Source organism: Monodon monoceros, unplaced genomic scaffold (genome assembly GCF_005190385.1).
Source record: "Monodon monoceros isolate NGI ecotype Baffin Bay Population unplaced genomic scaffold, NGI_Narwhal_1 Super_Scaffold_11, whole genome shotgun sequence".
Lineage (NCBI taxonomy): Eukaryota > Metazoa > Chordata > Mammalia > Artiodactyla > Monodontidae > Monodon > Monodon monoceros.
This window is the reverse complement of record NW_021703767.1, coordinates 137,316,720-137,388,808: the sequence shown is the minus strand read 5'-3', so window position 1 is coordinate 137,388,808 and position 72,089 is coordinate 137,316,720.

The window sequence follows — 72,089 nt, the reverse complement described above, 5'->3', positions numbered from 1 at the left end:
CAATTTTCTTTTCAGTGATAAGTTCTTTACATATATTTTATCTTATCAATACTCATAAAACTTTCATGAAAAGGTAATATTATAGGCTATAAGATCCTTTTGCCATATCTTCATTACATGAGAAACAAGTAGAATTTCACTCCACAAGCAGACTTATCTTTGGGACTGTGGTGATCTCTTATTGAAGTCCTTAACAGTATTCTGTGGATTAATCTGAACATTTTAGTTGTTTTCTCTTCTCTGTACTGTCAATCTGGCCAATTTACTAGAAGCTGAGAGACTATGACTAATAGTGCCCTACTTTTTTGCAGCATTACAAAATGCTGTCATGTTCATTTCTCCTTCCTCTAAAACGAAACTGATGAAGAAACAGGCTAATGATCATGCAGCTAAGATATGACAGAGTTGAAGATCCGTGCTCCATCATTTGACCTCTAGTCTAGGTCTTAATAATAATGGATATAAAGATTTAAGAGGCATATGTTGAAATAAGAAATAGAGCAAAGGTTATAGGAGTTTAAAATAGGACTTTTACTACCAGCTTTGTCTTTAAAATCTATTTCACTTGAATTCTTAAGTTTTTCTTAGGTTTTTCATGTATTGCATTAAGGCGCTTAACTTTTATTATATATTGATACAGAATCCAAATATTTTGGTACAAGCAACAAAAAATGAAATAATTAAAATATATTTTAAAATAAAATGGCCACATGGATGTGTAAATTTTGGCTTCACAGAGAATAAAAGGTAATATTGAAAGATTTTGAATATTTTTTCAAAGAGTCATCCTAGTATTAATTTTTGCTGGTCCCCTGAGTTTTCTTTTTCCTCCTTTCTCCACCAATCCCTATTCTCTTCCCTTTCCAGTGAATTAGTCATGATGATAAAGATTCTCAAATATCATGTTTCAAATGGCTTTTGGCAGAATTTCTCATTCTGTTGTGAAAATTTAAAACTAGACTTGTGGCATTGCCTGGAAGAGTTCACCTTTTTCTAGATGTAGCCAAAAACAAATCAAAATTTATATTTGGAACAAAAATATAAAAACATGGTCAAAAAACCGAGGCAAGAATTTGCTTGATATCATGGAGAAAACTGCTATTTAATATAAAACTAGTAATTTAGTCTAAAATATTTTAATATTTAATCAAAAATAACCACATGGCTTCTGTAGCACATTTTTTTTTTAAAGATAAACTTTCAGGATCTTCAATATGGCAGAGGAGTAAGACGTGGAAGTCACCTTCCTCCCCACAAATACATCTACACGTGGAACAACTCCTACAGAACACCTACTGAACGCTGGCAGAAGACCTCAGACTTCCCAAAAGGCAAGAAAAACCCCACAGACCTGGGTAGGGCGAAAGAAAAAAGAAAAAACAGAGACAAAAGAATAGGGATGGGATCTGCACCTCTGGGAGGGCGCTGTGAAGGAGAAAAAGTTTCCACACACTAGGAAGATCCTTCACTATGGAGATGGGGGTGGTGGCAGGGAGTGGGGGAAGCTTTGGAGTCACAGAGGACAGCGCAGCAACAGGGATGCAGAGGGCAAAGCGGAGAGCTTCCCACAAAGAGGATCGGTGCCGACCAGCACTCACCAGCCTAAGAGGCTTGTCTGCTCACCCACCAGGGTGGGTGGGGACTGGAAGCTGAGGCTCAGGCTTCAGAGGTCAGATCCCAGGGAGAGGACTGGGGTTGGCTGCATGAAGACAGCCTGAAGCAGGCTAGTGCGCCACAGCTAGATGGGAGGGAGTCTGGAAAAAAGTCTGGAGCTGCCTAAGAGGCAAGAGACCATTGTTTCAAGGTGCATGAGGAGAGGGGACTCAGAACACCACCTAAACTAGCTTCAGAGATGGGTGCAAGCCGTGGCTATCAGCTAGGACCCCAGAGATGGGCATGGAACCTTAATGCTGCTGCTACAGTCACCAAGAATCCTGCATGGAAGCACAGGTCACTATCCACACCACCCCCTGGGGGGCCTGTGCAGCCCACCACTGCCAGGGTCCCATGATCCAAGGACAACTTCCCTGGGAGAAATCACAGTGTGCCCCAGGCTGTTGCAATGTCATGCTGGCCTCTACTGCCACAGGCTTGCTCTGCATTCCAATGATGACTACTCTACCCCTCCCTGCCCCCGGCCTGAGTGAGCAAGAGAGACCTGATTAGCGACTGCTTTAACCGCTTCCTCTCTGGGTGGGAAACACATGTCTGAGGGTGACCTACACACAGAGATGGGGCCAAATGTAAAGCTGAACCCCAGGAGCTGTGCGAACAATGAAGAAAAAGGGAAATTTCTCTGTGCAGCCTCAGGAGCAACAGATTAAATCCCCACAATCAACTTGATGTACCTTGTATCTGTGCAATACCCGAATAGACAATGAATCATCTCAAAATTGTTACGCTGGACTTTAGGAGCAACTGTAGACTTGGGGTTTGCTGTCTGTGACTGATTTATCTCTGATTTTTACGTTTATCTTAGTTTAGTGTTTAGCACTTGTTATCACTGGTGGATTTGTTTATTGGTTTAGTTCCTCTCTTCTTTTTATTATTATTCTTTTTCTATTTTAATATTTTTTCTTTTTAAAAATTTATTATTATTATTTTTTCTTTCTTTCTTTCTGCCTTTTATTCTGAGCAGTGTGGCGGACAGGGTCTTGGTGCTCTGGCCTGGTGTCATACCTGAGCCTCTGACATGGGAGAGCCAAGTTCAGGACATTGGACCACCAGAGACCTCCCGGCTCCATGTGATATGAGTCAGCGAGAGCTCTCCCAGAGGTCTCCATCTCAACACAAAGACCCAGTTTTACCCAATGGCCAGCAAACTCCAGTGCTGGAAGCCCCATGCCAAACAACCTGCAAAACAGGAACACAATACAACCCATTAGCAGAGAGGCTGCCTAAAATCATACTAAGTTCACAGACACTTGAAAACACACCACCAAATGTGGCTCTGCTCACCAGAAAGACAAGATTAAGCCCCTCCAACCAGAACACAGGCATGAGTCCCCTCCACCAAGAAGTCTACATGAGCCACTGAAGCAACCACACCCACTGGGGGCCAACACCAAAAACAACAGGAACTACAAATCTGCAGCCTGCAAAAAGGAGACCCCAAACACAGGAAGTTAAGCAAAATGGGAAACACAGAAATTTGCAGCAATTGAAGGAGTAGGGTAAAAACCCAACAGACCAAACAAATGAAGAGTAAATAGGCAGTCTACCTGAAAAAGAATTCAGAATAATGATGGTAAAGATGCTGCAAAATCTTGGAAATAGAATGGAGAAAATACAAGAAAGGTTTAACAAGGACCTAGAAGAACTAAAGAGCAAACAAACAATGATGAACTACACAATAAATGAAATTAAAAATTCTCTAGAAGGAATCAAGAGCACAATAACTGAGGCAGAAGAACAGATAAGTGACCTGGAAGATAAAATAGTGGAAACAATTACTGGAGAGAAGAATAAAGAAAACAGAATGAAAAGAATTGAGGACACTCTCAGAGACATCTGGAACAACATTAAACACACGAACATTCGAATTATAGGGGTCATAGAAGAAGAAGAGAAAAGAAAGGGTATGAGAAAATATTTGAAGAGATTATAGTGGAAAATATCCCTAAAATGGGAAAGGAAATAGTCAATCAAGTCCAAGAAGAACAGAGAGTCCCATATAGGATAAATCCAAGGAGAAGCTTGCTAAGACACATGCTAATCAAACTATCAAAAATTAAATACAAAGAAAAAATATTAAAAGCAACAAGGGAAAAGCAACAAATAACACACAAGGGAATTCCCATAAGATTAAAAGCTGATCTTTCATCAGAAACTCTGCAAGCCAGAAGGGAGTGGCAGGACATATATAGAGTGATGAAAGGGAAAAAGCTACAACCAGGATTACGCTACTCAGCAAGGATCTCATTCACATTCGACAGAAAAATTAAAACCTTTACAGACAAGCAAAAGCTAAGAGAATTCAGCACCACCAAACCAGCTTTACAACAAATGTTGAAGGAACATCTCTAGGCAGGAAACACAACAGAAGGAAAAGACCTACAAAAAGAAACCCAAACAATTAACAAAAAGGTAATAAGAACGTACACATCAATAATTACCTTAAATGTAAATGAATTAAATCCTCCAACCAAAAGATATAGACTGGTTTAATGTATAAAAGAACAATACCCATATATATGCTGTTACCAAGATACCCACTTCAGACCTAGGGACACATACAGACTGAAAGTGAAGGGATGGAAAAAGATATTCCATGCAAATGGAAATCAAAGAAAGCTGGACTAGCAATTCTCAAATCAGGCAAAATAGACTTTAATAAAAAGACTATTGCAAGAGACAAAGAAGGACACTACATAATGATCAAGGGCTCAATCCAAGAGGAAGATATAATGATTGTAAATATATATGCACCCAATATAGGAGCACCACAATACATAAGGCAAATGCTAACAGCAATAAAAGGGGAAACTGACAGTAACAGAATTATAGCAGGGGACTGCAACACCTCACTTTCACCAATGGACAGTTCATCCAAAATGAAAATAAATAAAGAAACACAAGCTTTAAATGATACATTAAACAAGATAAACTTAATTAATATTTATAGGACATTCCATCCAAAAACAACAGAATACAATTTCTTCTCAAGTTCTCATGGAACATTCTCCAGGAGAGACCATATCTTGGGTCACAAATCAAGCCTTAGTAAATTTAAGAAAATTGAAATTGTATCAAGTATCTTTTCTGACCACAATACTATGAGACTACATATCAATTACAAGAAAAAACTGTAAAAATTACGAACACATGGAGGCTAAACAATACACTCCTAAATAACCAAGAGATCACTGGAGAAATCAAAAATACCTTGAAACAAATGACAATGTAAACAAAATGACCCAGAACCTATGGGATGCAGCAAAAGCAGTTCTAGGAGGGAAGTTTATAGCAATACAATCCTACCTCAAGAAACAAGAAACATCTCAAATAAAAAACCTAACCTTACACCTAAATCAATGAGAGAAAGAAGAAAAAAGAAAACCCCAAAGTTAGCAGAAGGAAAGAAATCATAAAGATCAAATCAGAAATAAATGAAAAAGAAATGAAGGAAACAATAGCAAATATCAATAAAACCAAATGCTGGTTCTTTGAGAAGATAAACAAGATTGATAAACCATTAGCCAGACTCATCAAGAAAAAAAGGGAGACAAGTCAAATCAATAGCAGTAGAAATGAAAAAGGAGAAGTAACAACTGACACTGCAGAAATACAAAGGATCATGAGCGATTACTACAAGCAGCTATATGCCAATAAAATGGACAACCTGGAAGAAAAGGAAAAATTCTTAGAAAAGCACAACCTTTGGAGACTGAAGCAGGAAGAAATAGAAAATATATCAGACCAATCAGAAGCACTGAAATTGAAACTGTGATTAAAACTCTTCCAGCAAACAAAAGCCCAGGACCAGATGGCTTCACAGGTGAATTCTATCAACATTTAGAGAAGAGCTAACACCTATCCTTCTCAAACTCTTCCAATATATAGCAGAGGGAGGAACAAACCCAAACTCATTCTACAAGACCACCATCACGCTGATACCAAAACCAAAGATGTCACAAAGAAAGAAAACTACAGGCCAATAGCAATGATGAACATTGATGCAAAAATCCTCAACAAAATTCTAGCACACAGAATCCACAGCACATTAAAAGGATCATACACCATGATCAAATGTGGTTTTCCCCAGGAATGCAAGGATTCTTCAACATATGCAAATCAATCAATGTGATACACCATATTAACAAATTGAAGGATAAAACCATAGGATCATCTCAATAGAGGAAGAAAAAGCTTTCGACAAAATTCAACACTCATTTATGATAAAAACTCTCCAGAAAGTAGGCTAAATGGAACCTACCTCAACATAATAAAGGTCATATATGACAAACCCACAGGCAACATTGTTCTCAATGGTGAAAAAATGAAACAATTTCCACTAAGATCAGGAAAAAACAAGGTTGCCCACTCTCACCACTATTATTCAACATAGTTTTGGAAGTCTTAGCCACAGCAATCAAAGAAGAAAAAGAAATAAAAGGAATCCAAATTGGAAAAGAAGAGGTAAAGCTGTCACTGTTTGCAGATGACATGATACTGTACATAGAGAATCCTAAAGACTCTACCAGAAAACTACCAGAGCTAATCAATGGATTTGGTAGAGCAGCAGGAAAAGAAATTATTGCACAGATATCTCATGAATTCCTATACACTAATGGTGAAAAATCTGAAAGAGAAATTAAGGAAACACTCCCCTTTACCATTGCAACAAAAAGAGTAAAATACCTAGGAATAAACCTACCTAAGGAGAGAAAACCTGTATGCAGAAAATTATAAAACACTGATGAAAGGAATTAAAGATGATACAAACAGATGGAGAGATATACTGTGTTCTTGGATCGGAAGAATCAACATTGTGAAAATGACTATACTACCCAAAGCAATCTACAGATTCAATGCAATCCCTATCAAACTACCAATGGCATTTTTCACAGAACTAGAACAAAAAATTTCACAATTTGTATGGAAACACAAAAGACCCCGAGTAGCCAAAGCAATCTTAAGAAAGGAAAATGGAGCTGGAGGAATCAGGCTCCCTGACTTCAGACTAAACTACAAACTACAGTAATCAAGACAGTATGGTACTGGCACAAAACCAGAAATATAGATCAATGGAACAGGATCGAAAGCCCAGAGATAAACCCATGCACATAGGGTCACCTTATCTTTGATAAAGGAGGCAAGAATATACAATGGAGAAAAGACAGCCTCTTCAATAAGTGGTGCTGGGAAACCTGGACTACATGGAAAAGAATGAAATTAGAACAATCCCTAACACTATACAGAAAAATAAGCTCAAAATGAATTAAAGACCTAAATGTAAGGCCAGACATGGTAAAACTCTTAGAGGAAAATGTAGGCAGAACACTTTATGACATAAATCACAGTGAAATATTTTTTGACCCACCTCCTAGATAAATGGAAATGAAAATAAAAATAAACAAATGGGACCTAATGAAACTTAAAAGCTTTTGCACAACGAAGGAAACCATAAACAAGATGAAAAGACAACCCTCAGAATGGGAGAAAATATTTGCAAATGAAGCAACTGACAAAGGATTAATCTCCAAAATATACAAGCAGCTCATGCAGTTCAATATCAGAAAGTGAACAACCCAATCCAAAAATGGGCAGAAGATCTAAGTTGACATTTCTCCAAAGAAGATATACAGACTGCCAACAAACACATGAAAGGATGCTCAACATCACTAATCATTAGAGAAATGCAAATCAAAAGTACAATGAGGTATTACCTCACACCAGTCAGAATGGCCATCATCAAAAAATCTAGAACCAATAAATGCTGGAGAGGGTGTGGAGAAAAGGGAACCCTCTTGCACTGTGGTGGGAATGTAAGTTGATACAGCCACTATGGAGAACATTATGAAGGTTCCTTTAAAAACTAAAAATAGAACTACCATACAACCCAGCAATCCCACTAGTGGTCATATAAGCTGAGAAAACTAAAATTCAAAAAGTGTCACGTAGGGCTTCCCTGGTGGCGCAGTGGTTGAGAGTCCACCTGCCAATGCAGGGGACGTGGGTTCGTGCCCCGGTCCGGGAGGATCCCACATGCCGCGGAGCGGCCGGGCCCTTGAGCCATGGCCGCTGAGCCTGCGCGTCTGGAGCCTGTGCTCCGCAACGGGAGAGGCCACAGCAGTGAGAAGCCTGCGTACCACAAAAAAAAAAAAAAATCACTGGCCACATTTGTTTGCGTCTTTGTCCACACTCTATTCTGTTCCATCTATCTGTATGTCTCCCGTCCTCCAATGAAACACTGTTGTGATTACTGCAGCTATATTATAAGTTTTAACATTGGGAAAGTAATCATTATGAGACAAGCTGGAACCTGGGACATGGGACCCCTTGCTGCAGTGCTTGCACCTGGACAAACGTTTCCTGCAGCAACAAAATACAAAGAAACTATAAGGGACTAAAAATAACTGCATGCATGTGCAGATGGGACAAATTATGGACAACAAGATACAAAAAGACCAGAAAAACCCAACTGCCTCTTCTGAAGAGTGGGGAGGAAAAACAGGGTTTTGGAGCACCCTACACACAACACCACCAAATGGGTGAGCAAAACACCTAAACCACCCCTCCAGCCTGACCCCTGGACCTGCCCCTCTCCTCACCCCCTTATAAGGAACCAGTTCACCCCTGCCTTGGGGAGCAAGTGAGCAAGGGAACCTGTTGTTTGTTCTCGCTCTTTCCCGTGGCTGCCAAAGCCACAGTAAAGCCTTGCCTGAGTTTCTTGCCTGGCCTCTAATGAATTTCTATTCATTGGGGAAGGCCAAGATCCCTGGTCAGTATCAATTCCTTCTACTTTTCTACTGTTTTTCTTCCTGTTCAAAGTTATTTTGGCTATTCTAGGGACTTTATCTTTCCATGTAAATTTTAGAATAAATTTGTCTCTCTGTGTATAGAAAGAAACTTTCTGAGGTTTTGATAGGAATTATATCAAACCTATAGATACATTTAGGGAGAATTAACATATTGTTGCTATATTGAGTCTTCTAAATCCAACATATGGTGTGTTGCTCAAAGATTTAAGGTCCTTTTTGATTTATTTTATCAGCATTTTACAGTTTTCAGCATAGAAATCCTGACATGAGTTGTTAGATTTATAACAAATATTTTATTCTTTGGAGCAATCGTAGGTAGTATTATTGCATTTTAAAATTTGATTTCCACTTGTTCATTATTAGTATATATAGATACAATTTATTTTTATGTGTTGCTCTTACAACCTGTGTTTTTATGACAGCTGCTTTAGGTCTTGTTAGATAATTCTAACATGTGATGCAATTCAGTATTGATTGTTTTCCTCATTCAGATTATGGCTTTCCTGGTCTTTGGTATGACATATGGTTTTCTATTTTATCCTGGACATTTTGATTTTATATTAAGAGACTCTTAATCTTAAATCTTCTATTTTAGCTGACATTTGCCCTTTTAGGTTTAGTGGGTGGATTCTGGCTTACTTTGCGAGATTTAGTTTCACCGACAGTTTAGTTTTTAGAGCCCTGCAATACTGATTTGGTCTGCCTCATTCGTCTGGTGCTGCTGGGGCTCTTGATCAATCCCAGCTGGTGTCATTTATCAGGACCGAGAGCACTTATCTTGGCTGCCTAGTGTTGCTGGGCTACTTCTGTGTGGAACGGGTTGGTGGCAGAATCTGCTGGGCATGTCTTTTTATTCCATTGGGTGGAGGGCTGGTAAATGCAGGTCTCTGGGATGCTGTCCCTGCAGGAAGATCAGTCTGGTTGCTGGTGCCTCAGTTGTGAAGTGAAGACTGAGATTGCCCAACGTGTTGCTAAGTTCAGTGGGTCAAACTACTGCGAGGACCAGGTGAGTCTGGGATGGCTACCGCAACCTTTTCTAAACATAAAAAAGGCTCGAGGACAGCAGAGATCACTGGTCCTAAAAGTGTGGTCCCTGAACCAGTGGCATCAGTATCAACCAGAAACTAGTAGGAAATGCAAAAGAAAATTCTGATTCAGACCTGCTCAATCAGAAACTCTAGGGTGGGAACCAGAAAAATGTGTTTTTAAGGCCCTCCAGGTGCTTCTGATGACATAAAGTTTGAGAACCAATGGCATAGATGACCGGTGGGTGCCTCCCACTTCTGTTCCTCACAGGGATGTCCCCAGGATGGTCTTAAAATTAGAACAATAATCTGCCAGGTGCTAGAGTCCCACAACAAAGTGGTTCGTGCATTTTTACGCCATACATAGCCTTCTCCATCCAAGCCTGAAGGAGCACATTAGCAATTTGAAACGACCAATGAGACATACTACCATGTAAGGTAGTAATTGCCCCACCCAAAAAGCCACATAGGAACATCCTTGCATTAGTTGTATTTTTTTTTTTTTTTTGCGATACTTGTGCCTCTCACTATTTTGGCCTCTCCCGTTGTGGAGCACAGGCTCCACACGCGCAGGCTCAGTGGCCATGGCTCAAGGGCCCAGCTGCTCCGCGGCATGTGGGATCTTCCCGGACCGGGGCACGAACCCATGTCCCCTGCATCGGCAGGCGGACTCTCAACCACTGCGCCACCAGGGAAGCACCCTTGCATTAGTTTTTATTCTTCTCCTATGTTTCTTCATCCTAAATAATCTTCTATAATATATTGTCTTTTATGATTTTTGAGAGTCAGCATAGTATATCGATTAAGCATATACAGTCCAGAGCCAGACTGCCTGGGTTCAAATCCAACCTCCATTATGTATCGCTTGCAACATTGACTAACTAACTTCATAGAGTTATATGAGGGCTATATACAAATTAAATGAGAAAATACGTGGAAAAACCATACAACAGCACTCCATAAACGATGACTATTAGCTCACCAACTAACATCATCATCCATTATATTCCAGCTATGTGATTTTTGCTTTAAATTGCTTTTCTAGTAATTGAGACAGGTCCCTGTGATTTTAGCTACCCTCATATCACACATTCCGTCTTTGTAAGGATATTAGTTTGGATGATAGGAGTGCCTTCTGGTCATGAGATACAGTTAAACTGATTTACATAACAGTGATGAAATCCATGGCTGCAACTAACTAGTATACTGCACTAATTCAATTACTCAATTCCATGGAGTTTGGATATATTTTTTTCTCTATGTATCTTATCACTGAGAATATTTTAGTGGAACTGTTTATAGATTTGATAACCAGAGTAGAATGTAAGTTTCTTAGGAAGAAGTACAATACCTTACCCAAATTTATATCTCTGGCACCACAGTTGGCAGTTTCTAACATGTATTAGGCACTCAGAAAAATGTCTGTTGAGCTGAACCTTTGAAGAAGGTTTTATGGCATTTATCTGTTTAGAAACAATGAATCCTTGTTGTTTTTTTTCCTCTGAGACTCTTTTTGACCCCTCTGATTTATAAAAAACCTAAGGATGTTATGAATTGCTGTTTGAGAAGTCTTTTTAAATTCTTAAATCCCACTAAATCTGTCATTGCAGATTTGTTGTTACTTCTTTATGTAATCCCTAAGTTCAAGTACTGAAAGTTTTCTTAATCTTACATTATTTGCCCTGTGGAACGTCTTCTCTCATCCAAAATCCCCCGGGGTTTCACAGCTTGTTCCAGTCACATATCACAATACACATATTTCCCTGTATCGTCTCTTTTTTACGTGCAAATCTGTCATCTCTTGAAAGCTGCTCAAATTCTACACTCTTTCTCCGTCTCCATAGCATAGTGTATGTGCACATCTTATTGCTTCGTGTAGAGGTTTTTAATGGGTGATGGTCATCTTGTTACATAACTTATCTTCCTCAGTTCATACAACATGCCACCCCCAGAGGATCTTTCTCACCATTTCTCTCCATGCTGCCAGGTGCACCTCATCAGCAGCCTTAGTGTAACACACAAGGGTCTTTGAGTTTGCCCTCTGTTAAACTTACTCATTTCACCTGCTGATACCCTGCTCGCTCTAACACTTCGCATCAAGTATTAAGTGTGATTACTTATTCAGAGAGAGTTTTTGCATTTTGGATGCCTGCAGATATTCTTCTAGTCCTCTGCCCATAGACTGCACACTTCAGAAATTTTTTCCTGAACTTACAGGTGAAATGGATCACTATTATCATTGCCCTTCCAGGTAACTTCTCTGATCTTCTATTGCCTCATTTGTCACACTGTCATTTATCTGTTTACATGTCTTTTTCCCCTGGTAGGAGACAGCCACCCTCTGTCTTATTCATTTCCGGATCCCCAGAACTCAACACAGTTCAAAGCAAATTTTTAAAAATTTAATTGAATAATCTCTTCAAGTATTGCCTTTATAAATAATATATTTCGGAATCCTCTTGAAAGGATTTTTCAAATTGTATACTCCTATTTACCATTCCCCTGTGCATCCTGCTTTGTATGTAGATGGTGAATTTAAAAAAATTAATAAATTAAAATTAAAGTTGTTAAAATAGACAAAAGGAGAAAGTTTTTACTGTGTTCACAAATGCACCTATTTTCGTAGAATTAGGTGCAAACAGAAAGCATCAGGACACCTGACTCAGTAACACCATTAGTGCTGGTGCTACCACTGTACCTGGAAGGCCTTGGGGTCTCATTCACATTAGAAAATTTTATTCAAGGTGATTTCACCATCCACATTTCAGGTGTGGATTTATTCTCACTTTCAGATTGGCTTCATAAAGACTAGTAAGCTCTATGTGGTTAACTTTTATTTCTCTTCCAATAAAGTTTCCAATATTGTTTTTCTTATTACAAAAATAATTTGGACTTATTTCAGAAAAATAAAAAATACAGTCACAAAAGTATAAAAATCAAGGAAGCATATCTCATGGATCAAGAGACAGCTGTTACCAACACCTTGGTAATATAGACCTTTTATGGGGGATGGGTATATTCTGCCACAGTAAATGCTGCCATTTACTGAACACTTACTCCATGCTAAGCTGTACATATTTAGACCGGAGTCAGCTAAGCTCTTTCTGGCTCTTACAGGATTTGTTGGATTGAACTGAACTCCCACTCTAGAGCCTGGGACAATCCTACACCCTCTTCTTGATTTTTATGAATTTGAGAGAAATTGGTCCTGTGCCTTTCCAAGCTGTTCTAGTATTCATCTTATATCAGTCCAATTGTACATATTAAAAATGATCCATTTGCAATTCCCTCTTACATGTTTCTCTCAAGTCCTGCTCAACTGTAGACTACTGAGCCTTCCTCCTTCTGGCCCGTCTCCAATCCATGACCTCATCTTCTATCCACTTATTTTTATTTTGGGCCTCCTCACTCTCCTTCCAAAGTCTTTTTTAGAGATCCTCACACTTTTCTCCTCTTCTTAACCCCACAACTCAAAGATGATCTTTTGTCAAGTAAACCCGACTTCTGGGTTTTACCATCTACCACAAATATTGATATTTCTTCGAAATACGTAGAAAATTAACTAAATAATTGTAGGGGAGAATCATTTTTTCACATCCTTATAGAAGAATAATATTGTTTAATTCTCACAACAACAGATGATGAAGTACAATTAGCCTTATTTTATAAGCAAACAAATGGAGCATAAAGAGGGTTAGCAAGTTATAATCGTGTTTTATAATATCTTCTAATTGCCTGTATCCCCACTGATACGTAAGTTTAAAGAAGATCCTTTCCTTTTCTTTTCTTTTATATAGCAGGTTCTTATTACTTATCTATTTTATACATATTAGTGTATATATGTCAATCCCAGTCTCCCAGTTCATCCCACCACCACCAGATTCTTAAAGGTAGAAATTATGCCTGGCTCTCATTGTTATCTGCAGAATCTAATCAGTGGCTATCGTACAGTAGGTAGGCCATAAGTATTTTTTTAATTATTTATTTATTATTTTTTATTAATTAATTAATTTATTTTTGGCTGTGTTGGGTCTTCATTGATGTGCACGAGCTTTCTCTAGTTGCAGCGAGTAGGGGCTACTCTTTGTTGTGGTGCGCGGGCTGCTCACTGCAGTGCCTTCTCTTGTTGCAGAGCATGGGCTCTAGGTGTGCAGGCTTCAGTAGTTGTGGCTCGCGGGCTCAGTAGTTGTGGTACGCAGGCTCAGTAGTTGTGGTGCACGGGCTTAGTTGCTCTGTGGCATGTGGGATCTTCCTGGACCAGGGCTTGAACCTGTGTCCCCTGCATTGGCAGGCAGGTTCTTAACCACTGCACCCCCAGGGAAGCCCAGTATTTTTAAAATAAACAAAATGCCATGAATTAATAAGCAATTCTATTCTATACTGCAGTTCTCATTTCAGCTGATATAACAATGTCTTTGGACACTGGTGGTGGCTGCCTCCTCCACAAGGCACCTGCTCCACTTGATTCCCAGAATACATACTTCATTGGTTGCTCCTTGGTATCCCTTGCTGGTTTTCCCTCTTATTCAAAACTTTGGAATGTCTGAGGGCTGTCTCCTTGGTCATCTTCTCCCTTCAGTCTACACTGGTGATTTCATCCAGTCTCATATCTCTATTCATCAACAATATGCTGGAGACTCAAATTTTTATGGGCAGTCTTGAACCACCCAGTTGCTACTATCTTAACCCCTCATGTTCAGACATAACTCTTTATCTCCCACAAACCCTTTAATTTTGTTTGTCTCCTTAATCCAAAACCCCAGTAGTCACCCTTGATTTCTCTCTCACACACTTCATGTCCAAAACCTTTGGAAAACCTATGGGCTCTCTCTCTTTCCTTTTTTTTTTTTTTTTGCGGTACGCGGGCCTCTCACTGTTGCGGCCTCTCCCGTTGCGGAACACAGGCTCCGGATGCACAGGCTCAGCGGCCATGGCTCACGGGCCTAGCCGCTCTGTGGCATGTGGGATCTTCTCGAACCGGGGCACGAACCCGTGTCCCCTGCATCAGCAGGCAGACTCTCAACCACTGCGCCACCAGGGAAGCCCTCATTTTAAAATATATTCAGAAATCAAAAAAGTATCACCATCTTCACAGCTACCATCTTGGTCCAAGCCACCATTTCTTGTCCTCTAAAGGACTACTAAAGCTTCCAACCGTTCTTCCTGCTTCTTTCCTTTCCACCCTACAGGCTGTTCTTACTACATCAGCCACACCATTTCCATTACCCCTTTGCTCAAAACAATCTAAAATGTCTAATTCACACAAATAATAACAATAAAAAGTCTCTAAAATAATTGGGGAAAATGTGAACACTGATTGGACGTTTGGTAACATCAAGGTCTTTATTTTTAGGTGTAATAATGGTTTTGTGGTTGTGTTTAAGACAATGAAACTACTGTCGCTTGAAGATATTATTAAAAGGTTTACAGGTCAAATAATATGTATTGAATATGCTTTAAAATAATCAGGGGGCTTCCCTGGTGGCGCAGTGGTTGGGAGCCCGCCTGCCGATGCAGTCCTCCTTACATGCCTCTCCTTTTTTTTCTCCGTACCATTCATAACATTTTAATATTCTTTGCAATGTATTCATTATTATGTTTATTATTTGTTGAATATCTCCCTCCACTAAAATGTAAACTCCAGAAAGAAGTGGTCTTCATGTGTTTTTGTTCTCATATATAGAACATGGCAGAAATTCAACACTTATCTGTTAAATGAATGAATCTGTAGGCTGTAACTGGCAGAGCCTAGATTCAAACCAGAGTGGACTGCTTCCAAAGACAGTGTTCTCAATTGCCGTGCTCTTATACCAAGTCTATAGGTCATAAATAATCACTTGTTAAAATGTGTCAAGTGACTGGGCAGTAAAGTAACCCTCTACAAAGTTCTTTATCATGGAGTGACGGTAACAGGTGTAGAACATTGAATTTTCATATTTAAATATAAAACTGAAGTTTGTCTTTTTTGTGATGAAGCATATGAGTTCTATGTCTTTTCTATCAGTCCCACAGTTACAATGTCCCCCAAAGGCAACCCGCACAGTCCAAAACGTTTTCTTCTCTCAGTTTTGAAGAGATTGCTGAAGTTCCTGGCTATAGAATTTCAATAAAAACAAAATTTCCAACCTAATAGTCTTGGCTTCAGGAAGGAGCCCATTGATTTTGCTTCTTAAAACTTCTCTCTGGAGCTTGAAATATAATATATGTGTAATTCTATCCACCTTGGCATGAAAGACTCTCTCCACTTAAAGACATTTGACAATCAGGTAAGTGGAGTCGGGGGTCTTATATTTTATGCCAGTTCCTTAAACCTCTGTCTATACTTCAAACTCAACATGTCAAAAATAAAATTCATTATCTCTCCACCATGCAAATCATCTAATTTTCCTCTTCTGATTTCTTCATTTCTGAGAATGACATCATTAGTCTTATAGCCAATTGCCTCAGGGGCTCAAGTATTTTTGACATTTCCTATCCTTATCATCACTTCAGCTGTCACATCCAATAGAAACTCAGCAGTTTCTTGCATGCATTTTCTTTCTGTCTTTTTTTTTTTTTTTTACTTCCACTGAAGTTAACCATTTTCTATCATTTAGACATTGGCAATACACTCCTGCCTGAACTCCTAACACTGTATCTGCCCTACACACTCAACCAAATGATTCTTAACTAAAGTCAAGCTTTAGCTATGTTACTCTCTTGTTCAAAACACCTCGGGATAATGGTCCTTATCATTTGGGGATGGCTCAGGTAAATGTATATGTCTACATTCAAATTAACATTTTATTCCATTTATGGGACCTGGAGCCCATCCATTGGCTTAACTGTCAGTGAACTGCTTGTAAAGACTCTTGTTATGAAGGCCCTTTTATGATCACTAAACTGGGAAGCAGCACATCTTAGAATTCATTATTTTATGCAATGTACCCCCACTAGACATTATCCTCTAGATCAGTCAACTGTGATTGCATTACATATCTCTCCAAAGTGCAATGACTTAGAAAAATAAGCATTTATTTTCCTCACTTACAGGTTTATGAGTCAGTTGGGATAGTTTTCTTCTTCAGATGGGAGTTTGGCTGGCTTTGAATTCAGGCTTTGCATTAAGTCCAGATCTATTCAAAATGTCCCTCATCCTTAGAACAGAAGCTCCCCTCAGGGCTTTCTCTCTTTTGTCAGTTTTATGGCAAGAGGCAAGCCAAATCATGTAAGTATATTCAAACCCACAGTTTCAGTCACATCTGATTATGTTCTATTTGCCAAAGAAAACCCCATGGCTGAATCCTACGTTGGAGGTCGGGGTAGAGAAGTATACTCTGATACAAGAGAGAAGGGGAGGTATTCAAACACTTCAATGGATCACAGCACCTTATTTACATATGTATTGAATATGCTTTAAAATAATCAGGGGGCTTCCCTGGTGGCGCAGTGGTTGGGAGTCCGCCTGCCGATGCAGTCCTCCTTACATGCCTCTCCTTTTTTTTCTCTGTACCATTCATAACATTTTAATACTACCCCCTTTAATGTTTGATGACTATTAATAATAAAAATGATTTTAAGTATGATGATAACTGTGAATCAATAATTATTGTAACTACTTATAATAATAATAAAGAGTATAATATTTGAGGTGCTTTTGGTATATGTATCTAGCTGGCACTATGCTATTTGCATATATCCAGTTATTCAGAATGGAAAGTTACTTTTCCTCAGATGTGTTCCATAATTTATCTTATGTTTTGTTCATTCTGTTTCATTTGCTTAATATCTTTCCATTTTTATTACTTTCAAGACTTATCAATTTTCTATGACCTATGGGGAATGTCATCTTTTCTATGAAGTCTATTCTGATGTAATTAATGAGATCAACCCACATTGAAACTTCAGAACAAACTTAAAAAATAATTCAGGGCTTCCCTGGTGGCGCAGTGGTTGAGAGTCCGCCTGCCAATGCAGGGGACATGGGTTCGTGCCCCGGTCTGGGAAGATCCCACATGCCACGGAGTGGCTGGGCCCATGAGCCATGGCCGCTGAGCCTGCGCGTCCAGAGCCTGTGCTCCGCAACGAAAGAGGCCACAACGGTGAGAGGCCCACGTACCGCAAAAAAAAAAAAAAGAAAAAAATTCATGACATTTCAATTCTGTTCCATCTTAGCCATTTTATGTTCCTATTCTCCCTCCAAGACTGAAGCTTATTGAGGACAGTATACCTGTCATGTTCTTTGTAACTCCCACTGGTCCTTAGTAATGATACATGCTAGGTGTTGTCTACTGAGGTCGGTTACAGGCAGGATGCTGCCAGGGCTCTCAGCCCCTTTCCACAGCAGCCTCATGGATGTCTGTGTGACTTTGAAAAAGTCACAACCTCTCAGTGTCTCATTCACTCCAGTGGTAAAAATCAAGAGAACAATGCTTATCATCGGGTTGTCCAATGATTCAGAGGCATTGTTAAGGATTAATGAGATAGATTAAAGCTCTCTGAGTCCTCTAAGGAAAGGTGTGATAGAGGAACAAGTGAGTTATTATTATCTATTAATAGCACCTTGCATAAATTTCTCCCCAACCCTGAAAATAAATTAGATAATTTTGGAAGAACAATTAACTCTTTTGGTCCATTAGGCAATAAATTAGTACATTAAATTTGTAATAAGGTCTTACGTATTCCATTTAAAAGTGATTTCATAAATACATTATCGAATTTCATCTTCACATAAAAACTTATGGAATGAGCAGATCAAGCATTGTTATCTAAAAACCTACGTATGAGGAAACTGAGGCTCAGAAAGATTAAGTGGTTGTGCAAGCTTGAACAATTAGTAAAGGATAAAACCAAAACCTGAACTCACTGTTTTGACCAGAAGGTCAGGTTCCATTTCACTTTACCATGCAAGAGTAAATGTAAGCCCTAATAGAATGTGTAAAAATGTTCTGCATGGTCAATACTCCCCAAAAACAAATACAAATAACCATCTATAATTATTAGCCTTTTTTCAATGTTGAACTTGGAAAAGGTAGAATGATGGATTCATACCATGTTGGTGGTAAGGTAAAATAATATAATAAATTTCAAAATCCATTCATTCATTCAGCAGATACTTATGGCCTTACTATGATGTGCTCAGCATGCTGAGGATATCCTGATTTCTGCCTCTTGGAGATTACATTCCAGTGGAAGGAAAGAGATAGTAAACAGGAAGTAAGTAAGGGATTTCAGAGAGTGAAAAATTATTTGGGCGAATGAAAATCAAAGGGTGTTGGGATAGAGAATTATGAAGGTGAATATTTTAGATACGCTTGTTAAGTAAATCCTTGAGGGGGTCAGATTTGAACTGAGAGCTAAACAGTGAGGTGTTTGTCATGGGAAGATGTAGGGAAAGGGCATTACAAGCTAAGAGGATGCAGTGGCCCAGGGACAGGAAAGAAAATGACCCACTAAAGAGGCAGTGTGAGAGTTCAGGCTGGAAAAAATTTAAAACTCAGTCATTTCTTAAGGAAAAAAATATTGTAATTCTATTGATCTGAACCTACACTGACAAAGAATAAAAAATCCCAAAGACTCTCTTGTATCTTCCTTGCTTACACAATGTTCAATGTGGAAAAATATGAAAATTAGTAGTTCCCATATCAATAAAATTATTATTAAAGGTTTCAAATGAGCTATTAAAATGTTAAAAAATTTTTTTTAGAATATAGTTGATTTAAAATGTTGTATCAGTTTCTGCTGTACAGCAAAGTGTATCAGTTATATGTATACATATATCCCCTCTTTTTTAGATTCTTTTCCCATATAGGTCATTACAAAGTATTGAGTAGAGTACCTATACAGTAGGTCCTTATTAGTTATCTATTTTACTTGTAAAAATAAACAGAATATGGTTTAGATTCTCCCAACAAGGAACATTAGTACCAAGAATTGTAAGATCTTTGATAAGAGAGATATATTTCTGTTTCCTATTGCAATGGCTATGATATTATTGAAAAAAAAACTCACTAGAAGGACAAAAAGAGACAAAGTATGTATTTTTTCTTGTTTAAAATATTAAAGCATATTTAAACTATTATTTCATTTTTCTATAACTACCTCCTTACTTTAATTATATAATTAAACTTACATTTATGCACGAAGAAGAACTGAAAAATATTTACTCAATATTCACTCTAATTTTTTTTAAACAATTTCATTGGAGTATAATTGCTTTACAATGGTGTGTTAGTTTCTGCTTCATAGCAAAGTGAATCAGCTATACATATACATACATCTCCATATCTCCTCCCTCTTGCGTCTCCCTCCCACCCTCCCTATCTCACCCCTCTAGGTGGTCACAAAGCAGTGAGCTGATCTCCCTGTGCTATGCGGCTGCTTCCCACTAGCTATCTATTTTATATTTGGTAGTATGTATTAGTCCATGCCACTCTCTCACTTCATCCCAACTTCTCCTTCCCCTTCCCCATGTCCTCAAGTCCATTCTCTATGTCTGCATCTTTATTCCTGTCCTGCCCCTAGGTTCTTCAGAACTTTTTTTTTTTAAGATTCCATATATATGTGTCAGCATACAGTATTTGTTTTTCTCTTTCTGACTTACTTCACTCTGTATGACAAACCCTAGGTCCATTCACCTCACTACAAATAACTCAATTTTGTTTCTTTTTATGGCTGAGTAATATTCCATTGTATAAATGTGCCACATCTTCTTTATCCATTCATCTGTTGATTGGCACTTAAGTTGCTTCCATGTCCTGGCTATTGTAAATAGAGCTGCAGTGAACATTGTGATACATGACACTTTTTGGATTATGGTTTTCTCAGGGGATATGCCCAGTTGTGGGATTGCTGGGTCATATGGTAGTTCTATTTTTAGTTTTTTAAGGAACCTCCATACTGTTCTCCATAGTGGCTGTATCAATTTACATTCCCACCGACAGTGCAAGAGGGTTCCCTTTTCTCCACACCCTCTCGAGCATTTATTGTTTGTAGGTTTTTTGAAGATGACCATTCTGACCAGTGTGAGGTGATAACTCAGTGTACTTTTGATTTGCATTTCTCTAATGATTAGTGATGTTGAGCATCCTTTCATGTGTTTGTTGGCAATCTGTATATCTTCTTTGGAGAAATGTCTATTTAGTTCTTCTGCCCATTTTTGGATTGGGTTTTTTTTTTTTGATATTGACCTGCATGAGCTGTTTGTGAATTCTGGAGATTAATCCTTTGTCAGTTGCTTCATTTGCAAATACTTTCTCCCATTCTGAGGGTTGTCTTTTCGTCTTGTTTATGTTTTCCTTTGCTGCGCAAAAGCTTTTAAGTTTCATTAGGTCCCATTTGTTTATTTTTTGTTTTCATTTCCATTTCTCTAGGAGTTGGGTCAAAAAGGACCTTGCTGTGATTTATGTCAAAGAGTGTTCTGCCTTTGTTTTCCTCTAAGGGTTTTATAGTGTCTGGCCTTATATTTAGGTCTTTAATCCATTTTTGTTTGTTTGTTTTTGGTTTTTTGGGGCAGTACACGGGCCTCTCACTGCTGTGGCCTCTCCTGTTGCGGAGCACAGGCTCTGGACACGCAGGCTCAGCGGCCATGGTTCACGGGCCCAGCCACTCCACGGAATGTGGGATCCTCCCAGACCAGGGCATGAACCTGCGTCCCCTGCATCAGCAGGCAGACTCCCAACCACTGCGCCACCAGGGAAGCCCCTTTAATCCATTTTGAGTTTTTTGTGTACGGTGTTAAGGACTGTTCTAATTTCATTCTTTTCCATGTAACTGTCCAGTTTTCCAAGCACCAATTATTGAAGAGGCTGTCTTTTCTCCATTGTATATTCTTGCCTCCTTTATCAAAAACAAGGTGACCATATGTGCGTGGGTTTCTCTCTGGGCTTTCTATCCTGTTCCATTCCAATCAATATAAACTATTTCAGATGAGGATTCTGATTGGCCCAGTTTAGATGATGTGTCAGTATCTGGACTAGCCACTTTGACTGCAGGTGGGGTTCTATGATTAGTGTGACCAAGAGCCCAGTTTATACCTGCTGTCTCAGCATAATGACCAATAGAGCATATTCCACTCTCCAAACTATCCCGATTTCCATAACATTATTTATGCCTTATTCTTGCCAAAATGTTTTATCTGAAGCTAATTATAAGGAAACATTAGAAATATCTAGACTATGGGACATTCTATTACAATCATAATGGATGCTTTGAAAATGTCAGTGTTGTAAAAGATTTTTTTAAAGAAGATTGAAACTAGAAAACCCAATGAAATGCATGATCATAGAGAGTGGGGGAACATCTACAAAGAACATGTGGGGGAACAACTGCATATGATGGCAATACTGTGCTTATGTAGAAGAATAATATCCTTTGCTCTGTGACATACACACCAAAGGATTTAATGGGAAAATGTCATAATGGCTACATCTTGCTTTCAAATGATTCAGAAAAAGAAAAAAACAAAAGGTTACCTCAAAAGAGAGATACAGAGCAAATGTCACAAAATGTTAACAAATTACTGAATCTAGATTGTGACTCTCCTTCATTTGCAGAAGAGACAGATTCATGGTGCTCAGAATAAAATCCCCATTCCACAGAAGGCTGTGTGAGCACTCGGACTTTGAATATTCTCCAGTACTCCCTTTTGCTGCTCTTTTTTGCTCTCTGGAACTTCAGTTTCATTTGTCTCCCTTCAGTCCTTGAAAAAGCAAGCACATCGAGGAAACCTTCAAGATGGTGGAGGAGTAAGACTTGAAGATCACCTTCTTCCTCACAAATACATCAGAAATACATCTACATGTGGAATAACTCCTACAGAACACTAACTGAATGCTGGCAGAAGACCACAGACTTCCCCAAAAATATATATATATTTTTTCCTTTTTCTCTTTTTGTGAGCATGTATGTATATGCTTCTCTGTGTGATTTTGTCTGTATAGCTTTGCTGTTTATCATTTGTCCTAGGGTTCCATCTGTCCATTTTTTTTTTTTAAGTATAATTTTTAGCACTTGCTATCATTGATGGATTTGTTTTTTGGTTTGGTTGCTCTCTTCTTTTCCTTTTTTATTACTTTTTTTTTTTTTTTGTGTGGTATGTGAGCCTCTCACTGTTGTGGCCTCTCCCATTGCGGAGCACAGGCTCCGGACGTGCAGGCTCAACATCTGTGGCTCACGGGCCCAGCCGCTCCGTGGCATGTGGGATCCTCCCAGACCGGGGCACGAACCTGCGTCCCCTGCATCGGCAGGTGGACACTCAACCACTGCGCCACCAGGGAATCCCCTTTTTGTAATTACTTTTAAACATTTTTTATTTTTAATAATATATTTAATTTTTTATTTTAATAACTTTATTTTATTTTATTTTTTTCTTTCTTTTTTTCTCCCTTTTCTTCTGAGCCTTGTGGCTGACAGGGTATTGGTGCTCTGGTCCAGGGTCAGACCTGAGCCTCGGAGGTTGGACAGCTGAGTTTAGGACATTGGTCCACCAGAGACCTTGTGGCTCCACATACTATCAAATGGAGAAAGCTCTCCAAGAGATCTCCATCTCAACGCTAAGACCCACCTCCACTCAACGACCACCAAGCTACAGTGCTGGACAACCTATGCCAAACAACTAACAAGAGAGGAACACAGCCCCACCCATTAGCATAGAGGCTGCCTAAGATCATAATAAGGTCACAGACACCCCAAAACACACCACTGGACACAGTCTTGCCCACCAGAAAGGCAAGATCCAGCCTCATCCACCACAATACAGGTACTTGTCCCTCCACCAGGAAGCCTACACAATATGCTGAACCAATCTTAGCTACTGGGGGCAGACCCACAAAACAATGAAAACTACGAACCTGCAGCCTGTGAAAAGGAGACCCAAAACACAGTAATTTAAGCAAACTGAGAGCACAGAGAAAGACACAGCAGATGAAGGAGCAAGGCAAAAACCCACCGGACCTAACAAATGAAGAGGAAATAGGCAGTCTACCTGAAAAAGAATTCATTGCAATGATAGTAAAGATGATGCAAAATCTTGGAAATAGAATGGAGAAAATAAATGAAACATTTAACAAGGATCTAGAAGAACTAAAGAGCAAACAAACAATGATGAACAACACAATAAATGAAATAAAAATTATCTAGAAAGAATCAATGGCAGAATAACTGAGGCAGAAGAACGGATAAGTGACCTGGAAGATAAAATAGTGGAAATAACTACTGCAGAGCAGAATAAAGAAAAAAAGACTGAAAAGATTTGAGGACAGTCTCAGAGACATCTGGGACAACATTAAAGGAACCAACATTTGAATTATAGGGTTCCCAGAAGAAGGAGAGAAAAAGAAAGGGACTGAGAAAATATTTGAAAAGATTATACTTGAAAAATTCCCTAATATGGGAAAGAAAGTGGTCAATGAAGTCCAGGAAGCGCAGAGTCCCTTACAGGATAAATACTAGGAGAAGCATACCAAGACACATATTAATCAAATTATCAACAATTAAGTAAAAAGAAAAAATATTAAAAGCAGCAAGGGAAAAACAACAAATAACATACAAGGGAATCCCCATAAGGTTAACAGCTGAACTTTCAGCAGAAACTCTGCAAGCCACAGGGGAGTGGCAGGACATATTTAAAGGGATGAAAGGGAAAAACCTACAACCAAGATTATTCTACCCAGCAAGGATCTCATTCAGATTCAACAGAGAAATTAAAACATTTACAGACAAGCAAAAGCTAAGAGAATTCAGCACCAACAAACCAGCTTTACAACAAATGCTAAAGGAATTTCTCTAGGCAGAAAACACAAGAGAAAGAAAAGATCTACAATAACAAACCCAAAGCAACTCAGAGAATGGTAACAGGAACATACATATTGATAATTACCTTAAATGTAAATGGATTAAATGCTCCAACTAAAAGACTTAGATTGGCTGAATGGATACAAAAACAAGACCCGTATATATGCTGTCTACAGGAAACACACTTGAGACCTAGGGACACATACAGACAGAAAGTGAGGGTATGGAAAATGTTATTCCCTGCAAATGTAAATCAGAAGAAAGCTGGAGTACCAATTCTCATATCAGACAAAATAGACTTTAAAATAAAGACTATTACAACAGACAAAGAAGGACACTACATAATGTTCAAGAGGTCAATCTAAGAAGAAGATATAACAATTATACATGTTTATGCACCCAACACAGGAGCACTTCAATACATAAGGCAATTCCTAACAGCCATAAAAGGGAAAATCAACAGTAACACAATCATAGTAGGGGACACTAACACCCCACTTTCACCAATGGACAGATCATCCAAAATGAAAATAAACAAGGAAACACAAGCATTAAATGACACATTAAACAAAATGGACTTTATTGATATTTATAGGACATTCCAAACAGAAACAAAAGAATTCACTTTCTTGTCAAGTGCTCATGGAATATTCTCCAGGACAGATCATATCTTGGGTCACAAATCAAGACTTGGTAAATTTTAAAAAATTGAAATTTTTTCAAGTATCTTTTCTGACCACAATGCTATGAGAAGAGATATCAATTACAGGAAAAAAGGCTGCAAAAACTACAAACACATGGAAGATAAATAATACACTACTAAATAACTAAGAGATCACTGAGGAAATCAAAGAGGTAATCAAAAAATACCTAGAGAAAAACGACAATGAAAACACAATGACCCAAAACCTATGAAATGAGACAAAAGCAATTTTACGAGGGAAGTTTATAGCAATACAATCCTACCACAAGAAACAAGAAACATCTCAAATAAACAACCTAACCTTACCACTAAAGCAATTAGAGAAAGAAGAAAAAAACACCAAAGTTAGGAGAAGGAAAAAAATCATAAAGATCAGATCAGAAATAAATGAAAAAGAAATGAAGGAAACAATAGGAAATATCAATAAAACTAAAAGCTGGTTCTTTGAGAAGTTAAGCGAAACTGATAAACCATTAGCCAGATTCATCAAGAAAAAAAGGGAGAAAATTCAGATCAAAAGAATTAGAAATGAAGAAGGAGAAGTAACAACTGACACTGTGGAAATAAAAAGGATCATGAGAGATTACTACAAGCAACTATATGCCCATAAAATGGACAACCTGGAAGAAATGGACACATTCTTAGGAAAGCACAACCATCTGAGACTGAAGCAGTAATAAATAGAAAATATATCAGGCCAATCACAAGCACTGAAACTGAAACTGTGATTAAAAAACTTCCAGCAAATAAAACCCCAGAACCAGATGGCTTCACAGGTGAATTCTTCAGACATTTAGAGAAGAGCTAAAACCAGTCCTTCTCAAACTCTTCCAAAATATAGCAGAGGGGGGAACACTCCCAAACTCATTCTCCGAGGCCCCAATCACCCTGATACAAAACGAAACAAAGATGTCACAGAGAAAACTACAGGCCAATATCACTGATGAACATATATGCAAAAATCCTCAACAAAATTCTAGCAGACAGAATCCAACAGCACATTAAAAGGATCATACACCATGATCAGGTGGGGTTTATTCCAGGAATGCAAGGATTCTTCAGTATAGACAAATCAATCAATGTGATACAGCATATTAATAAACTGAAAGATAAAAACCATATGATCATTTCAACAGCAGAAAAATTCAGCACCCATTCATGATAAAAACCCCTCAGAAAGTAGCCATAGAGGTAAGTTACCTCAACATAATAAAGGCCATGTATGACAAACCCACAGCCACATCATTCTCAAAGGTGAAAAACTGAAACCATTTCCAATAAGATCAGGAACAAGACAAGGTTGCCCACTCTCACCACTATTATTCAACATAGTTTTGGAAGTTTTAGCCACAGCAATCAGAGAAGAAATAGAAATAAAAGGAATCCAAATTGGAAAAGAAGAAGTAAAACTGTCACATGATACTATACATAGAGAATCTAAAGATGCTACCAGAAAACTACTACAGCTCATCAATGAATTTGGTAAAGTAGCAGGATACAAAATTAATGCACAGAAATCTCTTGCATTCCTGTACACTAATGATGAAAAATCTGAAAGAGAAATGAAAGAAACACTCCCATTTACAACTGCAACAAAAAGAATAAAATACCTAGGAATAAACCTACCTAAGGAGACAAAATACCTGTATGCAGAAAACTATAAAACACTGATGAAAGAAATTACAGATGATACAAACAGATGGAGAGATATACCATGTTCTTGGATTGGAAGAAGTAACATTGTGAAAATGACGATACTACCCAAAGCAATCTACAGTTTCAATGCAATCCCTATCAAACTACCAATGGCATTTTTCACAAAACTAGAACAAAAAATTTCACAATTTGTATGGAAACACAAAAGACCCCAAATAGCCAAAGCAATGTTGAGAAAGGAAAACAGAGCTGGAGGACTCAGGCTCCTGGACATCAGACTGTACTACAAACTACAGTAATCAAGACAGTATGGTACTGGCACAGAAACAGGAATATAGATCAATGGAACAGGATAGAAAGCCCAGAGTGAAACCCACACACATATGGTCACCTTATCTTTGATAAAGGAGGCAAGAATATATGGTGGAGAAAAGATAGCCTCTTCAATAAGTTGTGCTGGGAAAACTGGACAGCTACATGGGAAAGAATGCAATTAGAACACTCTGTAATACCATACACAAAAATAAGCTCAAAATGGATTAAAGACCTAAATGTAAGGCCAGACACTTTAAAACTCTTAGAGAAAAGCATAGGCAGAACACTCCATGACATAAATCACAGCAAGATCCTTTTTGACCCACCTCCTAGAGAAATGGAAATGAAAACAAAAATAAAGAAATAGAACCTAATGAAACTTAAAAGCTTTGCACAACAAAGGAAACCATAAACAAGATGAAAAGACAACCCTCAGAATGGGAGAAAATATTTACAAATGAAGCAACTGACAAAGGATTAATCTCCAAAATATACAAGCCCCTCATGCAGTTCAATATCAAATATACAAACAACACAGTCCAAAAATGGGCAGATCTAAATAGACATTCCTCCAAAGAAGATATAAAGATTTCCAACAAACACATGAAAGGATGCTCAACATCACTAATTGTTAGAGAAATGGAAATCAAAACTACAATGCGGTATCACCTCACACTGGTCAGAATGGCCATAATAAAAAAATCTACAAACATACATGCTGGAGAGGGTGTGGAGAAAAGGGAACCCTCTTGCACTGTTGGTGGCAATGTAAATTGATACAGCCACTATGGAGAACAGTATGGAGGTTCCTTAAAAAACTAAAAATAGAACTACAATACGACCCTGCAACACCACTGCTGGACATATTCCCTGGGAAAACCATAATTCAAAAAGAGTCATGTACCACAATGTTCATTGCAGCTCTATTTACAATAGCCAGGACACGGAAGCAACCTAAGTGTGCATCAGCAGATGAATGGATAAAGAAGATGTGACACATTTATACAATGGAGTATTACTCAGCCATAAAAAGAAACAAAGTTGAGTTATTTGTAGTGAGGTGGATGGACCTAGAGTCTGTCATACAGAGTGAAGTAAGTCAGAAAGAGAAAAACAAATATTGTATGCTAACACATATATATGGAATAAAAAAAAATGGTTAAGAACCTAGGGGCAGGATGGGAATAAAGACACAGACCTACTAGAGAATGGACTTGAGGATATGGGGAGGGGAAAGGGTAAGCTGGGACAAAGTGAGAGAGTGGCATGTACATATATACACTACCAAATGTAAAATAGATAGCTAGTAGGAAGTAGCCACATAGCACAGGGAGATCAGCTCTCTGCTTTGTGACCACCTAGAGGGGTGGGACTGGGAGGGTGGGAGGGACGGAGGCACAAGAGGGAAGAGATATGGGATATATGTATACATATAACTGATTCACTTTGTTATACAGCAGAAAGTAACACAAGGTTGTGAAATAATTATACTCCAATAAAAATGAGAAAAAAAACCAATGATAATAACATACTCAGCTGGTGTGGAAGCACACTGTCCATTTTGCTTTCTATGTAGTTATCTTTCTTTCCCTGTTTGGTATTTAAACATCCACCAATGGAAAAGTATATTCTGGTAAGTTGTGCATATTCTAGCACCATACCAAGTGCTTTGAATTGTGGATAACTATAACATTTGTTCTTTGACAGCAAGTAGAAAGGACACCTGCATGAAGTCCCCTGGCACATTGTAAGACTAAGCTTTGTGGTACTTTAGATTCAGTACCATGTAGTGTCCTTTAATTTAAACCATACTATGTGCTAAGCAAGGGCAATGAGTCCTGGTGGAGGGGAGTGGGGACCGACATATAAGTAAATCATAGTGCAGTACAATACATATATAGATGCAAGTATATACAAGAAAAAGAAGTAAGACCAAGAAGAGAGTGATTAACTGTGCACATGGATGTGGAGTTCAGTGAGAGCTTTACCAACAAAGTGATGATTCTAGAAAGCTTTATAAGTCAAACATTTGTCTAGAAATGGACCAAGGATTGACATTTCAAATAGAGAAAAGAGTGTGTACTAAGGTGCGAAGAAATAAACCAGTGTATAATTGGAGAGCTGTAGGAAATTGCCATGGTTGGAGGTGAAAACTCCAGAGAAGCACACGGGTAGATGAGGATCAGACACAAAAGATCGTTAAGCGATGAGCAGTAGTCACTACTGGCTGCCTACTCATCAGCCGTTTGCCTCTGACAGATTCCCAGTGTATCCAGCTGAGGGACTGAGTAATGGTGGGACCAAAAGCCAGTCTGGGAAATTCCATTCCCCTTGCCAGATATTGACCTGTGGTTTTGCATATGACACAGTTTTGGCCAATAGATAAGAGAGTGTTGCAGACATGTTGCAACCAAGAGGAGAGGCTAAAACGATGACACAGACCTTGACCTACAGACTTGATTGTGTTGATCCAATATGAATCTGGCTACTTCCATATTCTGCTTAAGTGATATAACAAAACACTTTTTGTTAAGTATTGTTAAGTCACTTTTTAAAGGTTATCTGTTATTTGCAGCCACAAGCATCCTCATGGACATAACACATTATGGTGTTAATTGTCTAGTGGGGACAAACTATAGAACACTGGAGGAGAGTGATTTGGAAGAATCAGAAATGGCTTTGCAGAGAAGGTGTGGCTTCAGCCAGGGTATTCACAACTAATGACTTGTTTTACCTTATAGTTTACAAGTGAGCAAAGTATTACATTATCTGGAAAGCAAAATGAGCATAAATGGGAGAAAGAAGAGTCATTTCAAATAAAGAAACGAGCAGATTGGAGGATCCATGTAGAGGTATGCTGGGAAAGGGGATTTGTAGAGGTTTTTTGTGTTTTTTTTTTACATCATTATTGTAGTATAATTGCTTTACAATGTCGTGTTAGTTTCTTCTGTATAACAAAGTGAATCAGCTATATGTATATGTATATCCCCATATCCCCTCCCTCTTGCATCTCCCTCCCACCCTCCCTATCTCACCCCTCTAGGTGGTCACAAAGCACAGAATTGATCTCCCTGTGCTATGCGGCTGCTTCCCACTAGCTATCTATTTTACATTTGGTAGTGTATATATGTCAATGCTACTCTCACTTGTCCCAGCTTACCCTTCTCCCTCCCCTTGTCCTCAAGTCCATTCGTTACATTTGCATCTTTTTTTCCTGTCCTGCCCCTAGGTCCATCAGAACCTTTTTTTTTTTTAATAGATTCCATATGTATGTGTTAACATATGGTATTTGTTTTTCTCTTTCTGACTTACTTCACTCTGTATGACAGACTCTAGGTCCGTCTAACTCACTACAAATAACTCAGTTTTGTTTCTTTTTATGGCTGAGTAATATTCCATTGTATACATGTGCCACATCTTCTTTATCCATTCATCTGTCGATGGAAATTTAGGTTGCTTCCATGTCCTGGCTATTGTAAATAGAGCTGAAATGAACATTGTGGTACATGTCTCTTTTTGAATTATGGTTTTCTCAGGGTATATGTCCAGTAGTGGGATTGCTGGGTCATATGGTAATTATATGTTTAGTTTTTTAAGGAACCTTCATACTGTTCTCCATAGTGGCTGTATCCATTTACATTCCCACCAACAGTGCAAGAGGGTTCCCTTTTCTCCACACCCTCTCCAGCATTTATTGTTTGTAGATATTCTTATGATGGCCATTCTGACCAGTGTGAGGTGATACCAAATTGTAGTTTTGATTTGCATTTCTCTAATGATTAGTGATATTGAGCATCCCGTCATTTTTACCTGCAGCATCATTTTGCTGCAGGGATGCAGCAAAAGCACTTCTAAGAGGGAAGTTTGTAGCAATCCTACCTCAAGAAACAAGAAAAATTTCAAATAAACAACCTAACCTTACACCTAAGGCAATAAGAGAAAGAACAACAAAAAGAAACCCAAAGTTAGCAGAAGGAAAGAAATCATAAAGATTAGATCAGAAATAAACGAAAAAGAAATGAAGGAAACAATAGCAAAGATCAATAAAACTAAAAGCTGGTTCTTTGAGAAGATAGACAAAATTGATAAACCATTAGCCACACTCATCAAGAAAAAAAGGGGGCTTCCCTGGTGGCACAGTGGTTGAGAGTCCACCTGCCGATGCAGGGGACACGGGTTTGTGCCCAGGTATGGGACGCTCCCACATGCCGCGGAGCAGCTGGGCCCGTGAGCCATGGCAGCTAAGCCTGTGCGTCCGGAGCCTGTGCTCTGCGACGGGAGAGGCCACAGCAGTGAGAGGCCTGTGTACCGCAAAAAAAAAAAAAAAGGGGACAACTGAAATCAACAGAATTAGAAATGAAAAAGGAGAAGTAACAAGTGACACTGCAGAAATACAAAGGATCATGAGAGATTACTACAAGTAACTATATGCCCATAAAGTGGACAACCTGGAAGAAATGGACAAATTCTTAGAGAAGCACAACCTTCCGAGACTGAAGAAATAGAAAATATAAACAGACCTATCCAAGCACTGAAATTGAAACTGTGTTTAAAAATCTTCCAACAAACAAAAGCCCAGCCACAGATAGCTTCACAGCCGAATTCTGTCAAAAATTTAGAGAAGGGCTTCCCTGGTGGCGCAGTGGTTGAGAGTCTGCCTGCCGATGCAGGGGACACGGGTTCGTGCCCCGGTCCGGGAAGATCCCACATGCCGCGGAGCGGCTGGGCCCGTGAGCCATGGCCGCTGAGCCTGCGCGTCCGGAGCCTGTGCTCCGCAGCGGGAGAGGCCATGGCAGTGAGAGGCCTGCTTACCGGAAAAAAAAAAAAAAAATTTAGAGAAGAGCTAACACCTTTCTCAAACTTTTCCAAAATATTGCAGAGGGAGGAACACTCTGAAACTCATTCTACAAGGTCACCATCACCCTATTACCAAAACCAGACAAAGATGTCACATAAAAAGGAAAATTACAGGCCAATATCACTGATGAATATAGATGCAAAAATCCTCTACAGAATACTAGCATGTAGAGGGGTTTTGAGTATGCTACCTTAAAGAAGTAAAGCTCATCTGTGGAGCAGACAGGAGACCCAGGCACATCTGATTCCACATCCATGCTTTTTTTTTGAATTGAAGTATAGTTGATTTACAATATTATGTTAGTTTCAGGTGTACAGCAAAGCAATTCATTTATATATATATATATATATTTCAGATTATTTTCCATTGCTCAGCCATAAAAAAGGATAAAATGTTGCCATTTGCAGCAACACAGATGGACCTACAGATTATCATACTACGTGAAGTAAGTCAGACAGAGAAAGACAAATACCATAGGATATCACTTATATGTGGAATCTTAAAAATGGTACAGAATAACCTATTTACAAGCAGAAATAGAGTCACAGACATAAAAAACAAACTTATGGTTACCAAAGGGGAAAGACAGGGGGAGGGATACATTAAGAGTATGGGGTTAACACACCCATGCTGCCTTTCAAGGTGGAGGGAAAGTAATTTAGAAAGATGTGAAGTCTCATCAGAATGTTATCATCATGAGTCATCAGGTTTGGGCTGATGACTTGCTGCCTTGTCCTAAACCAAAAATCACCGCTTTTCTCATAACCCCTCCCAGGAGGTCTTACTTTTACCCCTGTTCTGTACATTGGAGCTGAACACATCTTGTCATGTTCTCTCTCTTCTTAAAGCTCTTCATTATTCTCAGATTAAACATAAAGCAACATAAAAGACCTATCAGACCCTATAGATGTGACCTTCATCTCCAGCTTTTCTACCAAACTCCCATTGACACTAGTGGTCTAGCTACCCTAGCCCCTTACAGCTGTCACCAGTTGTGCATCTGTTTTGTCTACCAATAATGTTCTTTGCTTCTTTCATCTTCCCTATTAATGTTTATTCCTTACTTATAGTCTTCACAGAAGAATAAAGAATAATTCCCCCAGGAAATCCTGGCCTGAATTCACCAAATATAGCAAAGCCTTAGTGATCTATTTGCATGGCAATGCTGCATGACAAACAACCATGAAACTACAGTGGCATCAAGCATGAACATTTAGTTTCTTGCTCGTGAGCCTCTGGGTGAGCAGGACAATTCTGCTGATCAGAGATAAGCTTGGCTGGGCACATTCATGTGTCTGTGGACATCTGTGAGTTAACTAGGCAGCCTTGTGTCCAGAGTCTCAGTTGGGACGACTGGGCTGATTCCACTTTAGACTGGCTCAAGCATATTCTCATGATAAAGGCAGAGGGACAAGAAAGAATGGAATCTCACATAGCGTCTCAAGGCCTAGATTCAGAATTGTCACAGTGTCACTTCTTCTACTTTCTTTCTTTTTTTTTTTAATGGAGTATATTTGCTTTACAATGTTGTGTTAGTTTCTATGGTACAGCAAAGTGAATCAGCTATACATATACATATATCCTCTCTTTTTTGGATTTCCTTCCCATTTACATCACCAGAGAGTATTGAGTAGTGTTCCCTGTGTTATACAGTAGGTTCTCATCAGTTATCTATTTTATACATAGTATCAATAGTGTATATATGTCAATCCCAATCTCCCAATTCATCCTACCTCCCCCTTTCCCCCTTGGTATCCATACATTTTTTCTCTACATCTGTGTCTCTATTTCTGCTTTGCAAATAAGATCATCTATACCATTTTTCTAGATTCCACATATATGCGTTAATATACAATATTTGTTTCTCTCTTTCTGACTTACTTTACTCTGTATGACAGTCTCTAGGTCCATCCACGTATCTACAAATGACACAATTTCATTCCTGTTTATGGCTGAGTAATATTTCATTGTATATATGTACCACATCTTCTTTATCCATTCCTCTGTTGATGGACATTTAGGTTTCTTTCATTTCCTGGCTATTGTAAATAGTGCTGCAATGAACATTGGGGTGCATGTGTCTTTTCGAATTATGGTTTTCTCTGGGTATATGTCCAGGCGTGGGAACTTCTACCTTCTATTGCTCAAAATCACAAGACCAGCACAGGTTCAGAGAGTAGGTGAATAGATTTCACCTCTCAAGACAGGTTTTGAAGTGTGTGGCTACAGGAAGAGGTAGAAAATTGAGACCTTCCCCACCCCTCTAGCTTCCACAAAGGCAAATTCTCAGTGCTTCCCACACAGAAGTCATTCTGTAAAAATTTTTTGAATGAATGAGTAAATAATGAATGAATGATTTTCTCTACAATGGGGGAAGAAACATCCCAGCCCTGCCAGGCCTGAGATGCAGCTTTCCCAAGCAGTCTTTGACAACCATTAAAGCCACTGGCAAACCAAGGTGGGGTAGGCAAGGAGCATCACAGAGATTTTCCTCAACTTTGAGGAAACAGGAGGTAATCCAGTGAAAAAGGTCAGAAGGAGCCTCCCCGAAATGTGCCACTTTGGCATGAGGCATTAGCTGAGCTAAAGGCAACTGAGACCCTTTGGGCTCAAGAGGAACATCTGCCCCTCTCTTAACTACCTAGAAGAATTTAAATTGAGGGTCTTTCCCAGAGCTCGAATTATCCAGAGGCAAATTTTATCTGAGGGACCCACCTGTATGACAAGGCTAATTACCCAACTTCTGCTCTTCTTTTCACCCTGTGAATTGCCCTCCCCCCTTTTAGAGCTCCAGGTCCCCTTTCCCATCCCGCAGCTTAGGAATGGCATATATAACTCATTTTGCCCTCTGTCTTTGAACCTCTCATGTAGAGTTCCTATGCATATGAAATTAAGTTTGGTTTTTCTCCCATTAACCTGTCTCGCATTGATTTGATTGTTAGACCAGCCAAAAGAAACTTTGAAAGGTAGGGAAAAATTCTTTCTCCCCAGCACTAGGTTTTCCTAGGACTCTCTTAAGAAGCAAAACATGTACTTCTACTAAAAAAGCAAAACAAAACAGAAATGAACAACAGATTTTACCAAGCCCAGTGGCCCCTGTTCAGAATGGTCCTTAATAAATGTACTGGTTTTACTCACTTTACTGATAAAATGATAAGTAAAATAAAATTTGATTTTTGGTCAACCACAAGTAATAAAATTATTTGATTCACTGATATTTCCAATTTAGCTTTAAAGTAATTTGGAAACCTGTTAAATTGTATTGCCAATTTGGTTCAATGAATGAGAACAGCAAGGGGGAATAATCGTAATAAGAAGAATATCTTTGTTTAAAAAAACCTGTATTTTTCCTACCTTTCTTTAAAACGTTTGACTTTTTGATTAACAGATAGGCTTTTTGTTTGAAGCTGTGGAATTATAGTAGTTTCTCATAGAGTATAAAGAACCAGGATTTTTTTAGAAATTAGCATTAAGTTTTAGCTATTTTTTAAAATTTTGACCTTTCTACCCTCGTAAGAACATTTTATGATTTTTATCATTCATCAATTATAGGTTGTGGAAAATATGAAGCATACAGCTGAACAACATTTATGACCTCTAGCTCCAGCCAAGCTTTCTTTGTCATAGTTTTTCATTTCCCAGAGTAGGGCACAGTTTTTTAAAGCTCAAAACTCTACTCAATGAAAACTGTTAAATAGAAATAATGCTGCTATTAAACTTGCTTTAAAAAGTTGAAAGCACCTGAAAGACATGCAAAGGTCTTTTCAGTGCCGTGATAGAAAAGTCCTTCTGACACGTATTTTTTGTTTCCATTTGTTAAAAACAATGTCTTTTGTGGGTTAGGAATTTATATTCTGTTTTAAAGCTTATCTTTTCAGCGTTCAGCTCTTCATCGTGCTATATTACAATATGCAGTCATGTTCTAGATGGAAATTAAAGTCGTTTTTAGAAAACACGGCCAATTTACCTTCCCTTCAGCTGCTTAATACCATTAGGCAGTCACTTGCTTTGCATCAAAGACTTGTAAAAGTGATTGTGTTAAAAGTCCTTTGTGGAATCCAAAATAGGATGCCAATAGCCAAAAGAACAGTCTGTTCTACATTTTAAGAAATGGAATTCATTTGTAGGATGAGCTTCAAAACTAAATTAAAAAATAAAAAAAGCTTCCAATAACATAAGCAAGAAATAGTTCAGATCTAGAGTGTTCTTTAGAATGAAATAAGGACTGCTGGAGGAGAGTGTTAGAACTGATGAAGAATTAAACTATCCGTGAGACACTGGAAAACAGCACTGGCCTCAGAGTTAGAAGTCTCTCCAGTTCTCTCCTGGGAACTGCCACCAATTTTGCTGGTAGGATATAATTTCCATGCTGGGGGGTGTCATCCAAAAACATGAGCTCAAATCCTAACTCTAGGACTTCCAGTTATGCAACTTAAATGTAAGCAAATTACTTTACATCTAGAAATCTCAAATTCCTCATATCTAATTTAGTGATAATTATAGATTCTACTTTGTTGACTGAAAAAAAATGCACAACGTGAGAGTCGTGAGTTACGTTTTATTTGGGGGAAAAATGAGGACTATAGCCCAGGAGACAGCATTTTAGATAGTTCTGAGAAACTGCTCTGTAGAAGCAGTGGGGAGGTCAGTATATATGTGCCTGGTGAAGGGAAGTACATCCAATCAAGCACATATTTTTTGTAGAAGATTACTGCTACTCACAAGGAGCGGACATCACCATGAAGGATTTTAGTGCTTTACTAGATATGAGGAGATACAAGAACTGGGTTCATAAAATCTTCTCCTGAAAATATCGGACTATCTGAAGACCTGTTCTGCCAGTTTTTTCCAGAGCACAGAGTGCCTCCTTCCTGATCTCCACACTGAACTCCTTTCAGGGGGTGTTGAAGGTCAGCAGCTGCAGCTGCTCACGATGTGATCCTTGTAGATGTAGATGGCAAGTGCCAATTTTTAGTTGGCAACTTCATAAGATTATTTAAACAATGAAGTAGTTTGATGCTTGGCATGGTAATTGACAGAGAGTAAGGACTCAATACATGATAGTTGGCTAATTAATTGTGGAAATTTTGACAATGAGAATACATTGTGTCTTTCAACCATCAAACACTATGTTTGAGTATCTCATTTTAGGTGTCCCTCAAACCTGTAAACTAGATATTGTCTCCAGCAAAGAAATAAAAACTGTGGCACCCAAAGAGATGTAAAGCAATTTTCCAAAGGTTACAGAAAGCCACGGTTCAAACCCACATATGTGCAATTCACAAATACATGCTTGTATCATTTTGCCATGTTGCTCGCAAAGTCACATTATATAGTTCTTGTGTCTCAGAATTTATCTCAAAACTGTATGATTCTGGTTCTGGGTAAGGTGGGGTAAACATAGGCCAATCTAAAAGGTGATTGAAAAAAAAGATCCCAGTCTTGACAAATACCATATCACCTCCCCTCCAGACTACATAGGTCAATTTTTCCTTTTTCTGCATCTGGTCAAAGTAAAAGTGTTGATATTACTACCTGTCACTTGCTGCTATAGAAATAAGCTATATGGCAAGCAAACATGGGTTCCGAATTGTGATCTCTTCTATCAAGGTCTCAAGAGGTACCCACCATTCTTGCCAATTCTGCAGTCATCAGTACTCTAGCCCCCAGCTTCTAGAAAGTAGCCAACAACAAAACTTAGGTTGGCTTTTATCCTGGGGTTCATATAATCCTTGCATAGAATTCATTGAATGGAAAAAAATACATCTTACTTTTTGCTAAATCTGCTATATATTTGATATATAGCATTTGATAATTTTAGATCTATTTGAGATATAGCAAGTCCTTCAATTATAATTATGTTGGAAAAATAATAATAACAATAACAACATTGGTGTCAAATAGTATCTGTGTCTTTGTCACCAAAGTCTCAAATACTTCATGTCACTTTACAATCATTGTAGATACATCTCAAAATGTTACATTTTGACTGCTTCAAAATTATATTAGTTATTAGATCCACTGGTAAATCTTTTCATTTAATGCTCTAATAAAAAAGAATATATATTAGACTAGGACAAAATTTTGAAATATTTATGTAATTATATTTGAATACGATTGGTTTCCTTTATAATGCTATGCATTTTATTGTATGCATTTAAAAGTATTATTCTTTTAAAATTTTTATTGGAATATAGTTGATTTAAAATGTTATGTTAGTTTCAGGTGTACAGCAAAGTGAATCAGCTATACATATACATATATCCACTCTTTTTTTAGATTCTTTTCCCATATAGGCCATTACAGAGAACTGAGTAGAGTTCCCTGTGCTATACAGTAGGTTCTTATTAGTTATTTATTTTATACCTAATAGTGTGTATATGTCAGTCCCAATCTCCCAGTTTATCCCTCCCCCCGACCCCTTATCCCCTGGTAACCATAAGTTTGTTTTCTACATCTGTGACTCTACTTCTGTTTTGTAAATTAGTCCATTTGTACCATTTTTTTAGATTCCACATATAAATGATATCATATATTTGTCTTTCTCTGTCTGAATTACTTCCTTAGTATTATAATCCCTAGGTCCATCCATATTGCTGCAGATGGCATTATTTCATTCTTATTTAGAGCTGAGTAATATTCCATTGTATATATGTACCATATCTTCTTTATCCATTCCTCTGTTGATGGACATTTAAGTTACTTCCTTGTCTTGGCTATTGTAAATAGTGCTGCAGTGAACATAGGGGTGCATGTATCTTTTCAAATTATGGTTTTCTCTGGGAATATGCCTAGGAGTAAGATTGCTGGATCATATCGTAGTTATATTTTTAGTTTTTAAAGGAACCTCCATACTGTTCTCCACAGTGGCTGTATCAATTTACATTCCCACTAACAGTGTAGGAGGGTTAAAAGTATTATTCTTGAAAAGAAACATCAGGCTGCCAAACATAATAAGAACAATGGAAAAACAAAACCAAACAAAACCAAGAATCCCTAAATCGAAGGTCAGAGCACTGACAATGAGGTAACAATAGTCCTTAGCATCTGATCCTGGTAACTCCAAACAGTGGAAAGTTAGCGATTAAAAAAAGCACTGATTATTTATTGATTGATTATACTGTGTTGATTTATCAATATATATTTATTTTCCAAACATGTTAGAATTGTTTCTATAATCCTTAGCAATCAGGATAGGTTGGAGTTGCCAGCAATAGGCTGGACTCGAGGCAGCAAATAAAGTCCAGTTTTCCTTCAGCCATTACATCATTAATGGCACTTCCAGAATTCCAGAAATTAGAGGTGAGATTATGAAGTAGTTCTAGGACATAAAGCAGTCATATCACTATCTTTTGCTAAAGCATATTATGCATGACTCTTTGGCCTCAAGTTCTTGACAAAACTTTGAACTTTGACTAGTCTCATTGTTCTCTTATCTTGCCATGGCATTGAGCAGGGTAAAAGTGCATGGTAGGATTTTTAAACATGATGGGAAAAAAATGCATTAAACTGTAAATATTTAAAACCCTTCCACTTTTCCATTTCCTTAAAGAGAAGGGGTCCTTAGTTTGTGCCACTGAGGTTTTTTTTGCTACTCAATAGTTCTGAAGATCTGAAGACATGTTTATAAGGGGCATAGGGTTGGGGAGAGAGAAGAAAAGGAAAGACCCTGGAACTGGAGGAGTTGGCATGAGAAGAGCATTTTTAAGAGTAAAAGAGAAGAAACTGGAACTACTGCTGGGCTGTTTGGGACTCTGGGAAAAGATGGATGAAAAGAAGTTTTGAGGAAATTTTGTTGTGTATAGAAAATGTAATCCCCTTTGACCATCCACTCAAGAAAATTTCAAGTCAATATTGCTTTTCTTTTGGAAGGATTTTCACAAGGTTGAGGTAGGTCTAAGGCAGGAGCAAGAAGATCTAGTTTTATTCATCACTTTAAGGCTTCTACCAGCTTTTTCGATGGGAGTGTGTTTGTGCATGTGCATAAGTGTGTGTGTGCATGTGTATGCCAAGCATTTGAAAAAGACTTTGTGGACGACGTCTAGCATTTCACCAAACGTCCTTCACAGAATTCATTCCCAAGCTTCTGTTTTGCACCTGCAGCTACTTCCTACAGGTTTACACTGACATCTAATTCATATGTAAAACACAACATGCTTCAAATTAAATCTTTCTTTCCCCAAAGTTAGTCTCTCTTTCAGAATTACTGGCTATGTGTACAGATTATCAGTTGTGTGAGTATTTTCTGAATCTCTCAAGAATAACATCTCAGGACCGCCTTTTGTCCTCCTCATATGCTCTTTTCCATCCATATTTACTATTAAACACAAAATCACTGAGTGGAGACGTGTTGAGTATTGATCTAGGCACTGGGGATTCAGTGGTGAAAGAGACACACAGGGTCCTATGTCAAAGTTGACCAGAAACACAAAATTACTTTCCTTTGGAATCGCTTCCATCTATTTTTTCCCATCCTTACTACACAATCATAATTTGAATCATAATTTATCTGTATCTGGGCAATTGCTCTTAGCTATCATCTGGACTCTCATCCACCTTCTATACTTCCACACTGTTTCTTTATTAAAAGAATTTTTTTATTGGAGTATAGTTGATTTACAATGTTGTGTTAGTTTTTAGTGTACAGCAAAGGGATCCATATATATATGCTTTTTCAGATTCCTTCCCACTATAGTTTATTATGACACATTGAATATAGTTCCCTGTGCTATACAGTAGGATCTTGTTGTTTATCTATTTTATATGTAATAGTTTGTATCTGCTAACCCCAAACTCCTAATTTATCCCCCCCTCACATTTCTCCTTTGGTAGCCATAAGTTTGTTTTCTATGTCTGTGAGCCTGTTCCTGTTCTATAAATAAGTTTGTTTGTTTCATCTTTTTAGATTCCACATGTAAGTGATATCATATCAAATGTCTTCCTCTGACTTACTTCACTTAATATGATAATCTCTAGGCCCATCCATGTTGCAGTAAATGGCATTATTTCACTCTTTTTTATGGCTGAGTAATATTCCATGATTTTTATCCATTCAACTGTCTCTACTGTTTCTTTATGAAGTTTTTATCTTCTTATTAATCTTTGTTTGAAAGCATCATATGAAACCCCATCATCTACAGCATAGAATCAAGTCTCTTTTTCTAGCATTCAGATACCTCATAGTCCAGCCCAGAGAATACTGGTTCATCTCTTCCATGGGTACATCGATGTACACTCTTCCATTATTCATACTTTCAACATGTCTTATGATATTGTTTTGGCTGTGCATTTGCTCCAGGAGAATGGAAGTTTTTCTTCTACTGTCCACATTTATCTTGAATACAAAACTTACTTTCTTGTTAGAAAAAAATTACAAGCCATATTTATAGAATACCTCCAAATTCTTAAAACACCTTCAATGAATTATCTAATTCATTATTGTTTTTGATCTTCATAGGGCTAGAGTAGAAAGGACAGGTTTTAGTTTGGTCAATTTTCAGGTAAGGAAAGTGATTCGAAATAAGTTTATGAACGAGATGGTGAGTGAAAAACTATGTAACTAGAAATTTTGAGTCATTACTTTCTTCCAGCTCTTCCCACTATGCCATGTATTTCACCAGCTAAAACTTACACTGAGGAGGTTAGAACTCCAGCAACTTAGCAAATGGCAAATGTATCCTCCTAATGGAAACTTGCAATGCTCTACCCCTAGGGTGAATAACTTGGTCACTTAGGATTCTATGTGACACGAATGCTCTGTTGTGGGATTGACTGCATCTCCTTGAAAAGCACAGGGCGCTTTACCTTTCATTCCATCTTCATCTCCTTGCCAAAGTGAAAACTACTGCTGATTTAACACCTTCAGCCTCCTTTTAATTCTTAGATTGAGCTGGACATTGTGAAACGAGACTTGTCAAACTCAGGTTATGTATTGGGACTCAAAGTAAACCCCTGGGACTCCTCAGAAGAGTTGCTGTCAACTGGAATGTGATGAAATCCTATAAGAACTGAATGGGCTATAAAAACATTGCAGCTCAGCCACACAGCTGGGAAAACAAGAAGAAAATTTTAAAGGTGAGGGAGAAGAAGAAAAGAAATTGCTATGAAGATACAACCCAAAATTGGCATTTGCCTTATGTAACTCTTCTGATTGAAAGATACCTCCACCTAGTCCTCTTAAAAATTGCTCTAGCTTAGCATTATTAAGGTGAGTTTTGCTTTTCTTATACTAACATGCATATTTTCACATTTCACATATTTAATGTGAGTATTTTTTGTCAAAATTGCACAATGAATATTTGCCATTTGCATTTCCATAGAGAAACCCATTTGTTTTGAAAATACAGCTTTCGTGTCTGAAAGAAAATCATCATTTATTTTTCACACGTTAATATTAGAAAATTTTGTTTTGACTATAAATACCCTAATAGCACAAGGCATGGAAGTGAGGAGAAAAACAAATGGCATTTACCGAGCTCCCATGATGTGCTCAGATTTTTACCCATATCTCTTTTTATTTGGAGGCAAACTTAAAAGTAGATCTTTAAGTCTGCATTTTAGAAATAAATAATTGGAGAGTTAAAGAGATTAAGCAGTGAGGCCAAGAGCCCTCAACTAGTAAGTGTCAGATCTAGACATGAACTGGGTGCGTTTTACTCAAAACTGCTGTCTTAACCACTTAGCATAGCATTTGACACACATTTGGTGATCACACAGTAATCAAATTGAAATTTCTTTCAAATTTTTTTCTCATCTATAAAGAAATAATGAAAGTAAAAAATCTAGAAAGAGGTATGTATCTTCGTAGAAAAATAGGAAAAAAGGTTCATCTCTTCAATGTGCAAAAATTGTATTCTTGCGGCTTTCATTAGAAAATACTTAGCAATGAAAAAAGTCATGTTAAACCTCAGAGATTATATGTTTAGTTCTTCAACCAACAGAGACATAAAAAGTAAGAAGTAAGACATGGAAGTAAATGGAAGCTTTCCATCATCTTTCAAAGGAAAATAAGTTGCCTTCCACTGATTAGAGAAGAATGACATCAGTAAAAGCCCAAGTGATTTTCCTCAATTTCTTTTAAATGCTGGTGTCAAGGAGTCAACCATTATGTCAGCAAAACTAGCACCATGGACAAACTGGCTTGTTCCTTTGAATGAAACCTGTGTCAACTTAGCCAGTTGTAACTTTACAGCTTTGGTTTTTTTACATGTATTTCTTAACCTTAATGATGTCATTGGAAGATGCAATTTTTGTTTCTATCTAAAATAGCCCCTGGTTATATTTCATCTTTAAACCTTTTTCTCTGAATAGTATTGGAATTCCAGGGAGAAAGGATCTGTAGTGTTGTACATAGTCTAAATATTTTCTTGGCACTGGCATTAAGCAAATGCTGTCTGTTGTTCTTTCATATAGTGATTAAAATGTCAAGCTCTGGAGTCAGATTCATGAGGGTCGAATTCTAGTTCTGTCATATACTAATTGTGCATTAGGGCAAATTACTGAAACTTTTTTCACCTCAGTCTCCTCATCTTTAAAATAGGACTAGTCATAATAGTATGAATATGTCCCACACATAGTATTATTTTAAGGATTAAATGATGTATGATTTATAAAGTATTTAGCACAGTGCTTGTCAAATGATAATCATCAATGTACATTAACATCGTTATAATTAGTTTTCAACCAATTATCCATTAAAATACTTGAAAGAGCTCAGGAAAAGAGAAATATATGAATCTACTTTGAAATTGATTAGCGTCTCTGTGGAGAGGCCAGACTCTTGTCCTTTCTATGTCTTACCTCAGTAAGTCTGATATGTGTGTGTTTCTCAACTTAATTCATCCCCCCTGAAATTGGATCCTGAGAGTACAGAAGGATATTCACCAATTTCATTTCAGATGAAATTAGACTGAGTAGCACAAGTGGTGACACTCTATAATGGGCTAAGGATTCTGCATATTAATATAGCTGCTCCAACTTCTGCATCAGAGAAGAAGCAATGAACTTACTTAAGGCCAATTAATCTCCACATGAGGATTAGTTTTTTTAATATATTTAATATAAAATATCCCACAACAACATGATTCATGTGAGGTAAATGTTATAAGGTTAAAGTAAAAGTCAATATTATTCAGAAAATACAGTAAAAGGGCTGTAATAGTTCTAGAAGCCAATATCTAGAAGTCCAATATCAAGGTGAGAGCTGACTCGTAGTAAGGTGTCTCTTCTTGACTTGCAGATGATCACCTTCTTGTTGTATCTTCACATTATAGAGAGAGAACTTTGGTGTCTCTCTCTCTACTTATAAGGGCACCAGTCCTATGAAATTAGGATCTCACACTTATCACCATTTTTAATGTTAATTATCTCCTAAAAGCCGTAGACGCAGATACTAAGTCATGGGAGTCAGGCTTCGACATATGAATTTTGAGGCAAACACAATTCAGTCCATAGCAAGGACGTAGCTCTGAAAAATTTTGATTGTGAAAATAAGAAAAAGAATAATATTTTAGAAATAAGATATGTATGTTCCATAAGGGAATAGAAAGGCACAGACTTTATGAAACTGGAGTGGGTAACCAGAAGCAGCAAACTAGCAGAGATAAGCAAAGGGTAAGAAGAGATGGAAAATGCAGTGGTAATACTAAAATTTGTAACCCAGAGGCTTCTAATTACCTTACTAAGTCACTCAGGTAGACTTTATTCCTAAAACCTTCACTCTAACAGTGGAGTTACTGTGATGAATGCATTTTCCTTAATACCTAGTGGTTGTTTTAACTGCAGATTTTCATGAAAACAATTTCAGCAATAATTTTAAGATAAATTTAAAATTTTAGTATTTGGTGGGAGGAAGGGAGTGGAAATGAAGAAAGATAAGGAGAGAAGAGTGGATAAGCGAAAAAGAATAAAGAAGGGAGTTAATAAGGTATGGACAAGTCAGCGAGAACTCAAGAGGGAAAAAAGGAAGTCATATAGGAAAATGAGTTAAGGAAAAATTAGAAATAAAGCAAATGCTAGAAAAAAGAGAAAAGCAGAATGCTACCTCAGGAACAGCACTTATGTCATTACCAAATATTAAGAGGTGATCTATATAATGACAGAGACAGGAGAATAATAAAAATGCTAAAACCATAAAAAAGTTCAAATTATGGTTCCATAGTAGTTTTTAAAAATCTTGTTTTGTTTTATTCTGTAAGTTACTTTAGGGGATGGTCCCTGTCTTTCAATGCCTGTTATTCCCTTATCTACCAATCAGATACTGTGCTAGTCACTGAGGATATAAAGATAAATGTGTCTTGGTTTCTGACCTAGGAGTGTTGTCAACTCACTTGAAGAGAAATATATTATAGATACTCAACATTTATTCCTCAAATAGAAGCACATGTCATCTAAAAACATGAAGTGTTGAAGAAGGACTAAAAGTTATGATTATGGAGAAAAGATAAATTTTTAAAGTAAAAATGGAAATTTTAATGTCCATTTGAAATTTGTTAATGTGAGACATCCTTCTCCATATTGGCATCAAATAATCCTAAACTTATACCAACGTTCATGATCTTAAATGGCGATTCTTTACATCTTCAGATTTCACGCAAAACAAAACTGAATTTTTCTTCTAATTATTCTATGAGTTAGATTCTTTCATCATTTTATGAATTGCATACATTGCATAATTTGACAATAAGGAGTATGAAGAAGTGTTGACTTTCCCCAAATGGCAGGGCTGCTGTGAGGCAGAGACAGTTTAATAACTAGCACTGTCGGTCCTTTAATCTGGAAATTTGGAGAGAATAGCATTGTAGCTCATTCTTTATAGTTTGCTTTAATGGAGTACTATGTCCTCTCTTCTAGTTTGAGGTGAAACTCAGAGGACGCTGTATTACAGAATTCTGTAACATTATTCGTTTGTGTAAATCCAGCCCATTCCTTTAAATTTCACCCCTGAAAGGACTAATCAAATATCTACAAGTCTTTTTAGGGCTATGATAGGACCTGGAAACAAAAGGCAGGAAATAAGATCATCTAGTTTAAGCAATTATAAAGCCACTTTAAAAATCAATCCAATTTCTAGCAAGTTGCATCATAAAATTTCTGCCCAAAAGAGTCCAGCAAAAAATGAAGTCACTGCCAGGGTCCTCTGACACAGTTCAGCTTTATAGCTCTTCTTCAGAATTTCAGCAGCCTTGGCTAAATCACCAGATGGGTTTGAAAGAACGTCATTACAAAGTCCTTATGTGAGTTGGCAAATAGATGTCAACAAAAGCTTTGTGCTTTATCCAGACCAGTCCATGCTGAGGAGTACAAAATCTAAATCTCAGCGCTGAAATATTTTCATCTAAAAAATATTTCCCCACTGAGCTCTGTACCTTTGCTCTCTCTTTGCGTTCTCTCTCTCTCTCTCTTTCCTTTCTCTGTCTCTGTCTCTTTCCTTATCTTTCTTTTTAAGGAAGATGCACAAGATATTTAAACTTAGACTTTATAAGAATAAAATGTTTTAAATGAGTACCTTGTAAAACAGAGGCTAAATCAAAGGCATTGAAGAATAGCAGCACTTTGGGAGAGACTGAAACCTCTGGGTACTTCAAGCTATGCATTTATATGTGTGTGTGTGTGTGTGTGTGTGTGTGTGTGTATACCTACACATTTTTTCCCTTTCGTGTAGTATCTCTTTTGTCTTATATTGGTTACATGAAACAGATAGTGGGTCCATCCTCTAAGATGAATTAATGTGACCAGTTACCAGCTCTGTTGGTATGTTCTGTCTTCTGGATAATAGCAGTATCCTCCCGGCCCTAAAACTGAGTTTTGTAGAAAGCAGCACATGAGCATTTCTGGGAGGAAACCTTTTAAGTTATATCTGTGCAAGGCAGGCCACCTGGGTTGTAGAATGGCCCATCTGTTCATGTTGGCAGTATCCGTAGAGGCAGGAGCAGGTACTGCTAAATTGAATGTTCTGCACAGCTCCCATGATCATCCAGAGAAGAAGCACCAAATGGCTCACCCATGCTGTGGCCCATCCATGTGAGAACATTGACGCCATGGAGAAGAGCATGCATGGCAGATGTCCTCAACAGGAAAGAACCAGCGGCATATTTGCTAAGGATGCTTCTGGTCATACTTGACGAGTGAGGGGTTGGGGTAAACAAATAGAGTGTTGAGCTGGGAAGGAGCAGGCAGAAAAGCATGTTACTCTGGAACAGTATTAATCTAGTCATTATATTGTAATATGTGAGAAATAAAATATTGCCTGCCATTTCAGTAAACAAAGGATGTCACGGTCATCAGCGATTGCAGCCACAGCCTATGGTGAGCTGGTGAGCCCAGAGAGAACTCAGGAAGGAAAGAATACCTGCCATCTAGTAGTCATCAGACGGCAGCCACTCCCCACAGTGAACCCTGAAGAAGCCCAGGGTGTGAAAACACAGGATACTGGCCCCAGATAGCTGAGGTGCATATCAAAGGAATAATTTCAGTGAGCCCAGAAGCTTGCATCTTCCCATATAAAGTGCTAAACTCCTTAACTTGGGATATCTGGTTTTCTTTTAATAACAGTAATCTTTTGTTCCTACTTCCTGCTCTTTGTTGCAAAACTCCTTTATATCCTAGCTCCCCCCATCACTTCCTCAGAGCAGTTCTCTCAGGGTCAGCTGAGATGCTGCATCCCTGGCTTGAAGTCCTAAAAATTCCCACCAAATAAAACATAACTCTCAAATTTTAGGTTGTGTATACATATATTTTTAGTTGACATATATACTGATTAACTTAGTTATAATGTTTGTAATGTGTCCCTCACTGCCTCAGTTCAGAGAGAAAGTCTAAATTCCAACTTGATCAGATCAGTGTTTTCCTTTCACGTCCCCGTTTCTCAAGAAAACTTCCAGTCTGCCAAGAGGGTTTACAGGTGTCCAGGACTGGTGGACACAAAGGTGTCCACAGAAAGTCGGGGTAGGGGATCCCACATTGGGGATAGCTTAGGGGCTCTGATTTCCTTCCACTATTTCACTTAACCTCCTGACAAAAGTCCTTCCCACCTTTCCCTCATCAAAGACTCAGATCCCTCAGCTCCAATTTTGGACCTCATCTGCACCTCCTAACTCTTTTCTCAGTTTCAGTATTATCTAGCCTTTGAGAGAGAAAAACTTACTTTGTAACCTTATGTTCATTTCAAGCCTTTGTTTTTAGCCCTTAGGGCAAATATTTCTTTAAGCATTTCTTCCATGCTCTGGGTGGGCTTAAAAAGAAAAATGGCTCACGAGCAACCACTGGCAGAATACTGTTGAAATAAATTTCTAGGCCCAAGATGGAGCTGTTCCTGCCCACATGTCATTTCGGCAAACCAAAACTTTGATAACTTTTGTGTCCCTGTAAACCTAGTCATCCAATCCCCAAATGCCACATCAACTGTGGGCTCTGTACTCACTTCTCTGTTCCTTATGTATTTTCTATTTTTCTCTTTCTTGTTCCTTATCTATAAAAGCATCCAGCCTTCCCCACATTTTGCTGTTCTCTGGACCCTTGGGAACAGAGACTGGCTATTTCATGAAATGTTAAACTTTGTTTGTATCACCTGAATTGTCTTTAATCATTTTTAACAGCAGAAAGGAAGGAAATACACTGAAGGTACACATATTTATACTTCAAGGAATGATCCTAAATTTTCAAATACATTATCACATGTTTTTCTCAGAATAACATTCCTGGGAGAATACTATTAGCCGTTCCATACAGATAAGTAAACTGAGGCTCGGAAGGGTTTCAATTGACCTGCCCAAGTTTGTTTCAGCTGAAAAATGGGAAAAGTGGCCTATCTCACATGTGAAGCTATAAGATGAGATGAGTGAGAAGGGGAGCAGAATATGCCACCCCGAAATATGCTCTTTGACATTAGGATTATTTTGAGCTGCTATTTTTTGAGAAACAGCAGATGCAAGAGAGGCTCTGAAAACAGAGTGGCGGTTACTCATTTGTAAGGGAAATTGACATTTATAAAGGAAACCTTCATTTGTAAGGGTGTGTCCCTTGCTGTTTCCAGAAGAGGGGTTGACTCTAAGTCACAAGAAACTTATCAATGGAGGAGGCATCCACTTAAATTGCATAACAGAACTTACCCTTACCCTGTGACTTTCCTGGTAACCTCTCCATTACTGGCTTCCCCCACCCAACCAACATGTTTTGTCTTCAGTTGAAGATGACATTATTTAAGGTGGTGGCTTGGGTCACCTCAGGGAGTTTGCTCATTTTTCCTGGGTGTCTCTCATGTATCCCATGAGGCATACCTGTTAATTATCTCTTTGTTTTTCTCTTGTCAATCTGTCTCTTATGACAGGGTCTTAGCCAAGATCTCAGAAGGGTAGAGGGGTACATTATTATTCCTCTCGTACAAATGCATATTTTAACTATGAAATATTTCCATTTTCTCTTGATCCATTAGTACTCTAATAAGGTTATAATCCTTTAAAGTAACGTAGTATTACCATTGTTTATAAGCTTCCTGAACACAGACACCAGATTCCTTCCGCTGGCCACTGTAATCGCCAGCCCTTAGCACACTGTGTGGCACATAAATGTTCAATCAAGTATTTTTTGTTTTTGTTTTTATTGGAATGGGTAAGGGATGAAGATAGAACTATAATTCATGCATTTCCTAATATTTCTTTTCTGGTGTGGACAAAAGCCAGTGTTGCTTCTTAGCCTTAGGATAGAGTTGGACAGATTAATATATTCACTCACACATGCATATGGATTTCAGTGTTTCCTGAGTAATGTAGTGCATTAGCTACTTGTGGTCTTACTTCTGTAAATAACCCACTGATAAATAATGAGTGTCTGTAATGAAGGAATATGTCATTATTTAGCTGTCTGTATGAAAGCAGAACCCACTTTACTTTGCACAGTGTACAGAGAAAAGGAATCCAAGGTTTTCTTTTACTCTTTCTATGTTGTCAAAAGGTATATTTCTTATCTTTGTGTCTTTTATTTGTTTTTATAACAATATTTTTATGAAAACTTTCACTGATGCAGAGTCAGAGGAAGGCTCTATAAAAATGTTGGCTCCTATTATTGTAGAAGGGGCAGTTTTTGTCAGAACAAATTTTCAATGAGCCTGGGAAAAGATTTGTTTTAGAAAAAATTGTCAATCAGGATCTGTCCAGAAAAGAAAGAAAAAACTATCCCTCAAATCACAGCATCTTACAAGACTCTAACTCTTTTGTTGAGGAGGAATTGCAGTGGGCTCAAAACCCAGTTATCTTTCAAGAACCTTCTCATTAGTTTTATTGTTATATGTATTCGATCTGCCAGGAATACAGTACTTTCCATGTGCATTACTCATTGACCTTCAAAGTGTGTAGTCATTTCAGTGGAGTTCCAGAGGCAGAGATGGAATGTATTATTAAAAGAAAGATGGTAATGTTTATTGACAACATTCTAGGTAGATGTCATTTTATTTATATTACAGAGTATGAACTTTATAGACATAATTATATATCAAAATACACATTTTGTATTTTGAGTCAGGTAGAAAATTCATGTACACAACAACTGCACAACTTAAGGGTCGACAATGTATAAATGTGTATATCTAATTCCATAATGTCTCAATTATATCCATATCATACTTAGACCCTAGCGAAGGAAGATTTGTCAAATTTGTGAGGGAATAAAGAGCCATGTATTATTAAGGGAAGGGTAAAAATCATTGAGTTAAAACAAAGGCATCCAACTGTTATCAGATTGGTCAACCAGACCCATGCCAGGGTCCTAGCCCAGGCTGAGATCCCCTGTCTCTGCCAGGGAGGTTCTTTTTCTGATCCTATTCATGCAGCCAATAACAAAACCGATGCGGAGACTGGAACAGCACAAGGTTTATTCAATGGTCAAAGAATGGAAAAGTGGGAACCTAGTTCACAAATCAACTTCTCAATCAATGAGGATGTAGGCACCAAATCTATAGGAGAGTCAAAGTAAAAGGGAAGGATTTGGAAAGAGTGAGAGGAATATTCATGAGTTATCTGAGAACAGGGGTGTGGTTTGGACTCGGAAATGATGTACTCTCCTTTTCAGTCCTTGTATGGGATTTTTTGGTTGTTGTTATGGTAACTGTCAACTGTCATAGCACTGGTAGGTGGGTCGTTTAGCTAATGAATTATAATGAGTGTATAATGAGGCTCAAGGTCCACTGGAAGTCAAATCCTCTGTCATCTTGGGTCTAGTAGGTTCTAACCAGTTCTTTTTTTTTTTTTTTTGTCTTTGCAGCTTCCTCCTGAAACTTAGATAAGGGTAATTGGTTTCTATGTGAGGGAGGGGCAGGGGTATGATTCTGGGGCAACAGCCTTGGTAACACAATCTTTGTCCATATATGCGGAAACAGACTGCATCTCTATCATAGGTTCCTTGTCTGAGTAACTTTGAAGACAACAGCCTTGATTTCATTCACTCTTCAACTGACTGTGAAGTGTTCCAATGTACGGGATGAAGATTTATGTTAAGAACAGACCCCTGTAAATAGCCATCTCTCCTCACATAAGGAGGATAAGCATACAGAATCAAAATAATGATACTGGCATACACTCACAGCCAGCCATAAACGTATCCTAAACCAATGAAAATGGCAACCTGTCTCTTAATAGACCATGGAGGTAGAATTTAATAATGTGTGTAGTGGATGCTGGGCTGTGTCACCCAGATTCCCCTCTTCAGAATCAAGACTTTTGATACCTGTCAGGAATTTTGAGTATGACTACTCAGATATATGTCCCCCTCTGCAGGAGGGACTTGCCTCAACCAAGGCCACATCCTGTCCCTGTGAATGGGGCAACCAAGACTGGCAGAGGTGGGACACAAAGGCTTTTCCTGTTGCTTCAATTCTGGTCCTTTCTAAAATTCACCCCAGCTCCAGAGCACCCATATGATTGGTTGTAGCCCTGTTGCTCATGCTTTTCAGCTCAATTTCTCCCTCTGCAGCCTTTATGCTCCTATAGGTTTTGTTCCTGAAAGTACTCCCCAGTAAACCTCAGGCATACATGCCTTAATCTAAGAGTCTATTTCTAGGGAGGTCAACTGATGACAGAGTGATTTCTTTTTAAAACAGTATTTACTGGAATTATTTTCTGTGCTTATATCTAATATACACAGACTGATCCAGAACACACACCACCACCAATTTCTACTCTCCAACCCTACTTTCTTGGGGGAAAATGTTCTGAATTTATTATGTTCTTCATTCTATCTTGCTGGCTCAGCCCAATAGGGGAAAGACAAAAGGTCATATTTATCCTTATAAATAATTCTTTCTAGTTTCTGTGTCTGGTCTGGGCCAGATGTAAAAAGAGGCCAATGCTCTGCCAAAAATGGAAATCAACTTTTACTTTTTCTTTGTGGTAATTAGGGTATATAGTAGCATATAAACCAGTTTGAAAAAATGCTGACTCCTTGCTTATTTTCTGCCTCAGTAATCCTTATTAAACAGCAATCCTGCTCTACATGAATAATATTTGTTTTATTTGGGGGACCCTATAATTCTTTATCTAAAATTCTTTGTGTACTTGGTCTCATCTACACTTCCTGATAGCTATTTATGAGAATAAGCTTGCTCAAGAGATTATGGGCTACAAAGGAACATTGAGCATCATATTAATATTTCTGTGATGCAAAATAAATACTCCAGGGCCCATTTCTTCAAAGAGTCTCTACCTAGATGACAGAATCCTAGCAAATATCAGCTTGTGAAATGATTGCCTCAAATTCCTTTCCAAATTGAGTGAGACTGTGCTTATAGAAAGCCTAAGAGGGAAGTGTTGGCTGTTCTCATTGTCATATCATGAACAGGCTTTCAGGATAGATCTGCTAAAACAACAAGGACATATGTACCCATCTCATTTCAGTCTATAAACTATTATATAAGCTAAATATTTATTAATAAAAATACCCAGTGTTAGAAACCAAATATTGAAAAAGAGACACAAATATACTTTTCTTACCAAGTCTCACTGAATTCTCTGTATCTGGGTCTCTAATAATGTAAAGGCAAGCAGAATGGCAAACTTACAAAGAATCATTCAGTTATAATTGTCACTCTTTGCAAGCTACATTAGGTCAATTCCAAAGCTCTGTAAGAAGGATGTAGTAACCAAAGGAGAAAATCCAAGTGCAAATGGCACTGGTTTAACAAGAAATGTTTTGTTGTTGTTGTTGTTGTTGTTGGCAGAGATTCTAGAAGCAAAATAGAATCCCGTTTTCCTTAGAAGGACCTTTGGTATGGAAGAACACGACTTCTCTAAAGGCAAAGATTCTGTCAGGGACATACTATGGCTGCAGAAAAAATGAAGAAACAGAACAGAAAGCATCTTTTGCAGCATTCTCTGTCCTTAAGAACCAAAGATCTTATGACCAGTGTGGCCTTACCATGAAGCCCACCAAACACCTCACTGATAGAAATTACAAGAAAATTTGCAACCCCAAGAATAAGCAATTTTAAAATATTATCAACCACTTTATTCTAAACATTTGGAAATGCCATGCTGCTATTTTTTTCCTTTTTGAAAGAAAAATATTATAAAATATGAACAGTACATACTACTCTGAAGAGTATCAGTGAATGCCAAGAAAAGTGCCAAAAGAAATATGGAGTCATAGAATTCTGTATTCCCAGAAGCCTCTTTACCAACAAAAGTAAACAGTGTTGCCTTGCAAGCAGAAGATTTCCATTTTCAAAAAAAAACTCTATGCAAAAACAGATGACTTTCCATATTGTTTATTTCCGAAGCATCAGGGAGTCCCCTTTTGCCCAGACACTGTTTTTTCTTTATTGCTATGATTTCTTAAATTGAAAGAAAAACAGAATTCATTTAAAAATAACTAAAGGGGGAGACGTTCAAGACGGCAGAGGAGTAAAATGTGGAGATCACCTTCCTCCCCACAAACACATCAGAAATACATCTACATGTGGAACAGCTCCTACAGAACACCTACTGAACACTGGCAGAAGACCTCAGACCTCCCAAAAGGCAAGTAACTCCCCATGTACCTGGGTAGGGAAAAAGAAAAAAGAAAAAACAGAGACAAAAGAATAGGGACAGGACCTGCACCTCTGGAAGGGAGCTGTGAAGGAGGAAAAGTTTCCAAAGACTAGCAAGACCCTTCACTGGTGTAGACAGTGGGTGGGCAGGCGGGAAGCTTCAGAGCCATGGAGGAGAGCGCAGCAACCGGGGTGCAGAGGGCAAAGTGGAGAGACTCCCGCACAGAGGATCGGTGCCGACCAGCATGCACCAGCCTGGGAGGCTTGTCTGCTCACCAGCTGGGGTGGATGTGGGCTGGGAGCTGAGGCTTGGGCTTTGGAGGTCGACCCGAGGGAGAGGACTTGGGTTGGCTGTGTGAACACAGCCTGAAGGGGGCTAGTGCACCACAGCTAGCCAGGAGGGAGTCCGGGAAAAAGTCTGCACCTGCTTAAGAGGAAAGAGACCATTGTTTCGGGGTGTGTGAGGAGCGGGGATTCAGAGCACCGCCTAAAGGAGCTCCAGACATGGGTGCAAGCCACGGCTATCAGCGCAGACCCCAGAGACGGGCATGAAATGCTAAGGCTGCTGCTGCAGCCACCAAGAAGCCTGTGTGCTAGCACAGGTCACTATCTACACCTCCCCTCCTGGGAGCCTCTGCAGCCTGCCACTACCAGGGTCCCGTGATCCAGGGACAACTTCCCCAGGAGAACACACGGCATGCCTCAGGCTGCTGCAACGTCATGCTCACCTCTAACGCCACAGGCTCACACCGCATTCCGTAACCCTCCCTCCCCATGACCTGAGTGAGCCAGAGCCCCAGAATCAGGCGCTCCTTTAACCCTGTCCTGTCTGAGCGGGGAAGAGACTCCCTCAGGTGACCAACATGCAGAGACGGGGCCAAATCCAAAGCTGAACCCCAGGAACTGTGCAAACAAAGAAGAGACAGGGAAATTTCTCCCAGCAGCCTCAGAAGCAGCGGATTAAATCTCCACAATCAGCGTGATGTACCCTGCATCTGTGGAATACATGAATAGACAAAGAATCATCCCAAAATTGAGGCAGTTGACTTTGGGAGCAACTGTACACTTGGGGTTTGCTTTCTGCATCTAATTGGTTTCTGGTTTTATGTTTATCTTAGTTTAGTATTTAGAGTTTATTATCATTGGTAGATTTGTTTACTGACTTGGTTGCTCTCTTCCTTTTTTTTTTTACATATATATATATATTTTTTCCCTTTTCTCTTTTTCTGTGTATGTGAATGCATCTTTCTGTGATTTCGTCTGTACAGCTTTCCTTTTACCATTTGTCCTAGGGTTCTGTCTGTTCATTTTTTCTTTTTTTTCTTAGTATAGTTTTAGCTCCTGCTATCATTGGTAGATTTGATTTTTGGTTTGGTTGCTTGCTTCTTTTTATTTTTTTATTACTTTTAATTTTTTAATTTTTAATATTTTTTAATTTTTTATTTTAATAACTATACTTTATTTTCTTTCATTTTATTATTTTTTTCTCACTTTTCTTCTGAGCCATGCGGCTGACAGGGTCTTGACACTACAGGCACATGTCAGGCCTGGGCATCTGTGGTGGGAAAGCCAAATTCAGGACATTGGTCCACCAGAGACCTCCCAGCTCCACATAATATCAAATGGCAAAAGGTCTCCCAGAGATCTCCATCTCAACACTAAGACCCAGATCCAATCAATGACCAGCAAGCTACACTGATGGACACCCTATACCAAACAACTAGCAAGACAGGAACACAACGTCACCCATTAGGAGAGAGGCTGCCTAGAATCATAATAAGGTCACAGACACCCCAAAACACACCACCAGACGTGGACCTGCTCACCAGAAACACAAGATCAAGACTCATCGACCAGAGCACAGGCATTACTCCTCTCCACAAGGAAGACTAGGGAACCCACTGAACCAATCTTAGCCAGTGAGGGCAGACAACAAAAAATAGGAACTACAAACCTGAAGCCTGTGAAAATGAGACCCCAAACACAGTATGTTAAGCAAAATGAGAAGACAGAGAAACACACACCAGATGAAGGAGCAAGGTAAAAACCCATCAGAACAAACAAATGAAGAGGAAAAAGGCAGTCTACCTGAAAAAGAATTCAGAGTAATGATAGTAAAGATGATTCAAAATCTTGGAAATAGAATGGAGAAAATACAAGAAACATTTAACAAAGACCTAGAGAACTAAAGCACAAATAAACAATGATGAACAACACAATAAATGAAATTAAAAATTCTCTAGAAGGAATCAATAGCAGAATAACTGAAGCAGAAGAACGGATAAGTGACCTGGAAGATAAAATAGTGGAAATAACTACTGCAGAGCAGAATAAAGAAAAAAGAATGAAAAGAACTGAGGACAGTCTCAGAGACTTCTGGGACAACAGTAAATGCACCAACATTTGAATTATAGGGGTCCCAGAAGAAGAAGAGAAAAAGAAAGGGACTGAGAAAATATTTGAAGAGATTATAGTTGAAAACTTCCCTAATATGTGAAAGGAAATAGTCAATCAAGTCCAGGAAGCACAGAGAGTCCCATACAGGATAAATCCAAGGAGAAACATGCCAAGAACATAATAATCAAGCTAACAAAAATAAAATACAGAGGAAAAATATTAAAAGCACCAAGGGAAAAACAACAAATAACACACAAGGGAATCCCCATAAGGTTAACAGCTTATCTTTCAGCAGAAACACTGCAAACCAGAAGGGAGTGGCAGGACATATTTAAAGTGATGAAAGGGAAAAACCTACAATGAAGATCACTCTACCCAGCAAGGCTCTCATGCAGATTCGATGGAGAAATTAAAACCTTTACAAACAAGCAAAGTTAAGAGAATTCAGCACCAACAAGCGAGCTTTACAACAAATGCTAAAGGAACTTCTCTAGGCAGGAAACACAAGAGAAGGAAAAGACCTACAATAACCAACCCAAAACATAAAGAAAATGTAATAGGAACATACATATTGATAACTACCTTAAATGTAAATGGATTAAATGCTCCAACCAAAACATAGACTGGCTGAATGGATACAAAAACAAGACCTGTATATATGCTGTCTACAAGAGACCAAGAGCAAACCTAGGGACACATACAGACTGAAAGTAAAGGGATGGAAAAAGATATTCCATGCAAATGAAAATCAAAATAAAGCTGGAGTAGCAATTCTCATACCAGATGAAACAGACTTTAAATAAAGACTATTGCAAGAGACAAAGAAGGACACTACGTAATGAACAAGGGATCAATCCAAGAAGAAGATATAACAATTGAAAATGTTTATGCACCCAATATGGGAGCACCCCAATACTTAATTCAAATGCTAACAGCCATAAAAGGGGAAATCTACAGTAACAGAGACATAGTAGTGGACTTTAACACCCCACTTTCACCAATGGACTGATCATCGAAAATGAAAATAAATAAGGAAACACAAGCTTTAAATGACACATTGAACAAGATGGACTTAATTGATATTTATAGGACATTCCATCCAGAAACAACAGAATACACTTTCTTCCCAGGTGTTGATGTAACATTCTCCAGGGTACATCATATGTTGGGTGAAAGATCAAGCCTTGCTAAATTTAAGAATATTGAAATCATATCAAGTATCCTTTCTGACTGAAACGTTATGGGGCTAGATATCAATTACAGGAAATAAATCTGTAAAAAATATGAACCATGGAGGCCAAACAACACACTATGAAAAAACCAAGAAATCACTGAACAAATTAAAGAAGGATTAAAAAAATAATTAGAAACAAATGAAATGAAAACGCGATGGCCCAAAACCTACGGGATGCAGCAAAAGCAGTTCTAAGAGGCAAGTTTATAGCAATCCAATCCTACCTCAAGAAACAAGAAACATCTCAGATAAACAACCTAACCTTACACTTAAGGCAATTAGTGACAGAAAAACAAAAAGAACCAAAGTTAGCAGAAGGAAAGAAATCATAAGATCAGATCAGAAATGAATGCAAAAGAAATGAAGGAAATGATAGCAAAGATCAATAAAACTAAAAGCTGGTTCTTTGAGAACATAAAAAAAAAATTGATAAACCATTAGCCAGAGTCATCAAGAAAAAAAGGGAGAAGACTCAAATCAATAGAATTCGAAATTTAAAAGAAGTAACAACTGACACTGCAGAAATACAAAGGATCTTAAGATCCCTTGTAGTAATGAGAGATTACTACAAGCAACTGTATGCCAGTAAAATGGACAACCTGGAAGAAATGGACAAATTATTAGTAAAGTACAACCTTCTGAGACTGAACCAGGAAGAATTAGAAAACATAAACAGACCTGATTTTGAGAACATGAGTAAAAATCTTCCAACAAACAAAAACCCAAGTCTAGATGGCTTCATTGGCAAATTTTATCAAACATTTAGAGAAGAGCTTACCCCTATACTTCAAACTCTTCCAAAATAGAGCAGGTGGAGGAGCTCTCTCAAACTCATTCTACAAGGCCACCGTCATCCTGATAGCAAAACAAGACAAGATGTCACAAAAAAGGAAAACAGCAGGCCAATATCACTGATGTACATAGATGCAAAATCCTCAACAAAATACAAGCAAGCAGAATCCAACAGCACATTAAAAGGATCATACACCATGAGGATTCTTTAGTATATGCATATCAATCAATGTGATAAACCACATTAAAGAATTGAAGGACAGAAACCATATGATCATCTCAGTAGATGCAGAAAAAGCTTTGACAAAATTCAACACCCATTTATGATAAAAACCCTCCAGAAAGTAGGCATAGAGGGAACCTACCTCAATATAATAAGGGCCGTATATGACACACCTACAGCCAACTTCATTCTCAATGGTGAAAAACTGAAACCTTTTCCTCTAAGATGAGGAACAAGAAGAGGTTGCCCACTCTCACAACTATTATTCAACATAATTCAAGTTTAGGAACAGCAATCAGAGAAGAAAAAGAAACAAAAGGAATCCAAATCAGAAAAGAAGTAAAACTGTCACTGTTTGCAGTTGACACAATACTATACATGGAGAACCCTAAAGATGCTACCAGAAAACTACTAGAGCTAATCAATGAATTTGGTAAAGTTGCAGGATACAAAATTAATGCACAGAAATCTCTTGCTTCCTATACAGTAATGATGAAAACACTGAAAAAGAAATTAGGGAAACATTCCCATTTACCATTGCAACAAAAAGAATAAAATACTGAGGAATAAACCTACCCAAAGAGACCAAAGACCTGTATGCAGAAAACTATAAGACACTGATGAAAGAAATTAAAGATGATACAAACAGATGGAGAGATATACCATGTTCTTAGATTGAAGAATCAATATTGTGGAAATGACTATACTACCCAAAGCAAGCTACAGATTCAATTCAATCCTTATCAAACTACCAATGGCACTTTTCACAGAACAAGTGCAAAAAATTTCACCATTTGTATGGAAACACAAAAGACTCCAAATAGCAAAAGCAATCTTGAGAAAGAAAAACAGAGCTGGAGGAATCAGGCTCTGTGAGTTCAGACTATAGTACAAATCTACAGTAATCAAGAAAGTATGGTACTGGCACAAAAACAGAAATATAGACCATTGGAACAGGATAGAAAGCCCAGAGATAAACCCACACACCAATGGTCACCTTATTTTTGATAAAGGAAGCAAGAATATACAATGGAGAAAAGACAGCATGTTTAATAAATGGTGCTGGGAAAACTGGACAGCTATATGTGAAAGAATGAAATTAGAACACTCCCTAACACCACACACAAAAATAAGCTCAAAATGAGTTAAAGACCTAAATGTAAGACCAGACACTATAAAATTCTTAGAGGAAAACATAGGCAGAACACACTATGATATAAATCACAGCAAGATCCTTTTTGATCCACCTCCTAGAGAAATGGAAATAAAAACAAAGTGGAGCCTAATGAAACTTAAAAGCTTTTGGACAGCAAAGCAAGCCATAAACATGACCAAAAGACAACCCTCAGAATGAGAGAAAATATTTGCAAATGAAGCAACTGACAAAGGACTGATCTCCAAAATTTACAAGCAGCTCATGCAGCTCAATATAAAAAAAGCTAACAAACCAATCCAAAAATGGGCAGAAGACCTAAATAGACATTTCTCCAAAGAAGATATAAAGATTGCCAACAAAGACATGAAAGGGTGCTCAACATCACTAATCATTAGGGAAATGCAAATCAAAACTACAATGAAGTATCACCTCACACTGGTCAGAATGGTCATCATCAAAAATCTACAAACAAATGTTGGAGAGGATGTGGAGAAAAGGGAAGCCTCTTGCACTCTTGGTGGTAATGTAAATTGATACAGCCACTGTGGAGAACAGTATGGAGGTTCCTTATGAAAATAAAATTAGAGCTACCATACGACCCAACAATCCCACTACTTGGCAGATACCCTGAGAAAATCATAATTCAAAAAGAGTCATGTAGGGGCTACCCTGGTGGCACAGTGGTTGAGAGTCCACCTGCCTATGCAGGGGACACGGGTTTGTGCCCTGGTCCAGGAAGATCCCACATGCCGCGGAGTGGCTGGGCCCATGAGCCATGGCTGCTGAGCCTGCACATCCGGAGCCTGTGTTCTGCAATGGGAGAGACCACAACAGTGAGAGGTGAGAGGCCCGTGTACAGAAAAAAAAAAAGAGTCATGTGCCACAGTGTTCATTGGACCACTATATACAATAGCCAGGAAATGGAAGCAACCTAAGTGTCCATCAACAGATGAATGGATAAAGAAGATGTGGCACATATATACAATGGAATATTACTCAGCCATAAAAAGAAACGAAATTGAGTTATTTGTGAGGTGGATGGCCCTGAGTCTTTCATAGAGAGTGGAGTAAGTCAGAAAGAGGAAAACAAATACCGTATGCTAACATATATATGGAATCTAAAAAAAAAAAGTTCTGAAAAACCTAGGGGCAGGACAAGAATAAAGACTCAGACTTCGAGAATGGACTTGAGGACACGGTGTGGGGGAAGGGTAAGCTGGAACAAAGTGAGAGGGTTGCATGGACATATATACACTACCAAATGTTAAACAGATAGCTAGTGGGAAGCAGCCGCATAGCACAGGGAGATCAGCTCGGTGCTTTGTGACCACCTATAGGGGTGGGATACGGAGGGTGGGAGGGAGACACAATAGGGAGGAGATATGCAGATATATGTATATGTGTAGCTGATTCACTTTGTTATAAAGCAGAAACGAACACACCATTGTAAACAAATTATACTCCAATAAAGATGTTAAAAAAAGTAACAAAAATTAAAAATAACTAAAGATTCATAGGGAAACTACCTTTTGAACTCTTGCTGTGTACTAGAATTTGACTTGGAACTCTCTCATAGAATTATGTCATTTAATTCCTTAAGATTTACAAATATTAGGTAATGTGCTCATTGTTTCTACCATACCCACTATCTCATTTCTTTATTCATTCAGTAATTCAACAAATGTCTATTGAACACCACCTCTGAGCTTGGGACCATGTATGCTCTGAGAACACAGAAGTAGGAAAAAATTATGGCAGCCAGAGTTAACAGAAGGCAAAATGATCATTGATTCAGTCAATAATGCTAGGTTCCTCTGGAATTTGATTTGAACACTATACTGAGAATAACTAATGGGTAGAGAGAATAAAATTTAGCAAAGAAAGCTGTGATAATGCTTATTGACAGTGATATCATGAGATGAAGTCTTTGAGGGTTACAAAGAGACAGTGTTATTTCCAGTTGGATTCTCAATCTCACTCACCTAACATTCTTACAGTAATGACCCCATTTTATAAGATGACCTGATAAATGTCTCTGTTAATAACTTAAAATCAGAATTAACAAAATGCACTGGAGTTGGAATTTACCATTCCCACCTTAGATGAAATACATGACATTAAAAGAAGAAAAAGGGATTTGCCTGAGATTATAGAACTGGGGATGTTGCAAAATGGAAATTTTAAACCAAATCAATACAAAGTACACTATATATAAAACGTCTCTTTATTTTTTAAAGCATCTTTATTGGAGTGTAATTGCTTTACAATGGTGTGTTAGTTTCTGCTGTATAACGAAGTGAATCAGCTATACATATACATACATTCCCATATCTCCTCCCTCCTGCATCTCCCTCACACCCTCCCTATCCCACCTCTCTAGGTGGACACAAAGCACTGAGCTGATCTCCCTGTGCTATGTAGTTGCTTCCCACTAGCTATCTATTTTACATTTGGTAGTGTGTATATATACGTTACACTCTCTCACTTCGTCCCAGCTTACCCTTCCCCCTCCCCATGTCCTCAGGTCCATTCTCTACGTCTGAGTCTTTATTCCAGTCCTACCCCTAGGTTCTTCAGAACCTTTTTTTAATTTTTACTTTCAGATTCCATATATATGTCTTAGCATGTGGTATTTGTTTTTCTCTAGTTGTGGCAGGGGGGGCTCTAGAGCACAGGCTTGGTAGTTGTGGCGCATGGGCTTTGTTGTTCTGAGGCATATGGGATCTTCCTGGACTAGGGCTCAAAACCGTGTTCCCTGCATTGGCAGGCGGATTCTTAATTGCTGTGCCACCAGGGAAGTGCTGTTTGTAGATATTTTAATGATGGCCATTCTGACAGGTATGAGGTGATACCACATTGTAGTTTTGATTTGCATTTCTCTAATGATTAGTGATATTGAGCACCCTTTCATATCTTTTTGGCAATATTTATATCTTCTTTGGAGAAATGTCTATTTAGGTCTTCTTCCCATTTTTGGATTGGGTTGTTAGCTTTTGTGATATTGAGCTGCATGAGCTGCTTGTACATTTTGCAGATTAATCTTTTGTCATTTGCTCCATTTGCAAATATTTTCTCCCATTCTGAGGGTTGCCTTCTGTCTTGTTTATGGTTTCCTTTGCTGTGCAAAAGCTTTTAAGTTTCATTAGGTCCCATTTATTTTTGTTTTTATTTCCATTTCTCTAGGAGGTGGGTCAAAAAGGATCTTGTTGTGATTTATGTTATAGAGTGTTCTGCCGGTTTTCCTCTAAGAGTTTTATAGTGTCTGGTCTTACATTTAGGCCTTTAATTCATTTTCAGTTTATTTCTGTGTGTGGTGTTAGGGAGTGTTCTAATTTTATTCTGTTGCTTATAGCTGTCCAGTTTTCCCAGCACCACTTATTGAACATGCTGTCATTTCTCCATTGTATATTCTTGCCTCCTGTATCAAAGAGAAGGTGACCATATGTGCGTTGGTTTATCTCTGTGCTTTCCATCTTGTTCCAATGGTCTATATTTCTGTTTTTGAGCCAGTACCATGCTGTCTTGATTACTGTAGCTTTGTACTATAGTCTGAAGTCACAGAGCCTGATTCCTCCAGCTCCATTTTTCTTTCTCAAGTTTGCTTTGGCTATTCAGGGTCTTTTGTGTTTCCATAAAAATGGTTAAATTGTTTGTTCTAGTTCAGTGAAAAATGCTATTGGTAGTTTGTTAGGGATTGCATCGAATCTGTAGATTCCTTTGGGTAGTATCATCATTTTCACAGTGTTGATTCTTCCAGTCCAAGGACATGGTATATCTCTCCATCTGTTTGTACCCTCTTTAATTTCTTTCATCAGTATCTTATAGTTTTCTGCATACAGGCCTTTTGTCTCCTTATGTAGGTTTATTCCTAGGTATTTTTTTTCTCTTTGTTGCAATAGTAAATGGGAGTGTGTCCTTAATTTCTCTTTCAGATTTTTCATCATTAGTGTATAGGAGTGAAAGAGATTTCTGTGCATTAATTTTATATCCTGCTACTTTGTCAAATTCATTGATTAGCTCTAGTAGTTTTCTGGTAGCACCTTTAGGATTCTCTTTGTACAGTATCATGTCATCTGCAAACAATGACAGTTTTACTTCTTCTTTCCATTTTGTATTCCTTTTATTTCTTTTTCTTCTTTGATTGTTGTGGCTAAAACTTCCAAAACTATGTTGAATAATAGTGGTGAGAGTGGGCAACCTTGTCTTTTTCCTGATCTTAGTGGCAGTGGTTTCAGTTTTTCACCATTGAGAATGATGTTGGCTATGGGTTTGTCATATATGGCCTTTATTATTTTGAGGTAAGTTCCCTCTATGCCTACCCTCTGGAGGGTTTTTATCATTAATGGGTGTTGAATTTTGACAAAAGATTTTTCTGCATCTGTTGAGATGATCATATGGTTTTTATCCTTCAATTTTTTAATATGGTGTGTCACATTGATTGATTTGCCTATACTGAAGAATCCTTGCATTCCTGGTATAAACCCCACTTGATCATGATATATGATCCTTTCAATGTGCTGTTGGATTCTGTTTGCTAGTATTTTGTTCAGGATTTTTGCATCTATGTTCATCAGTGTTATTGGCATGTAGTTTTCTTTCTTGGTGACCTCTTTGGTTTTGGTATCAGGATGATGTGTGGCCTCCTAGAATGTATTTGGGAGTGTTCTTCCCTCTGCTATATTTTGGAAGATTTTGAGAAGGATAGGGGTTAGCTCTTCTCTAATTGGTTGATAGAATTTTCCTGTGAAGCCATCTGGTCCTGGGCTTTTGTTTATTGGAAGAATTTTTACCACAGTTTCAATTTCAGTGCTTCTGATTGGTCTGTTTATATTTTCTATTTCTTCCTGGTTCAGTCTTGGAAGGTTGTGCTTTTGTAAGAATTTGTTCATTTCTTCCATGTTGTCCATTTTATTTGCATAGAGTTGTTTGTCGCAATCTCTCATTACTACAAGGGATCTTAAGATCCTTTGTATTTCTGCAGTGTCAGTTGTTACTTCTCTTTTTCCATTTCTAATTCTGTTGATTTGAGTCTTCTCCCTTTTCTTCTTGATGAGTCTTGCTAATGGTTTATCAATTTTGTTTGTGTTCTCAAAGAACCAGTTTTTAGTTTTATTGATCTTTGCTATCGATTTCTTCATTTCTTTTTCATTTATTTCTGATCTGATCTTATGATTTCTTTCCTTCTGGTAACTTTGGGGGTTTTTTTGGTTCTTCTTTCTCTAATTGCTTTAGCTGTAAGGTTAGGTTGTTTATTTAAGATTTTCCTTGTTTCTTGAGGTAGGATTGTATTGGTATAAACTTCTCTCTTAGAACTGTTTTTGCTGCATCCCATAGGTTTTGAGTCATTATGTTTTCTTTGTCATTTGTTTCTAGGTATTTTTTTATTTCCTCTTCGATTTCTTCAGTGATCTCTTTGTTATTTATTAGTGTATTGTTTATCATCCATATGTTGTATGTTTTACAGGTTTTTTCCTGTAATTGATATCTAGTCTCATAGTGTTGTTGTTGGAAAAGATACTTGATATGATTTTAATTTTCTTAAATTTACCAAGGCTTAATTTGTGACCTAAGGTATGTTCTATCATGGGGAATGTTCCATGAGCACTTGAGAATAAAATGTAATCTGCTGTTTTTGAATGGAATGCCCTATAAATATCAATTAAGTCCATCTTGTTTAATGTATCATTTAAAGCTTTTGTTTCCTTATTTATTTTCATTTTGGATGATCTGTCCATTGGTGAAAGTAGGGTGTTAGAGTTCCCTTCTATTGTGTCACTGTCGATTTCTCCTTTCATGGCTGTCAGCATTTGCCTTATGTATTGTGGTGCTCCTATATTGGGTGCATAATTATTTACAGTTGTTATATCTTCTTCTTTGATTGATCCCTTGTTCATTATGTAGTGTCCTTCTTTGTCTCTTGTAATAGTCTTTATTTTAAAGTCTATTTTGTTTATGATGTGCCTTTAAAGGTGAAAAGAATCAAGCAAGCTTATAGTAAAGAAGATGACTCAAAAGCTACCAATACATAAAAGGCTGACATCCTAGATTTCGGTATACTGAATTTAGTAGTGGAAATTGAATATAAATAAAAATCATTGTCCATGTACAATAATATTCTGCAGTTCGCAAATTTGCTTCTTACTGTACTACAAACTGTGATATCATTTAATCACCATCTGTTGTTCAATCACCTTACTAAATCCACCCCACATTCAAAGGAAGGAAAATTCGACTCCATCTTTTAATGTGCACATAAGGAGGAAAGGGATTGGTAGTGGTCAGCTTTGGAGAATATCTACCAAGACATCTTTCCTTTGTATGGAATTAGATCAGGTGAAGTTTTTCTTGGCAGTTCTATTGCCTGACTTTCCTCCCTTTAATCTCCTCTTATTGGCGTAAGGGGGATTATTTAGGGTGGGAAATAATAGATCAAGTTTGATTTTCTTCCCGCCATGTCAATTCTGGTCCTAATCAATAACAAAATTTAATAAAATGAGCCTAACCTTTCTCACTGAACCTCATAGAATCTCTTGAACTCTGCCCTCTACAGAGCTCAAGTAAATAGCCTTTAAAATCCATTCCAATGATGTGTTGTGTAGATAATTACATAAATTTTCCTGTTTAAAAAAAAATCAAATAGTATCAGAGGTGCCTTCTCCTTTTTGGGATAGTTATCTCATCATTTAAGGAATTCACCCTGTAGTAAATTGTTTTATTTATTTATTTTTATTTTTTTAGATTTTTTTTGGCCACGCTGGACGGCACATGGGATTTTAGTTCCCTTGATAGGGATCAAACCCATGCTTCCTGCATTGGAAGCACAGAGTCTTAACCACTGGACCACCAGGGAAATCCCAGAAAATCGTGTTTTAAATGAATTAAGAAATTTCTACTATTATTTTCTCAGAATTCCTATCTAGTACATAGCTGCCTGAGTTTTTATTGCCTTCAACAGTGCCTGTAATGTAGTTACTACTCAATAAATTTTTGTTGAATCTTGAGTGCTTGAAAGAATGCATTATACATTGGTGCTGTCTGAAATAGCAGGGAAACGTGTTCCTCAGATCCTAGGAAGGACAAATATATTCTCCTGTATTCTATTTGCATAGATGCAAACATAGAATAATAATTTATGTGACATTCCAATAGCATAGTGCAGCTAGATTCATAATTTCTGGTCTTTATTGTACGGAGCTTCATGTCATACTCATAACCAAGACCCCAGGGGCCATTTCCCCATTGTATTCCAGAGGTTCAAAAGAACTCTGGATGCTTTGAGTCAGATAATGAACTTACAAACTCAGTAGATAGTGGAGAATCAGGTCTCTCATACAAATTCTCCAAAGATCTTTCTAAGACATAATTTCCATTTTGATCCTGTTTCTGGGCAGAAGAACCTGCTGTGCTCCCCGGAGACTACAGACCAACGCATGCATCTGCATCTGTAAGGAAGCAGACTGAAAGGCAATGTCGTTTGAGTTCGTCAGGTGCCCCAGCATCTGTGCTTCCAGGGTGATTGTGAATGTTCCAGGTAATGAGCAGCTTGGTGGTTCTGGCTCAGGTCCATGTGGCCTGGAGGGTGATATGTTCCAATACTTTTTGAAATAGTGCTGCTAAAATCCTGACACTTCTTCTCCTAATCACTGATTAAGAAACTGCAATTGATTCAAACTTGATATTCCAATTTCACAAGTCTCTCTATTAGCCTGGGAACAGATGTACTGCTACAAATTGCCAGAATCTGAGTGGTTTGGCTTTGCTTCAAACTGTGCTTCAAACATACATACCAATTTTGTTCGAGAAAAGCTTTGTACACAAAAAATTAGATAAATTCCGTAGATTATCAATCTTTTCTACCTTCTCTGGATAAGAAAACCCTTGCAACAAAAAATATTCATGTGCTTTTTTGTCTTTGTATTTCCTTATATGTGACTTTTTTCCTTGTCATGCTGAGGTATGTCCCTACTTCAAGGCCAAGCATGGGGGATGTACCAAGAGAGAAAGAAAGACAGCAGTTACAACATGACTATGAACAGTTAAGGTTTGGCACCTGCCATCTCAATTGAATTTTAAAGTCTACAGCAAGACAATAGTGAAAACTAGGAATTGTCTTTAAAAAAGGGTTTGTGTTGATTTTTTTTATCATCTTTCTTCCGCTTGAAATATCGAGAGGTAATCTTTGTTAGTGTAGTCATAGAATGTTACAAAATGGAATTCTTTCCTAAATAGGAAGAAAAAAGAAGTGAAGCTATTTCTAGTCCTGACAGGTTGAGAAGAGGGAAAGCTAAAGAAGGAGAGCTAAAGAAGGGAGAGAAAGAGAAATATGCTGGATTTTGCCTGACAAGGTCAAAGTCAAGTCTTAAAGAAGAAAGCACATGATATGAGGTGGGTGGAAAGGAATCTTCAGAGAAGACAGACATCTACATCATTTCTCATTTGGAGGCAAGGAAGAGACTCCTGGGAATCGTTTCCCTATAACTTCATAAGATAATCCAAAAGAGTAAACAAAGAGGGAGTGATAGCATAGTCAGATTGAAGGGGAAATTATTCAGCACTCAAGAGCTGCCATTGGTCATTAGCTCCAAAGTGATGGAAATAACCAGAAGGTCTTGCATGCTTCATAAGAGTGAGAGAATGTAGTCAACAGCTTCTAAGATGTGCCCAGTGATCCCCACCTCCTGGTATTCAAAGCCGTGTGGAACCTCCTTGTTTCAATAACTTGCTTCTAACCAACATAATGGAGTAACCTGAAGGGGATGTCAATTCTGTGATTGCCCAGGTGTCATAAAAATGCCACAGACTGAGTGCTTTAAATAACAGAAAATTATCTTATCACACTTCTGGAGATTGGAAATGTAAGATCAAGGTGCCATCAGGGTTGGTTTCTGGTGAGACTTCTCTCCTTGTGTTGCTGGTTTCCTTCTCACTGGGCTCACATGGCCTTTCCTCTGTGCTTATGTGAAGAGAGAGAGAGAGAGAGAGAGAGATCTGGCATCTCTTCCTCATCTTATAAGGACACCATTCCTATTGGATTAGAGCCCCACCCTGATGGCCTCACTTAACTTTAATCACCTCCTTAAAAGTCCCATCTCCAAATGCACATTAAGGGTTAGAACTTTAATATATGAGTCAGTAGAGGGAAACAGCCAGTGAGGATGTGAGATCATCAGTGCAACAGCTAATGAAGCTCTGAATGCCACCAACAACCAATGAGGGAGCTTGGAATCAGATCCTTCCCCGGTTGAGCCTTCAGGTGAGACTGCAGACCCTGGGTTAACACCTTGACTGCAGGGTTGAGAGAGACTGTGAAACAAAGGATGCATATAAACCATGTCAAGATTCTTGACCTGCAGATACTACAAGATGACAAATAAATTGTTTTAAACCACTCAGTTTTGGCATTAGACAACAATAGTTGCAATAGATAGTTAATACAAAGCAGTAGGAGTCCTGAAAGGCAGTAAGTCATCCATGGAGGCCAGGAATCAGGCAAACACATTGTGCAGGAATAAAGAGTGTGGTTTTGACTGAAGCAAACCTGCTGCTTCCCCTCAGTATGCTATGGAAGCAAAGAAGCTTAAGCGTGGTTGAGAAGGTAGGTTCCAAAGTCAGACAAACCTGAATTCAAATCTCTCTGACACTTACTAACAGTCCATCCCTGGGCAAATCACTTTACAATAAAAGTGAATGCAAAGTGGTGAATGAAAAGCAAAGTGGCTTAATATCTAAAATGGATATAAAATATGTTCTGAGAAATAAATGATATAATGAGAGTATAATGCTTGGCACATAAAAATTGTTTGGTTGACATCAGTTATTATTGTTAGTATGCAAGTAGGAAGAGGGGGTAGGACTGGGGTTTAAAACACATACTGAGCTCTTAAAATTTACCATGCTGTGTGTATTATATGTTATACAAACTATATATGCTCTTGCATCCTCTGTATGATGATCCATACATATGCTCTTGCATTCTCTGCACCATTCTCATAAATGGTTACTATCAGCCTCATTTTTGGAACAGGAATATCGGGGATTGTAAAGAGCTTGACTAGAGTCATACAGGTCCCATGGGAATTTGAATCTAGGATCACGGGTGTCAAGAACCTTGGCCCTTTTTGTTATACCTTGTCTCCAAAGTGATGATAAAACCCTGACAAAAATCTGTGGCGGTTCTTCAGTGTACTGCAGAGGTGTGTGCCAGCCTCTTGCAAAACAGAAAATTTAATGACAATAAAATACTTATTGGTTCAGACTGTCTTGAATTTGGATTGAATCCCTTTTTCTATCATTTCTGCTAATGTCACGGCCATGTCAGAAAGAGATTATCATTGGCTAATTTAAAATGACTTTACTTGATTTATTTGATTTACTTCACAAAAGAGAAAAGCAGGTTTATATTTCCCATCACTTTTGAATAAAATAGGGTCATCACCCTTTGCAGTGCATTGATTTGATTTTTGGTCACATCTTTCTCACACAATCCATTAGTTACAGCTGGATTATTATAGTTTCCTGAAATTGATCAAGTTTACATTGGGAAGGATACTTTTACAGAGAGAAATAAGAAACATGAAAACCTTTTACTTTCATAGTAATAAGATAGAGGTGGCTACTTAAATTGGCATATTAACCTTCTATTTCCATGCAATCTTATGGAACAAACTACCCTGCTGTGTGCATATGTTTCTTGTGACTTCTCAATATGCTCTAAATGTTGCTTCTGGAAAATACGATGCTGAGGTTCTATAAGAGCATCAATGAACTGTCAGGCCCATCCCACAAAGAATAAGAGGAAGACAAGAAAATGAGACCAGGGAGAAAAACACTAGATAAATAATGTCAGTCAAAAGTGTTGAATAAGAAGAAGCTGGGAGCAAACAAGGGAAATGACAAACTATCCTAGTAAAGATACTTTCAGTTGCTGTGTTTCTATTAAATGCAGGAAATTGCCTGCTAAAATGACTACCAAAAAAAAGGAGATGAAAGAAATTTGAGGATTTGAGGTATGCTTTATCTCTCCCAGTCATTTGTTATACACTCCAAAATCCAGTAAATATATTCAAGGACATATTGACCCTGAATTTGACCTTTGGATCCCTTGGGGAAAATGATATTTGACATATAAAATGATCAATTATGGTGAATGCCAAGCAAAGTGGCTTCAGCAATTCTCTGGTGCTCTGCTGGTTTCCCTCAATCACTACAGGCTGTTTTACAGTTATGGTGGTGGGATTTTTTAACTCTGCCTCTTTTCTCTTTTCTTGTTCTTTATTGAGTTTAATTACAGTTATTGTTCATGGGCTGTTGAGCTTAAAAATCACTTGCTGTCTTGTATATTTACCCTGTACTTGATTCATTTCCAGCTGTTCATCAGTGCCATGCTATTCAGACTGGGGAGTGAAATTGCTTACCTTCACAGAGCAAAGAAAGCAGTTTCATTTACTGAAGGTTGATAAAGGGAGAATAATAAAATGATTACAATGACAATTCTTTCGTTCAATTTATTTAAATTTTCTTTTATGTACGAATATGGGGGTATACTTTTTGACACCCTGTTCACTACTGTCACTAATTCCTGGAGACAGCTAAAAGAATGAAGCTGCTCTTTTTCTAGAAACAGTGGGTCAACATCTTTTGGCCCCACATGAAGACATATTGGCATCTCTGCCTCAGCACTGATATCTATGGACTGTTTTTACCCTATGGACATAACTGGAATAATATCAAATAAGCTTTCTCAGCATGAAAATTTTGCTGGAGCGCTGGGCGTTTCCACATTTTAACTCTCTACTTTGTGTGAAGGCATTGTCTTGATTTCTTTTAATATGCAAGGTGTTACCTGGGAGAAGCCACATGGTAGCTGTCACTAGCATATGGAGTTTGTTTATGAAATGACAAAGCTGCAAGTCATTCCATGGAGTATACTTCCTCTGTTCAGGATGAAGCAACTGTTCTCAAGCATTGAGCACTAGCCAGTGAGGTCAGCCCCTCACTGGGGCTTCATCACTGAAGTCCTCCAGAGCACTCTTCATAAGGCTTGGCAAGCCAACTTCCTCTCTTTACAATTAAGGTCACCTGCTAATCCATCCCTAAAATATATAATTTGAAGGTTATTGAAAAACCATACCTAAAATTATTTTTTTAAATATTTCAGAGTCACAATATAGAAGATCACCTACTCTAACTTTCCTTTATTTTAAGATGAAAAAGTATGACACTTAGAGGTTTTAAATGAATTGGTGGCACAGTCAATGTTTCATGGATTATTAAAAAGTCCAAGAAAGAGAAAATCTATAGAAGCAAGCAACTACTATTCTGGCATTTACCTCGAAGGCATGTGCCCATCCGAGGTGGCTTACACACTGGGACTGAAAGGACTTTTGCAGAAAAAAGTCAAAATCTGAGGTCCTGGATAACATGGAAGTTTGAATCAAATATACCCACACAAAGACATAAA